This window comes from Lates calcarifer, linkage group LG6, assembly GCF_001640805.2.
Source record: "Lates calcarifer isolate ASB-BC8 linkage group LG6, TLL_Latcal_v3, whole genome shotgun sequence".
NCBI classification, from domain to species: Eukaryota; Metazoa; Chordata; class Actinopteri; family Centropomidae; genus Lates; species Lates calcarifer.
In genome coordinates this window covers 16,481,929-16,554,017 of record NC_066838.1, presented here as the reverse complement: position 1 = coordinate 16,554,017, position 72,089 = coordinate 16,481,929, and the positions used below count along the sequence as shown (strand labels likewise).

The window sequence follows — 72,089 nt, the reverse complement described above, 5'->3', positions numbered from 1 at the left end:
GGTCACTCAGATCATCTGACCAGATGGTTTTGTCTCTCCCACAGGCACAGTTAAAGTTGAAATACCTTTGCTCTTGTTGTCCCACAGCTAGGGAATATTTCACCTGCCCCCTCAATTTGACATCTTTAAATCTTAAAACTCAATATCCAGTCACTTTCCTTGTGTATTAAAACAATTCCAATTCCAACAATTCCTATTTTTACTGTGACTGTTATATTTATCTATTGCAGTTGTGTTGTTGGCCAGTGCTAGTTGTTTTACATATAAGCCATAAATAAAGTTGACTTGACCTAAGGGACTTTTACTGTCTGGCACTTACCGAGTTACTCTGTGTGGCCAACCCCTCCCATCCGTCACCCAGGGACATTAAAACAAACACCAGAAAGTATTTATGCTTTTTAACACCAGGCTCCTTGTGCCACATTAGTTAAGAGGTGAGGCGTGGAAATAGTTCAGAATAGGCCAGCGCCCCTCTTCTCCTTCCTCTCCATATTCCCCTGATCTCATCCTTTTCCTCCCCAAGTGTCCAGATTAGCGCTTCCTTCTCCAGGCTGGAGATCCTCCCACACAAGCAGCCTAAACAAAAGTTCTCACCTACCCTGCAGCAGCTGGACCTGGCTGAGACAAAACTGAAACACTAAAGACAACACTTTTTTTCATATATGACCAATTACACATCATGGGTTCATATTTCTGGCGAAAAAGCTTTTGTAATCCTCATCCTGTGGAGCTGTGTGGTCTCTGTGGATGTGAGATAAAAGGGCTACAGGCCTCACAGTGCGTGTACAATATGTGTGAGTGTGTGATTGTGTGTCACTGTCTACACACGGCTCAAACACAATTTCACTATCTCTCAAGTTGAAACTCAACATTCACCCTATAAAGATCTGTTTTTACACGGCAGAGGAGTTGACCTGCCGTTGCCCTGACCGACACTGCAGCAGCACAGAGGGACAGGATTTATCTCGGCACTCGACTTTGATTCTCACAAAGCCAGAACCCCTCCGTCTGTAAGACACGGAGGATAAAATATCACTTGCAGACCCAAATGACGTTGACAGATCTGTGAAAAGAAAAAGCCAAAGAGCGGACTTGTGGGGAGAGAGAGAGAGAGAGAGAGAGAGAGGCAGAAACAGAGACCTATGCACAGGAGAAAGTTTTTTTCTCCTCATGTACATCTGGATTCCTGCACTTTTTCCTGCAGCCATTGTGTGTGAGTCTGAAGGTCACTGGCTCCCCCGCAGATGTGCACCTGACAAACAAATCGGTGAACATGGTCGCTTTTCACTCCGCTGATCGGCACTGTGTGTAATGTGAGAAGGATCACACACTTACCACATACATACTCATGCACTTAGTCTGCTCTCTATCAGCTGTCATAAATCCCTGTATGCCTATAGAAGCTTTTTCCCAACTCTCACATACACAAAAACAAGTCATAAAGCTCCTTATTGCTGTCGATAAATCTGTCATATATGAAGAGGAAACCATTAAACACCATATTTAGATTTTACAATATAATACTTAAAGCACATACTAAAGTGCTGATATTCTCTGGATGACAGTATCATCACTTTTTCTTAAATCCAGGAATCTCTATTACAATCTCCACGTGAATGTGATCATGTACAAATATATTTGTGCCAGACTTTTCACATGTTAAAAACAGAAGAAAAAAAGTTATTTACTTTGGTGCCAAAGGTTCTGTGTACTCTGTGAGCAGCAGATGAGAGCAGAGGGAGTGATCAATCTTAAGACCCCCAGGGATCACAAACAAAAGAGCCTGCAGGTGGGGTGATGATGAAAAAAAATTAGGAACAGAAAATTATTAGCAGCATTTTAACATTACACGAGTTAGTGTATTTGTTAGGGGGTTTTAAGAAAGGGAGACTATACCAGAAATGATGACGCAGCACCATTTGTGTTAGCAGATTAAGTGTGCAGTCTCCAGTTCTTGTACACATAAACCATGTGATACATAAAAACAATGTTTCCAATGTGTGAGTCTCAAGTGCTTTTAGAACTCCTATCATACCACATCAGTTCAGGTCTCAACCACCACCACTTCCTTAACAACGTATGACCTGGCAGCATGTTGTCAGGCTGGTATAAAAGAAGCTCTGTCATTCTGACTCCTTCCCTCTTCCCTCCTGTGCTATTAACATATGTCAACACAGGGAGAGTGGTGACACGCACACACGCAAACGCTGTCAACACACGGCCAGCAATTTGCAGAAAGCAGCAGCAGTGCAGTGGTTTCTCACAGACTCTGACAAGCTGCGCTGTCTGTTAGCCCTCTGAACCTGTTAACTTGGCATGTTAGACCCTCCTCGGCCCCCGTGTCCCTCCCCGCTCCTCCAAACTCTTCTATTTGTCCTGAAACAGCTGTGGAGCAACGTTAAGTACTGCATGTGCTGCTAAATGCTCCCCTCTGAATGTAAGAAATGCTTCACATGTGAGGCCTAAAGAGCACAGATCATCGTTTCCTGTGTTGCACAGGGGCCAGGGGAACATTTAGCAGTTGCTATAGTTGCACTGGCAATGAGGAGAGAGGAGAGAGAAGGTCCAGCTCCAGCATGATGCAACAACTGTTCAAAGTAGTTATAGTGAAGTTATTGTGTGTTGAACTCTGGTACATTGGAAAACAGTCTAAGTAACATTTCTTGCTGCTAAATTATCAAATTTTACCAAAAGGAAGCAAAAGACAAATGAAAAGCTTCTAGCAAACATCCTCTGTCTTTATTCTGAATAACGCGAGTGGTATGCATACATGTTTTTTTAAAATTAAAAATGAATAAATATTACCCGAAGCAGACATTGTCATGAACAGATTTGTTTTTTCAAGATTAGATAAGACAGAAAGGTTTGTTCAGACATCATTTTATTAAAACCAGTGTTACAAGCAACTTGAGAAGGAAAGAAATCAAGCAACAAAGGTGTAACTAAATTACTGAAGCTGAATGAGCTGTATAAAATGAACAAAACAAAATAGAGGACATACAGAATAAGTTAACAGTGAAGTAAAGCTTTAAAATAAAATGACATTTTTGTCAGTGAGAATTGTCACTGCAACTCTACATACATCACACTGGTATGACCAATGTTATGGTGGCTAATGTCAGCTAAATTAAGGTGTAACTGACAGTACGGAGTAAGTTGACCAATATGATGACTCTTGATTATCTCTACCACATTTTACCATTTACCATTATCACTGTCACATGTAGCCACATTGGTTGCTGTGCAGTCTCACTTTAATTCCCTGGGATTGACAGATACAGAACAAAATAAGGACTGTTAGATTAGACTGGTACTGTAATGTTTATATATCCACTGATCTAAGTAATTTAACTCTAATGCTGCTCTACCGTTTCCCCAGAAACCACTGTGCCTACGTGGTCCAGAAGAACATCACATGCACCATGCAGGATGGAGTGGCTACCTACGTGAAGGCTGAGTACACCACCAAGTGCATCTGGGGTCAGAAGTGTCCATGTTGTCATGTAAGTTTTTTGAACAAAACAACAAAATGCAAACAGTGTAAAATGGAACAAACCTTTGACAATTCGGTTTGAGTCCTAAGCTGATTGGTTGTGAGATTTTAAATGTGTACTTATTACCTTGCACTCAGCAAACTATAGCAGGTTGCACATGCAGGTCCTCCTCTGTATCAATGCTGCCCTCTAGTGTTCACATGATGTGCTGTTCCAGATCCTCTGCTGCATGCACATCTGTGTTTGTTGACAGAGTCCTAGAGAGAGATGCCACTGGGGAGAAATGGTGTTAAGAACACAAGCTACTCGCACCATCTCTCTTTCAGCACATTAAAAATACGTAAAAGCTCCCCTTCATTCATAATTGATAATTCTGGTTTAGATGTGGTCATACTTGCTTCTTACCTGGCCACCTACCTTTGTCAAAGTAACACAAAAGAAAATATCCAGAATGATATAGTGAATGTATCATGATACAAAAGACCTTCTTAAATAATACTTTAACTTTAAGTTCTTCAAGCTACTGTATGTGATTTTATTATTGTTTCTAATGTGTCTTTCAAAATCCTCCACACAGGGGAAATTAAAGGAGTAGATTTTCTCCTCAAAATGAATGACTATGTGTGTGTTTATGTGTGTGTGAGTGTGTGTGTGTGTGTGTGTGTGTGTTTGTGTGTGAGAGAGAGACAATTCAGCTTATACAACACTGAAGTTTGATGCTGACCCTGGTTCAATCCTCTGATGCCACATCATTTACACTACACTTATCTTAATCTCCTAATCTCCCTCTAATCCATGTTTAATCCCATAGAGAACAAATTCATCCCTTTATCTCTGCTCAGCACCCCCCATCTTTCCATCCTCTGTCCTGACTCCATGCTCCTAATTAGTAAAAACTAATGCAGCACTTCTGATAAACTCTGACCCAGCAATTGTAACACACTCTTCTTCTCTGATACATATTTTTTAATGATTCCTTCAGGTACAGGACTTTCTACAAACCAAAGTACAAAGTGGGTTTTAAGACGGTGACTGAGCTGGAGTGGAGATGTTGTCCCGGCTACTCTGGAGAAAACTGCTATGATGGACCCACATCACTGCCCGACGTGATGATGCCGCCTTTCAAGGGTTCTGGTATGCCCCATCGTCCAGGGATGAAGGGCTTCCCCCATGGCCCTAGACCACCAGTGGACCAGAGGCCTGGAGGAGGACAGCTGGAGCCAGGCAGACCTATCCCCAGTGTGCCTGACCACAGACCAATACCCACAGGACAATTGCCTGCTGGAGGTGGAAGACCAAACTATGGTGAGAACAGACGTCAACTGATTTATTGTGAAGCCCTTGGGTTTAAACTTACACTACTGCTGTGTGTGCATGCTAGTGTGTGTTCTCAAAAACCACTCTTTCTCATTTCTGTTTTATTCTTGGAAAAACAGGAAACAAATTTGGGATTTCTGGAGTGACTGGTGAACGTTTGGACCGTATGGAGGAGGATCTGCGTCGCCTCACCCAGGGTCTAGACACTCTCAACGGGGTGGTGGCGGGCCTCGAGGAGCGACTGCGCACGTCCCTGCGAGAGGATACCAACAAGATCCTTGTGTCTCTGCTGCCTAACGGCGCCCGCGTGCCTGACTCCACCGTGGGATTTGGGGTGATCCCGGATGGGACTCCTGATGGACTGGATGGAGGAGAAAGCTTCACTGGATTTGGAGACTTAGCAGGGAGAGTGACAGAAGTGAGGGATGAGCTCCGAGCCAAGACTCACATCTTAGAGGAGATTCAGGTACCGTTGTTGTAGAAAGATCAATTCAATATAACTGTACATCTTGATCAAATCCTCTCCTTTTTTTATTATACTACTTTTTTCTTCCTCTCACCTGCATGTGTCTTCAGGGAATGGTCCTGGGTCATGATGGCCAGCTGAAGAAGCTGCTGGAGGGAGCCAGAGGCAGGCCCATCCCCGGCTCTACCATTCAAATCGACGAGATCCTGGACGCCAAGCTGGCTGGCGTGCGGGCTGAGATCCTGGACGGCTTTGAGCGCCGTCTGACTGGTCTGGAGGACCACTGCGACAAGAAGATCGGGGAGGTGCAGAAGCAGTGCCACAGGGAGCACATGGACGGCCAGGAACAGATGCAGCAGTCTCTGGATGGAAGGGAGACTGGGCTCAGGGAAGAGTTGGGCTCCTTGCAGGCTCAGATCCAGGGCCTAACTCTGACTGAGAGCTGCTGTGGACAGGTATGACATAGATGCGATTGTGATAGGATCAGTAAATACATCCACTTTGTCAAGTTAACAGCATCTAAATTAATTTACAAGTGTGATTTCAATACAGACTCTGCCCAAAGGTAAATTAGGCAGAGCCAGGCTAGCTGTTTCTTGTTTCCATGCTAAGCTAACCAGTCCCCTGGCTCTAGCTCCTGGCTGTTGTTGCTGCTCAAACATGAAATGATATTGATCTAACTTTCAACAAGAAAGCAAATATGTACACCTCCCAGAATTATTCAAGTAAATACATAAATTCCTTTAAGCAAATACTGTACATTTCAGACTATGCTACTTAAAGGGCAACATCTACAGACTGTGGACAATTACTGAGTTGACTAATGAACTAATAAGTTATTGATTATTGCAGGTAAACAGTCTGTCCCAGCGTGTGCTGCTGCTGGAGGATTCAGTGAAAGGTTTGACAGAATCTCAGAGACAACTCCAGAATGCCCTCACTGACCAGAGCATCCACGTGGAGACGCTGATCGAGACGCGCCTGGTGGACATAGAGGGCCGCCTGAACGCTACCGAGGGTGGGCCTGACGGACCAGGAGGGCTCCCCGGCAGTCTGGATGGCTTCAAGACCATGCTGGAAGACAAGCTGAAGACCCTGGAGGAGAGAGTGTTTGTGGCCGTGGAGGAGCTGAGCAATGCCACGGCCCCTGCGCTCCTAGAGGGCCAGGTGGTCCCAGCACTGGAGACAGAGATCGAGTCCGTGAGGAGGAGGGTGGAGGGAGACCTGGACGGCATTCAGAAACAGTTGATAGACCTGGAGCTCCTCTGCACCTCCTCCTGCTCGCCCTCCACCCCGCCAGCAGGGGGTGTCAGCATCACTGAAGTGGAGGAGGAGTGTGATGGGATGGAGAAGAAGATGACAGACCGCTTGGACACACACTCTAACCAGCTGGACCGCCTAAACAACACCCTGCAGAATCTGCTCTTCAGGATCGCCCAGGAGGACACAGAAGGCTCTGTCCAGGGAGAGATCACCCTGCTGAAAGTCAACATCAACTCTGTGAACCGCACTTTGAAGGGCCTAAAGGACTCTATTAGCTTCATTGCAAGCGAAGTGGGCCACGCTAACGCCTCCTGGGAGCAGAGAGAGCACCAGCTAGTCAACCAGGTGCAAGGAATCACCAAACTAGTGGGTCACCAAGCCTCCCTCCTCGGGGCCGGTGAAAGGCGGCTGGCCCAGCTGAAGGCAGAGCTGGTGGCTTTGAAGAGACGGCTGGCCGGGGAGCTGCAGGGCTGCAGGAGCACAGCGATAGAAGTGCAGAAAGAGGTGAAGGACGTTGACAGCAGAGTGAGCCAGGTAGAGGGCCAGTGTAGCAGCCTGGGAGAGCTGGCAGAGCACCTGGAAAGGATCAGAGCGGAGCTTGAGAGACACTCGGACTCATACCTGGCCCAGGTGAACGGCACCCTGGCCATGCATTCAGAACAGCTAGCTCAGCTGAAAGGAGAGGTCAAAGACTATGCAGCCAAGGAGGCAGCCAACCAAAAAGGAGACCAGTAGCATCTGAGCTACAGAATTTTTTTTTTTTTTTTAAAGAGACTTTAATGTGTGCTTCTCATTAGGCTCAAGTGACGTCCTCTGCTTCTCTTCTCTCTTTTGCAAATCCCATCTGCACAGATGCAAATTAACCGAACCGGTGAAAGTCATTTCCCATAAGCTCCCCAGCCCAGTGCCTCCAGATGTCCTGGGTATTTAGTTTAGTGAGGTGAGGAGAAGCAGGCACAGAATACAAAGACACACCTATGGTTGTATAACTGGGCAATATTTTCCCTTGAGATTTGATTCTATAGGGCATTTTGTTTTTTCCTCTGATCATGATTGTTTTGTTTTCATATTTTACCTTTTTTTTAACTTATATGAAGTGACTGCATTGCTATGATGTTAAACTGTTTGTATTAGAGAAATAATAATAAAACAAAGTGAATGATATGGGACTAATATGCTGCTACGGGTTTCTACTGACCAGCACACTCAACATCCTCTGTGTGGACACTTGTCTGGTCTTTTTTGAAAGAATACTGTATGTCATCTTGGTGCTATTTACATTTTTGTAAACTCCTGTTTTACACATGTTTAAAATGATATATGTATTTGTGCTTTGACAGTTTTTTTTTTTCCTGCCGCATTGCTCCAAGTTGCAGAGAAGTTCCATAATTCACCATTGGGGGACAGTGACAACACATTACAAGGCAAGGTAGATGGAAGAGAAATAAAATCTAAAACACTCAAGTGCTGTGCTCAGAATTGGTATAGTGTTTTTAGACACTATTTTTGTGAGGAAGGTCTTTTTTAAAAAAAATAATATGGGTTGTGAGCTATGAACTGAGAAAGACAGTTCAATTCATTCCAACACAACTTTATTTATCCCTTTGTAAGGAACTATATGCAGCAGCTAGCCTGTGAAGTTAATTTGCAGTTTGTTCTGGAGATATATTGTGGAGATATTTTATACGATAGTTTAATGGTTAGCAGTCCCACATTTATTTAAGTTTTTATCAGTGGTCAACATTATCTCAACACTTCCCTCCCATTTATTGTGTGTCAACAAATACACACAATGAGTAGGAAAAGATAATAACACTGTTATAAAACTATATGAGATATTGGGAATAAATACAACCAATATAAATATACAGAAATATCTCAAAACACACAAACAAATCAAACTGCACAAAAACCTGAAAATCATCTATGAGGAACTGAGAAGAGATACTGGTGTTACACCAAATGTTTGGTTACAAGATATTGCCAATGTAAACATTTTTATCATACTTCATTTTGATAGCAGCTGAGAATGTGCCTCCACAATATTTAGACAGGGTTACAAATTTTGATAGCAGCTTGATAGCAGTAAAAAAAAAAAACAAATGATAGCAGCGACAGCAGGAAAATTATTGGTTTCAACCATTAATATGACGTCAACCCCTTCTTCATGTTGTTATTCCTCTAATTCCGCATATTTCAGAAAAGAAAATGTGCCAAAACCTGTGACCTTATCAACATCCTTATCAACGTCCATTTTTTGGTGTTTGTGTTTTTATACTTGGTTACAGGTATCAGAATGATCAGAATCTAATGTGTCGCAGTATTTGCTGTAATCCCAGAAGGACTGGGGAATATCAACATCCTATAAGCAGTATGCAACTCTAGTCATCTTTGAATGGATCTTAAAAATGTTTCTGTCTTTCATGGACATGCTGTGGGATACAAACATTGATAAAAAATGACTAAGAAGAACTGCACTGAGTTATGTTTTTAAATAGGGTAAACTTGGCTAGCCCGCCCTTGACAGTAAATAGCTGGCGGTCAAAAGCTGCAACCAAAGTTCCCTATATTGATGTCTATGTGACAAGAAGTCACAGTGTTAACCTAAAAATAATGAACTGCTAAAAGCTACATTGCATTTATTCCCCTCTGTATCAGTATCACAGAATTAGAACAGCAAATGGATTTTGAATTACGACTAAGCCTATAGTCAGGCTGCACTGTCTGCAGGTTTCACAGGATATCAGCACATACTTTAAGACAGCAACATCTCTCACTGATTAACTGGCTGTCAGCCTGTAATGGGGACCAGAAATGTATCATTAATATATGCTGCGCAGCATATTGGCTGGAGGAATCTGAGGTGTGACTGCATAGAGTAAGCAGTTTTTTTTAGAGGAATTCTCTTTTGTTCAAAACCCCTGACTTATGTAAAGGAAACTGAGCTCATTTGATAAGAATGCAATTAAAATGGCATGAGTGTAGCACATCTCACTAAAGTTGCAAAACATACCGGCTCACAAGATTGTAGTCACATGAGGCAGTCAGATGATAAGCTGGGTCATTAGGTGAAAGTGTGGAGGATATTTAAGTGTTTGTAAAGTCAGAGGTTAGGTGAGTCGCAATGATAATGAATGAAGCCGAGTGAAATGGGCTGGAAACATTAGTTGACCCTGCGCCACTGGAGCGCCGTCAGCAGGTCCTCTGTACAGCATCAGCACATACTTTTTAAAGACAACATCTCTCAGTAACCAGAACAGGACGAAGCAATCACAGCATAATGAAAACCAGAGGCTAGACATACAAAAATAAAAACGCTGGAGGGGCTATACAGAGCAGATAGAGAGGGTGGAGGTCACAGGCAAAGGCAAATATAGATATTGCTGTGTGGGGAGATGACGTTGGCTGAGGGAGGAGGAGGAGGAGGAGGAGGAGGAGGGGAGGATGATCATGAGCATGAGGTGTGATGAGAAACTTTAAAAAAAATAGCACAGTAAGAAGGTGTCAAGACAAGACAATGGATGAGTACGGCTGAGACAGTCAGTGCACGGTGAGAGGATTACTCAGGCTGATAGACGGGGGATGTGACAAGGGCAGGGCAGGCAGGAGAGCAAAGGATGGACACTGACACGGAGAGCACAGCGGTGTCAAGGAGGATGAAGACTGTGAGAAGTGGAGGCAGATGTGTTTATGGCCTCCTCATCCTGACAGGAAAGCAAGGTTGGAGTCAAAACAGGAGCTGGAAAAAACAACACGTCTGCTCAGAACTGCGTATGCGCGAGCACACAACACAACACAGCCAGTACACTCTAAATGACAGGACGAATGGCAGCAGTGTGAGCTGAAAACCCCAGGGCCCAGCAGCAGCTGGATGCTCTGCCGTCCCATGAGAGGCAGTATCACACAAAGGACTGTCCTGTCGGTGACCCAGAGAAGACGCGGCAGAACGGGGGGGGGGGGGGGGGGCTTATACCTGAGACCATTACAAATAGTTACGTAATACCAAGCCATGTTACAAATTAATGTGATGTCCACACATGGGCACTGTGGCGTCTCTCCTCGGCTTCTTGCTTTTGCACATGCATGAGACTTGTGCAAATGTGCACACACACAGATGCACACAGACAACATCCCGTAAGGCACTGTTGTTCTCTATTACTCAAACATCTGATTTAACCAGAAATGAGAGCATGGGCCCTTGAATGCATGATGTCAGCACATATATCATATAGAAAGTACACACAAAGCTCAGAATTGTGGAAAGCTAAAGGGCATGTCTCTCTGGTTGTTTCTCAGCCCATGTTAAGAGGAATCACACACACACACACACACACACACACACACACACACACATTGGAGCACACACATTTACGCACACATACACAAAGACAGGCGCACAGGGGAAGTGCGAATGAAGAGTGTGACACCATTCTGCACCAGTGAAAGACACAAATTCGGTTATTCAGCTATTTCCTGATGCAGATTTCCAGTTTAAGGCACTCTGTAGGGAGAGGCGCGCTGAAACAGACACACAAAGGCAAAGGCGCCACTGATGACATCAAAGCCTTTGAGTGGCACAATACTCAAGGGGGTGCGTGTGGATGAATTAATGACGGATGTGCGTGTGTGTGTGTGTGTGTGTGTGTGTGTATGTTGCCTGGTGTGTGTTGTATACACATGCCAAGACAACTCTTGAGATCCTAAGAGCTGCCCTCTGTGTGTGTCTGACAGCTAAGTGACACTGGTGTTAGCATACCAAAGCCTTGTGTTTCCCAGACTCCATTAAGATGTGGCTACTCCAGCCAGGCTCTGTGCCACTGCCAAGCCTCTCTCACACACACACTCACACTGCAACTACTGCTACACAGCAGGACAGAGGCAGGGGCAGTTTTACTGAGGATAAATGGAGGTGTTTTTGCATATTTTCAAATGCAATGCATCATGTGAATTACAGCCACGGCCACCTTTTTTCTGGTGTTTTGCTGAGGAAAACTGTGGTAAATGGCGCACAAATTCTGTGGAATATATTTAAACTCGCATGCAGATATCCCATCCCCGCCACTTAGCATTTCCTCTCTCTGAGAGCATAATTAAATTATCAGCTGTCACTTCTGTTAACTAGCAGAGATGCGCAGTTAATGTGCTAAACGCCACAGGGTTGGAGCTGCTCTGATTCAATGAATCTTGAGCGTCCTCTGGTCAAAGTGTCTCATTCTGTTCTCTTGTTTTTTTTTTCTCTGGATGACAGGCTGGACAATCCCAACAAGCATCTTCTTTGTCTCAGGAGCCGGATGCACACACACACCACACACACCACACACACACACAGTCAGCAGTCAGAGTGACAAGAGTGAAAAGTGGGACTATTAAAAGAAGTGTACTGAAACTGAGAAATCTGTTCCCAAGATGCTGGGATTTTGTTAGCAGCTGCAGATCACAAGAGCCACAGCCGTGGTGTCTGAGCCAGAAACACAGACAATAATCTTCTGTTTAGGCGAGAGTGTTTAAGAGAGGACGTGATGCTGTCTATATCCCTGCTCAGAGTGCAAAAGCCCACGGGTGGCTCACGCAGGAATTCAGTCCTCAGGCTGAGGAAATTTAGTTAAGGCGCCTCACATTGATATTTTTAGAGGACAGTTTTTTTTTTTTTATCATAATGTTAAGTTAATGAGAGAAATATTTTACATTTTTGCATAACATCCTCTTGGACACACTCAACAACAATCTCCCAATCTACTATCATTCTTACAAGTCCTTGCAGGCTACAGAGAGTGACAGCAGCTGAACCCACAGTATAATCCTCCACAGGCAGCCTCATGCTCTGTGGCCAGCTTGTACCATGCATTTTATTAAATGACGTGTAAACCAAATATCTTGTTACAGGAAGCGTGCATGTATATGTGTGTTTACACTTGGGCTGCAGAAGTTGTAGAATACAAAATAACCACATTTTTTTTTTTTTTTTTTGAGAATTTAAAATAGAGCCACTGTCAGGAAATGCTTGGTTAGAGACAGCTGTTCCAGGAAGCACACTGAAAGAGGATGGAGCTCAACAGACACACACACAGATGGACACACGCAGACGGACAAAGATACTGTATCTTTACAAGTTTTATTGGTGTACTTTGACAATAACAATGATGGTATAAAAGAAAATCTCCATCATACAAATTTTAATAATCAAAAGATAATATGCCGATACACAAACAGATCCACATAAGGCTGACATCAAGTTTTGACAAGTGGCTTCAAATGGCTTCAGTTCAAGGAGAATTTCTCTCCTTACAATCAGAGAAGATAGATTTTAAATTTAGCTTTATCTGTATCCTTTTTCTTTTTTTTCCTAAGTAGTTAGCTTTCATACAAAAAAATGAATCTGTGTAGATTTTGGAGAAGATTGTGTCGCTGGTTAGGGTGCCTCGGTTTCGTTGCATTGTAAGCATATGGTGTTTTTTTTTTTTTTTTGGTTGTTTGTTTTTTTGGCTGACACATCGCTATCCTGCAGTGCTTTCCACTGACCTACACCTTACTCCAACTGCTGTCACTATCAAAGAGACGTCACACACGGCAACAAGGACGCCCAACTGCAATCCGTAGACTGATGCCTACGTCTGCCGCGACGAGTCTCTCCTGCTGTTCCAGCATATTAAGTACAGTGGAGGCCTCTGGAATGCAGAACACCTCAGAGACTGTGAGAGGAATCTAAAATTTATGGGATAAGGATATTTTTATTTTTTTTTAAAAAAGGCTGTGCTGGGAAGCAGTGATGTAAAAACATTGATGTCTCTGTGTAAGCTTCACTAGCACTTAAAATGGCACCAGATAAACCCCCTAGCCAAACCCCTCCAAAGCCTTGTTCTTTATGCTAGCATCTGTAGTGATTTAAGACCTTATAGAATTTCTAAAACACTACACACAACAATATTTACAATGATCATTATGTTGATATGCACTTTTTTCAATTTAAATATTTTTGCTTATAAAAAAAAGAAAACTTGAGTGAAAAAACACTGCAATAAATTAAGAAGCTTTAAGGCTGCCAGTTTTGTCAGATGGCCAAAGATTGGTCCCTTCATTTAAACTGGCACAGAATGGATCAGAGCAGGTGAGATTATGGTACAACGAAGCCTTTTTAGTGAGCAGCAGGCTCGGTCTGGACTGAGACCATGTACAGGACAAACAGGAACAAGACTAGTCAGCGTGCCCTTATCACCAACTGATAACAATGTTTCCTGTTTTAAATAAAAGCAAGAGACTGATTTGCTCCCGTTGCTGAGTCATCTGGTGGACAAAGCTGTCTAGCAGTCATAGAAAACCCATCTTTTTGGAACATGGTGTGATGAAGCTGCTCATTCTACATTGTGGAGTATAGAGCCAAATACTGACTCTAAGAATATCGCTGTCATCCAGAGAGGCCTAAGAGGTCCCTCTGGGTCTGAATCTTCACCTGAACACTCAAACTAAAACCATTTGGCTTTTTTCTATAAGTCCATCTAGCTTTTAATTTAAAGCAATAAAGAAAAATAATATAATACACAGTGTCTCAACTAGGCGTCAAGAACTAGAAAAGAAGCTGTGAGTTGTTCACAACCAGGTCACTATAAATCACGTTTCATGTATCAGTGCTGGAAAACAAAATAAAAAAAAAACAAAAAACAAAAAAAAAATAACTCAAAATCTAGATGGAGGACAGTTAGACCTCTGAGAGGTTTAGCCATTTCACTCAAACACACATGGAAAAGAAAACTTAACACAAACACTGCTACTGTCCATGACTTCCACTGGGCAACTCCTTGAGCGACTGGCTAGGAGGTAAACACGTGCTTCTGCTTGTGGCTATGAACCAGAACAACAAAAATACACACATATTAGTATTACCTGGCAGGATGTGAAAGGTATCAGGTCAACAAAGGTATGGATGTAAAAACACAGAATATCTACTATAGCCACTTTTATATGCAGACTGGAATTTAATGAAGTAAAAGCTGGAAGGATGTTTTTTCCTGTCAATACTAGCCTTTATGATGCCAGGATTGGTTCCAGTAAGCACGTAGGAAGAGACTCCCTCAAAAGGAGCTCTGGAAGGTCAGCACCATTGATTATCAATTAGAATAAAGGAGGTGCCCAGTGAAAGATAGTGACTGCTAGCTTTTTCTGATTAGGTGTCTTGCTTTTCCTGTGGTTGTCACACAAAATGGCTTCCTCTAACGTGTCTGTTCAGCAGATTAATACACACCGGGCTACCGGGGAAGGGGGGGGGGTCCCGTTCCGTTCCATCAAAACGGGAAATCTACGTCTGGATGAAACGGAGCGGCTTCCCTGTTTACACAGACCTGAACCTCACAATCCCACACAAATACACATAACAACAAGTTTCAGTGCGTCTAACACAGCCCATCATATGTCACCTACTAAATCATCACATCAACCTCAAGAAAAATAAAAACGGAACAATTCCAGAAAATAATCCATAAAAGATCAAATAAATAAAACGAGGTCCAGCCTCTTCTTATTTCATTGTGGGAACACAACAGTTTGTCAACCACCCACATTTTCCCCAAAAGATACATCTTAAGAAATGCATACAAGGCGATTTGTGTGAAATGAAGTAGCTGCATGACTACAGGACAGCCAGTGAGAAGAGAGTGTCTGTATGTGTGTTTTTCTTCTTTTCTAAAGGAACTACGTTTACAGTATTGGGATAATTTACTCAAAATCAACACTGTCAAACACACAAATTAGGGAGGGACATTATAGGAACTGCAGTGTACTGCCAGAATGCTATCAGTCTGTGTCAATGCACAGAGTTAGGCTGCATGCCATCAAACAAAAACCCTACTGAGACCAACTACCCACAGTCTCGATTTACACAAAGAAACTCCCTAGCCATAACCTGGCTACAAGCTATATCAGAGCCAGTCAGTGGTTTATCACGTGACGTCTCAGATAGGCATCGAGATCTGTTTTCCCCCTATCCGAGTCTAGATAAAGAAGTGTCACTTAAAAAAATAAAGGCAGCCATAGATAACGTTGTTGAAGAGATTTCACAGCACCCACAGTGAAGGAGGGCTGGCTAAAAGTATTACAAACACTAGACAATCTGAAAAATAACAAAGCAAAAGCTTCTGTAAACACCAGTGACAGTGACAGCAATCAAGTATTTTTCTACCTCCAGTTCTCTTCTGTAAAAATGAAGGTGAGTAAACATCGAGGATATGGGATCTAAAAATAAAACGGCAAACTGTTTATCTCTCCCTGGCCTGGACTTAAGCACCACACACAAAGTGAGGCCTAAAGTCAAGTCTGTCACAGTTTCAGAGGTGAAGTCTCCCGGAGGTCGCCCCCAGTGACCCCGCACTGACAACAGAATACACACAGGCCATTTGCATAGCTCTCCCTCACGTATATGCGTATATGCGCACACACACACACACACACACACACACACACACACACAGGTTCTGAAAGGGGTGGCATGTTTGCTTAGGCAAAGGTGTGCTGAATGTGAAGTTTGCATACGCAGTCACTCCTTCTCTGTAGTCCAATAAGGGTATGCTAGCACCCGTGCTATTGCATCTGTATAGTGAGGAAGTCAGGTCTAAGTTCTGCTGTCTGATATTACAGCTTATTGCTAACAGGATGAGCATTGCTCTCCTACATACAGCCACTCGCAGGCAGCCAGAACATCCAATGCAACTATGCAAACACAAACATCACAGTCTTTAAATGGTATGTTCACAGGACAAAATATAGTTGGTAAGAGATAATTAAGGTACTAATATTCTTCAAACGTAGGATAAACTATTTTACATACAGTATATATGACTGTGAACACTCACTCTATATCATTTTCTCTTGCTCTCTTTACTTATAGATTTGGCATACCTTCTGCAGAACCAGCTGCAAGAAACCACTTGGTTGAAGTTGTTGTGTGGAGGGGTGTGTGTGTGTGTGTGTGTGTGTGTGTATGTGTGTGTGCATGCAATTGTTTTCACAGGTTTACTGCATTTTGTGGAGAAAAAAAAAAAGAAGTGCAAGAGCAAAGTAATAATCAAAGCCTCAGGGACCATGTCAGCACATGTAAGTCAGACTGTTGTGTGCGTGCGTGTGTGCGTGCACTTGAATGTGCGCGTCGTGTATCACGGCCTATTTTTGATGAACAAGCACAATAGTGTAGGGCTGAAACTCGTCGCTGACTGAATAAGAAAATGAATGAATGGATGCTGAAGGCCAAAATGGTGCAAAAGGCATGTGGAGACTGAAGACTAGATAAGCCCAGATGAGAGGAGTGATGGACTGTAGCACAAACAAGTGCAGCATTTATCCCTAGTTTCTTATGTGATTTATCCAACGTACTTATTTGAGTCTTCATTTTTTTTGCATACAAACAAAAGAAACAAAGCAAAGAATTGATCAACTAAATGTCCTAAGCAGTGCTGCAATTGGTGAGATATGGCTGATGTCCAAGAGGACTTTGATTCCCAGGTGGTCTGCAGTCCAGCTGTGCCTACGTCAGTAGTCAGCTACGGGTGCAAGCTTTCTGCTCAAGCTGACTGTGATGTTGGTGTAGAGAGGCCTCCTGGACACTACAGGCGAGTAGTTCAGGTTGTTGAGACCATCCACTTTCTGTCTCTCCTTCGAATGGCGTAGTAGACTATACCTGAAGGAGGGAATGAATCAAGTTAGGCAAGTTTGATTGAGTGGCAGCAGGGCATTAATGAACAAAGAGATAATGTGCAGACAAACAGGTTTCTTCATCACGCGCAGTGTTACCAGATGGTATAATTAGCTGATGTTGCAACCACTGCTGTCTGTGGTTGAGACAGGGAGCAACACAAAGATTTCCATGGGAGTGATTCATGAGCAGATCCCTTCCTCTTTGTAAACACAACTACACTAGATTAGTCATGACAATTTTTAAAACAAAGCAAATTAATTTCAGAGAGACGACTAGCATCAACTCCTCAAAAACAAAGAAAGATTTTTTTCTTTGGGCAGTTTTAAGTAACTTAGAATTTGAGAAGAGGGAGCATGATCGGAATTCAGTCCTGAAGCATACGAGCATGTCACATGCAAAGTCTTTAAAAGAATTGAAATTCTCTCAAAGTCACTGCTCTGGCTTTTCATGTGACTGGCTTACATCACATGAGCCTAAGCCCCATTCCAGTTATCAGCTTCCACTTTTAACGAAAGCTTATGTGTGTGTGTTTGTGTGTGAATGAGCCGTGCATGTATAAACACTAACCTTCCCAGGAACTGGACTTCGCCACGATGATGATGCGGAATTGACTTGTAGCGTCCCTGCTCTCCGTGTGGTCTACTTACTGTGAAGTTGGCAAACCGCACCCTATACAAACATATTTAATGTTCATTAATCCATAATGTACACAGTCGTGCTACGCACTGTCCGTAACATGATATAGACATTAAAACACTAAAGAGTTTCACAGCACCTGCACACAAAAGGGATCATTACATAAAGAAACATCTATTCATGCGAATCAGTAAGAATCAGCAGTGTCTACTGAGTGTCCTGAGTGTGTACAGCTGCCTGTGAACTGAGTGGGTGGAGGCTGGGACAACACCGCTGTGTGGCAAAGGCAAAGTGAAAGGGGAAAAAAAACAAACAAAAGCTAACACAAAAGGCTCCGCTCACCTGTTCCAGAGGTCATCGTCCTCTCCTCCCCAACCCCAGAATGCATTAGGAAATCCATTAATCTTCTTGAACTGCTTCACCGTCAGGCCACTGACACCGCCAAAGAACTCATTATACGGAAGCCTTGGAGGGACAATTGCATGTATTAAATTCATATTAAGTAGAGAATACATTTACTGTGCATAACCCAACAGCTCCCCAACCCCTGGAGAGACAGAATCAAGACTCACATATAGGAGTACTTGTTGAGCTTGACCGCAAAGTGTCGGGGCATGTCTGTGCAGCCGTAGTAGTTCCTGTCGTTCTCCATGAGGTGGTCCACGTCATGGAAGATCAGACAGTCCCAGTCCAGGTCCTTCATAGCCTCCTTGTAGCCCACATTGAACAACATGGCCCGGTTAAATGGCTCTGTGCCCCCCTAAAGATTAAAAAAAAAAAAAAAGATCATTTCATATTGTTGTTGTAGGTTGTTATGCTCAGTCATTTCACTCATGTTTAGATTCACACTGGTAAATCTTTTCATCCCTGCAAACAACTGTAAATACCTGAGTGTATACCTGCTCTATGACATAAAAGGCAAACTGGAGTCTCTGTTTCTGCAGCACTGGCACCAGGTGTCTCAGGAGGATTGGTAAGTGTTCGTGTCGATTCCTGAATGGGACTAGGATTGCCACCTGGAGACGCAAAATGGAGTCAAATGCAATATATAAATATAACAAAATAACATGCATGTGCAAAGAAACAGGGATGTATTTACTGTATAGAAATGTGTGAGGACAAACCGGAGTAACAGAGCAGAACAACAGAGCAGCCTGAACTGCGCAACTAAGTAAACTGTACTATTTGTACAAAGTGTACCTGAGTATCATGATCTCTCAGCAGTAGGTAAATGGGAAATTGTGGGTGAAGACAGCACCAACATAAACCTCTAATTACCATGAAGACTTGTGACAAAATACTTCTTGAAGGCAGGTTCTTCACAATGAGATCTGGCATGCATCAATCATTGAAGCAGAGAGGTGCTAAATGTCTGTAAAAGGTATTTATTTTTCCCCATAGAGTGGTAGCTATGACGGTGCCTGTTTTTAAGTGTCTTTTGAGGCTCAATAAAAAGTAAACTGTCACAGGAAGGCACAAAAAAAAAACCAAAAAAACAAGGGGGATTGAAAACAAAGAGTGGACTATTGTGGTGGATGAGAGACAGATTGCTGGCTAATGAGAGAGAGAGATAGAGAGATGGTTGTCAGAACACACACAGCTCCCCTAGGGCAAATGAATCTGAGAGACAGACAGACAGATGGCAGGCAAGATTGCACTGTTGGACAAAAAAGAGAGAGTGATAAAATAAGGGAACATAGTAAGGGAGGCTGATTGCAGAATGAAACAGTACTGCAATGCACATACAAAGAGCTGAATTCATATTTTGTCCGATTCTAATACTTTTGTAATTTGTGATATAGGACTGTATGTGCACATCGTAACATGCAACTCATCACTGGGCTGTAAACACGACTGATTTGTCTCTCCAACATTGTGTTTCCAGTGTTACATTATGGGACGCTCAAAAACAAACACCACTATATCCAGTGGCGTATTGTGCAATGTATCGATCTCAGGAGATTCAGTGGCAGTTGCTCTAGAGTTTGAAGATATCAGCTGATATTGCTCTAGTTTGTGGAGCTCAAAGCAATACATTTGAAATCTCAGACAGCAATGACTGTTATCAAGCAGAGTGGCATTGTTACTGACAGTAATTCAGCTATTTTTCACTCCATTGAAACTATTATTAGAGTGAATGAGACTGACACTTTATTTAGAAAAAGACACACAGTTGCCAGTTTGTTAGGTACACCGAGCTAAAACTATTGTTTAACACATCAGTCCCTCACTACCGTCATGAAGGTTTTAATGTTCAGTTTTTGTTGAAACTGTTTTAAGTAGGTGGTAATTCAACTTCATGGTCATTTTGGTGGATGTAGTTTGAGGTGCTGTTGAACTGTACTGTATTACACAGAGAGGTGTGTCTGTTATTTAGCCTGCCCTCACTGATATGGTGGACAAGATATTGGATACACCTGTCAGCATCACTACAATGTTTAAACATTATAACCGTCATGAAAGGAGGATTTATTGAAGGACTGTTATATTAGACTGCATTCGTTTTTGCTAGGTGTACCTAATAAACTGAGCATATATTGCTATAATTTTTTGACAGTTGTTATTTTTTGCAATCTGTGCAAACTCCAGGCCCAGTAAGTTCAAGAGGAATGAGCAAACAGTAGATCAGTTAAGGACACTTAGAAGTCATTAAAAACTTACGTTCATCTCTGAAAACCAGCAAGAAAACTTTGACTATATGTCAAGAATTCTTAACAGAGTTTGGCACATTTGATATAGTGACAGCACTTCCAGCTCTAGAGGCCAGTGATCACGAGGAATATACACTGTTAGGCCATGTTTAAGTTCAGTAAGTGGGACTGCGCAGTCAGAGAGCTTTGATAGGCTTTGTTTTCTTTCCAGAAAAACCACTTAACTGATTGGGACTCACAGCCCAACAGAATGAGTTACCACTTGTGGCTGCAGAGGCTGCTGTTGCTCAGCAAATATTATGTTGTGTTGCTTTGAGGGACACAACATGCTGCCAAAACAGATTCAATGCTCCTTACATACAAGTCTCAGAGCTCTACTAGAGGAATGAACACCATGCCTCCAAATTCCCTCAACTTGGTGTTTTGATGATGGTGGTGGAGAGATCTGTCTAACAACTCCAAAACCTCCCATAGGTATGCAACTGAGGTGAGGTCAGGATCATTTACATGCTGAAAATGTACAGCAACTCCCTGTGCCCTGAATGGAAGCATCTGCATTTGTTATTTGTCTCCACCCATCCATCTGTATATTCGACAGTGCTTCTCAGTGAACCTTTTAAAAATGTCACATCCTCACTTACCTTCCAGCGAGGTAAACAGTCTTTGGGCTTCCAGTAGCCTCCTGGGGCCATGCTAGGTTCTCCCTCCAGCAAGGATCTCTCCACCTCCTCCAGGGATACCTCACTCATGTTCACCTCCAACCTGCCCTCTGTGTGTGGGGTGGGGGTGGGGGGCAGAAACAGAAAAGACATATTGTGTGCGGCAAAAAAAGCCAAGAAAGAAAGAGCGAGACAGCCATGACATGCATGTGAATGAGATGAAACAGTAAAGACAAAAAGAAGGGGAAAAGATCAAAGGAGTAAGATAAGGAAAATGTTCATGAAAATTGAAAGAGGTATGTAGGAAGAGGGAGGAGGGGAAAAAATAACGACACGTCACTACAAGAAACAGTTGAGCAATCTGGGACATAAATTGCAGGGGAAAGCTATTCTGTGCCATTATAACATATTTCTATGCATCATCAATCAAAGCTGAGATAAAACACCAGCTCTGAGCTATTTCACTACTCATTATTAGAGCAAATATGTACAGAGGCACAATCAAAATTGACTTAATGGAACATTTAACAGGGCCAAGAAAACCAGAAGAACAACTGTTCAAAGCGGTAAAGGTCAACAAAGGAGAATGACAGACATTTTCCAATCTGGTGTCTTACACATATTACAGACTCATGAGCCAGGATCAAAGCAAAACATTAAAACTTAACTTTAATTCAAAACATTAAGGGTGCACTTACTCATGGAGGGCAGCCTCTCAGGGCAAACCTGTGAGGGGAGGTATGTGAAGCCCTCGGGGAGGTATGTGGTGGGAGGAGCATCGCTCTCACTCATGTTGAAGTCATAGGAGTAATCTGGAATTGTGCACATAAACAAGTATTAACACCACTATCAAGAGAATCCAGGCTCTAACTGCATGACTGTGTGCTCTATTGTTCTGTACCAATGCTTTTTATCTTTTCATCTCTCAGCAGTACCTTAACTAAACACTACATACATATGAATGAGTCACCAGCAGTGAAACTCATCTACAATTACTCTCTTTCTTTGCTTTTTCTTTTCTTAAACCATGGTGGAAACTGCTTTTGTCCCCATGTAATTGCATAAAAACTGAGCACTCCTAATACTACGAAAGCCCATTTCTGCCAATATGATGAAAAAAAAAGGCCCTGTAAGTAATTATAATGAAAAACTTTCTCTAAATAAGGAAATGGTATTTCAAAATAAGGCCTTTGTGTCTCACAAAAAGAAGAAACTTTCTCATACTAAGTCATTAATTTCAAATAAGAAGATTGTTATTTTGAAAAAAAGTTCTCATTCTAATCACTTATGAGATCTTTTGTTTTTTATTTATCACACTGGCAGAGATGGGTTTCCATATAATACACCTTGGTTTATCGATCTGTATGTTTTTACCTGTACCATTGACGTTGTAAGCCCCTCTCACCACCTGCTCCAGAACCTGAGCCCCAATGTTCTTCACGTTCTCCCTGATCTGGATCCCTCTGGCTTGGACCATGAACACATACTCATTCACTGTGGACAGAGAGAAGAAAGACGGAAAGTTGAGTAATTTTATTATTTTTCCCCACTATAAAAGTCAGGGAGGGTCAGCATCTTAATACAACAAGTTAAACCCATGGTCATTTATTAATGCCAACTTGACTTTCTCCCTTCCTATCCTCACAGTTCTTTAACTCATGACCACGAACTTCCTGCTTCCATTCCTCCTCCTGACTAAGAAAGAAAAAAGATCAATCCCCGTGTTCAAGGAAGTTCAACTTAAAGCAACACTCTTCCACCTGAACTGGTCCACACTGATTATCTGCTTTGATGACTTAATGCAGGGGGGTTTCCCAACCTCACACCAAGGCTCTTTCACTCCAAGAAGCCAACTATTGGAATGTTAATCTGTGATGATGGGAGAGGTGAAAGGAGAAATGACTGGTTGGTTCCCTCCTTCTGCGCATGACACCACTACAATGTTTTGCCTTATTATTGCTGTGCCATTTTCAGTCATCATCTAATGCTTTGTTAGTTGTGTGTTGTAACTTTTTTTGATGCCTTTATTTGGTACAGGTAAGACCAAATGAATGAAAATAGCGTGAGAGTGAGGCAGATTCAGAACGGAAACCTCTGAAGTTTCAGTCTATATGTCAGTGTCTGACAAACACCACACTGACGGCAATGCCCGCCAAACACAAGAGTGCACCATGTCGTACATTTTAAACAATGACCAGCAACATCAATCCTCAGTCGTGCACCAGACCTCACTACACTCTCACATCACTTTAGAAATCTCATTTTACAACTGTTCAGTGGCTTTACATGACAGTTACTATTGGGAACTTTACCAGACAAGCTTAGCACCAGTTCCACTCAGTGTGGGTTGACCTGAATTAAACCACCACATAGGTCAACCAACAAAACAAGAGCAATACAGAGGAACAAAGAGAAGGGATGTGTTCTAACTGTAAGTCACCTGAATCCCCTAACAAACCTCACACACACATACCTGTGCACTTGAATGGAGTTATGTATGCACAGTAAGTGTGTGTGTGTGTGTCGCTGATTTACAGGAAAGGTGACTCACACAATTTTCTGATGCCAAAATACAAAAGCGGAAAAGCCATTTGTCCACAACTCCAGGAATAACTCCATGGGTAACTGACTGCTAGTCCTCTATAGTTTTATTTGGAGCAGCAGGCCAGTGTGATGCAGGCAAACTGTGGGTCACTGCCCCAGTGAATCTGCATCCAACGGTAGAATCTCTGGCCATTAATCCAATCAACATTTATCTTAAAGCAATTCCAATATGATCCACGCCCCTCTGCAAATGCGTGTCTGTGTATGTGTTCCTGTGCATGTGTGTAATATTGCTGAGCTAGAAATCCACAGGATATGATTTGTCATTAGTAATTGTATTATGCTTTCCATCACATTCATCTTGTTTTATACAAACTGCCTGGCTTGCAGGACTAGAGACTAGTGGCTAAGCGGTAACTGAAATCAATGTTCTCATTTTCCCCCTGCAACACGCAAATATTACAGCGCCGTTGGAGCAAATCTGCAAAGGATAATAATAAAAAGAGGAAAACACGAACACAGGGTATATCCTGTTCACTCTCACTGTGGCGCATGCAGAATTGGAGCGACGTGCAGGCCTACATACTGTACGCCTGCACAAATCCACACTCAAACACACACACACACACAACCACACACACACTCACATTAACGTCTGAGGTGCCATATGATGGGAAAATGCTAAGAGGCTTCTGGAGTGTGATGCAGTCCTGCAGGCACCAACATATTTCTGACACGTTTGCATCTCCCTCTCATGCCTGCCAAACTTATGGAGATATTATCTATGCATAACCCTACCAGGGCAAAGCCAGGGTGCATATGCACAGAGCATGTGCACATAGGACCACACTGAAACGCACACTGAATACTTAAACGCCTGCAGAGTAAACAGGACTCTGTTCCCTCAAAATGTTTCTGGGCCTCTTTTGAAGATGTCAGTAGTTGGATCCTTTCAAGGGTCACGTCAGCTGGAAATACTAGATAAAGTCCTCAAGCACACAGATGGAGAACGTGAACACTTGATCTACTCATATAGTTCCTCTCTCATCAAACAAGCACTCTATAGACTGGATTACTTGTCAGTGCTGGGGTGTTCAAGGCTACAAACTGTGACAAATGCAATTAGACACGAGAGGACTGGAGTTTACAGGAAGCTAACGTAGAAGGCTACAACACAAGGCCATTAGCAGTGGACATACAAATAAAGGGACACACACGTACACAAAATATACAGAGCATTCTGGTATGCCACTGACAATGGACGTTGCATTCATACTACATGATACATATGTAGACCAGAAGGACCACCCCACCCCACCCCAACCCCACCCCCCACCACTCCTCATCCTATCAGAAACCCCCACTGTAACTCCTGAAGCATGACAAGAGACCTTGAACGACCTTGTCCTCTATAGCTCTCACAGAACACGCTGTCCGCATGCCAAGCCTGGCCCACCTCTCCCTCTCTCTCTCTCTCTCTCTCTTTTGTGGTCTCTCTTTCTCTTCCCCCCACATCCCTTCATCTTTTCACTTATCTGTCCTTCCCTCTATCTCCCCCCTTCATCAGCCCGCACTGCTGTCTCTGTGTAATGTGGTTTGTACCACTTTCTGTCAAGTCTGTTTGTTCCCATCGTTTAAGTAAATAATCTCAATGATGGATTGCAGGCTTATGGGGACAATTCCAGGCACACAGCCCCCCCCCCCCCCCCGCACACACCACACTGTACTGTAACTGAGGTTAATCGAAAAAGGAATAAACCAGCAAACAGGCAAACAGGAAATAAAACAAAACAAAACAAAACAAAAAAAAAAAAACGCACACACAAGGCAATTAACTCCACAAATGATAGCTCAGCAGTGGGAGGTGATCGGCCCTGTTCTGCTAGCTCCCTGATAAGAGCTGAAAGGCAGTTTTTCCCCCCAGCAGCGATGGTTTCTGCATGCACACACAACTACACAACCACATACACATACACACAACATGCATAGAATCATTGCTTTCGGGGTTTAAAGCTGTCACTCTCAGAAAGGGTCATTTTTTACTGCCACTGCCTATCAGTGACACCCACAGACTCATACGTGCATTAAGACGACCAGGAAGCAGGGCACTATGGGTGCAGATATCAGTGAATGCTGAATGTGTATTATGCGAGTTTAAAAGATGAATTAATGACACTATCTGTAGTGAAATGCTGTAAATTAGCCATAAATGATTTAGTATCTCATTGCAGTACCTTATTGGAAAGTAAACAGGCGATTACTCAAAACATTAGCACTAAATCCCTCACAATTAACTGGAACAACCGCAGTAATTTGTGTGTATTGATCTATTGAGGATGTTTAGGATTGGCATGAGATGGTAATGCAGATTATAGATTTCTGACTGGATGGAGGCTCCCTTTTGTAACACATAAAATATGTGTGTTTTTTGCAAATGATCATAGGATTTTAGCTGAGGGGACAAGTGTGTTATTACTTCCTTTGACCCTCTGTAAGTGATGCCGAGAAACCCTGAGGCTATGGTGGAACAATTCTCTCTCTCTCTCTCTCTCTCTCTCTCTCTCTCACGCACTCTCTCACACACTCTCACACACACACATGCAGTGGGCAAAATCATGTGTTACCATAGAGAAAAATTCTTTCCCCTTCAAAAGTTTTAGAATAAAAAAACAGCTTCTGTCAGACATTTTAATCGAATCTCAAATGAGATGAAAAAGAGGGGCTATGTGAGTTTGTCTAACACTCAAGCAAGTTACTTCCTGTTTTTCCCAACATCAATCAATCAAAACCACTGTCACTGTTGTTCACACAGCTACATCCTCAAAAACCACATACATTCTCTCACTCTCTGTTTGACTCATTTCCTTGACATTCTGAGTCCTGGACATTGTGGGTTATTATAGAGCATTTCAAATTCTAAACAGTGATCCCTAAAGACTGGCTGAGTTCATTTGAGTATTTTAACAAAAATACTCAGAAGCTAAACCAATCCTAGGGGGATTATTTTGTTAAAACACTGAGCAAAATCTCAGGGAACATCATCCTACTCTTTTGAGAGTCTTAGTTCATGAGTATTTGAAAAAAAGGGAGCAGCACTCTGTGGAAATCCACCCTACTGTTTGCCCCTGCCACCGAGCTGTGACTCTGCTGTATGTCACCCTTGCCACCTTCAATCATCTTTCTCTTATCTCTCTGTAGTCACATCAAGTGCAATACAACCTGCAGGATATTTTATTATTTTTCTCCTTTTTCTCTACTGTACATTTATTATTTGTGTTCTGGTAAGTCAAAGCTGATGTCATCTTGTCCTGTGAAATTCATGGAGCGGCTGTGTCATTTTATTGATAAATATTTGAGTTGCTGATTAGACGCCATTTCCACTGTTGTTGTGGTTGTGGTAACATTAACGGATGCATCCTTCTTCGTTCATCCGTATTTCCAGCTGACAGGAAGCGATGGAGCTACATCAAACAAAGTGCTTAATTTATCTCATCTTGCGCTCTTGTGGAAAAAAGAACACTGCTCTCTAAGGTGGAATTTCTCACTTCCCTTCCCCATTTATCTGTGTTCCGTCTCACTCACTGTCTCTTATCTTGGTCTTAATTTATCTTTGCCTCTCCCTTTTTCTCACATCTTGCAAGCTCCTACCCCCCTCTGCCCCGTCCATTCCTGTTGTCATGGGTAACTTAAGGTTATGTAAGCAGCAATTTGTAATGCATTAGACAGCATTAGTTTTAGCTAGGTGTACCTAATAAACCGCCAGCTGACTGTGTTGCAGTTTTTACACCAGATGGAAAGTCTCACTTCCACTGCCTCAGTTCACTACAGGAAGGAAGCAGCAGAGGTTAGAAGCAAGGGAAGGAAGGAGGACAGCTCTATCAGTGGTGACATACTAAGACTGGACAACAGATGTATGGGGCACAACAGCCACAACCAAACCATCCGAGCAAGTAAAAATATTATTTTTGGCTCTATGAATCGGTTTTCTGATGTTAACTTACAGAAACACACCTACATGAACTCAAGCAGTTGAAGCTGATAATGAGGACATTATTAGTCCAGTGCTAGTTGTGGTCACATGACTCCAAGTCATAAGTGGATCATGAGGTTTCGTCCAAACCCACAGCTGCGCTATCACACACAGGCATGCGCGTGCGCCACGCACACAGAGCCCCTTTCACACCACACCCAAATGGCCTGAAAATAGCTGGATGTGTGGAGCTGCAATGATATAAAAACCATCATGACTGCATTAATCAGAGTCCTCGCCGTGCACATGCACAGGAATTCAAAAATGTTCCCAGGAACTCAGTTTCCTCAGACAACACAAACAGCCTGGCTAGCTGCCATACAGGAGATGGAGAAAGCAAGAGTCCATGAAAGGAAAAAAAAGGCACAAGAGATGAGATTCTCAGAGCAGATGTCTATTTGACAGGCTGAGCACTCCTCATTTACTGCAACAGAAGTGACGTCAGCAGTTATCACTCATCCTTGGCATTCTGCCTTCTTCCTGAGAACATCTGAACCACTTCCATTCCCTTCATCTCTGCTTCTCATTTCCTCTCTCGTGGTCAGTTTCATTATTTCATACCTTCAGCTGTCATCTATCTCTCTCTCCTTTGCCTTCTTGGGTTATAAATCTAATTGTGAGGGAACTGAACAAAATTATATAATATTTAAATCACCTTCAAGTGAAACATCAGGTTTTTAGTAGCACGGTAATTGTTTATGATTGAAGTATACTATCTTTGATTTATAGATTTTATCTTCCTCGTTTTAGAAAACAGATATGAAAATACTCATGACATCAAAGCAAATGTGTCTGACTTGGAATAAGCGTGACTGTAAGAGCACGTTGTCAAGAGAGAAAAAAAACGTCATTGTGTAAGCTGCGCCTTGAGAGTTGCAGGTTCTTCTCAACTTACACTACACACTGTAAGCTGCTGCTTATCGATGCACCGCTGTCTGTGCCTCAACCCACACACAAACCCAAACCCATATTTGCACGGTGAGTTGCATCAGAAACTTTTCAGACTCTCACCCTCTGCACACTTTACTGTGTTGCAGATTTCATTTCAAATGAATAACATTGGCATTTATGCTGTTTTAGGGAACCTACTCTAGACTGTATACGACCTGAGACTGGGGCAACAGTTCAACTTTCCGCGTGAGATTGATGAGAAGCAGACAGTCAAGACACTGCTGGAGTCCAATCTGATGGAAAGAAAAATGAGATAAACTGCCCAAGAAGACTAGAAGCTGTGATTGCTATCAAATGGGCTATATATATATGTGTGTGTGTGTGTGTGTGTGTATATATATATATATATATATATATATATATATATATATGTATATATCACTACTTTGTCATATTTTATCTATGCACCAGGGTGAAAATCGAATGATTACATAATCTATGGTCACATTCTTCAAGCCCTCCAGTGTCAAAGGTCAGCTCGAGGCTGCAGGAGTAGGTAGCAGTGATGAAAGCCTGCTTGCATGCATTTGAAAAACCCTTAGTAATAGTTTAGCTTTACTGTGTCACAACAAAATGATTGCAACCAAACTTCTACACTGTTGTAAAAGAAAAGTGTTGAGTAAGATTTCAAATTTTCTTTCTGTATACTGTAAAAAAAAAAAAAATGAATGCACTTCAAAATGTTTCAAAATCTTGAAACTGACAAATCTATGGTAAACCACATCCACCATGCCCTTATTACATAATTTCTTAGCTGGAGACAAAAAGAACATGCTTAAACAAAACAGCTTTATGTAGACTGACGAGGATTTTTTTTTTTTAGGTAATGTTGGTAATTCTGACATGTAAAAATAAAACTGAGCATTGCAGATGCCAGGTGTTGTGCAGCGACACACTGTTCTTCTATGTTTGAGGCCTATGACTGAATGACCAAAACCACTGCTCTACCTGAATAATTGAACCTGTCGATGTTGTAAGTCCCATGTAAAAAGAGCACATGTAAGAATATTGACCCACATTCGATTCAACTCCCTGCATTAAGTCTAAAGATGGAGGAGGAAACGTGCTTATTTAGATCAACTCTGCCGTCTTAATAGTGTAAACTCACCATATTTTGAAACACAGGAAGGGGTGTGAATACATTACACTGTTTAAACAATGACCTCCTTTTCTCGGGACAGCGGTGCAGCAACACCTAACTGGTGGCAACTTCTCAGCCACATCATGCTTACTCTTGAGTATGGTTAGAACAGCCACTGCTTCAAAACAGGAAGGAGGCCTTAATATGCACACTATATTCACAACCCTTTAAAATATACTGTTCGTGTCAAACTCAACCTCCTTAGAGAGATTTCTGTCTTTCTTAACCTTTCAGCTTCAAGGCTGTTTTGAACTGCCCTGGTAAATCAATGACGCTAATCGATTCATTAACCTCCAGACAGAGAGAAAGCTATGCTGCTATCTTAGCAGAGAAAACGCAGCGTTGCACTTGTTACCGTTAAGTGTGTTGAACTTTTCCCACTGGCACTCCTAACTGCCAAAGATGGAAGACAGAGTGGAGCTGATAACATAAATCTAGAAGATGTGTTACAATGTACCATGACGTGCAGTTTAATCGGAAACAGTAATGGAAAATGCATTGCGGGAGATTAAAAAACCTCTCACAAATAGCATATCACACTCAGACACAGCCTACACGAACACATGCCAGCAGGGACAGCATGAGGTCTAGTTTGAGTTCATTTTTGGTCTTGCACTAGTCACTCTGCCCATCCATCTGCTCTGCTATCACAAGTGTGTGTGTGTGTGTGTGTGTGTGTGCGCATGCATGCACATATTCGCCTATTTGTGTTCATGTGTGACCCTCCCTTGAGTCAGTGTGTCTGCCGAGCCACTACATGGCAGAGAAACACAGGGACCAGACGCTGCGAGGAGAATTACATAAACGACACAGTGGTGCCAGGACCCCTTGTTTTCACTCTGCTGCAAGCAAATACTGGAAAACAGATCTGAGGGAGGGAAAGTGAGAGATGGAGAGTGGGAGACAGGAAGACAGATTGTGTGTAAGTGTGTGTGTGTGAACTTGAGAGACGTTCATTCTGCGGCATGACAATGACCCCACCAAACATACAGTCAAGAGTCTATCTTTGAACTATCTTTGGTGAAAATAAGAACAAGGAGTCCTGCAACAGATGGTATGGCCCCCACTGAGCCCTGATCTCGGCATCATGGAGTCAGTCTGGAATTACATGAGGAGACAGAAGACACTGAGACAGCCCAAATTCACAGAGAAACTGTGGCAAGTTTACCAAGGTGCTTGAAACAACCTGAAAAACTGTACACAAGTGCTTAGATAAGAACTGGTGCTGCTTTAAAGGCAAAGGGTGGTCAGATCAAATACTGATAAAGAATACTGAAAAAAACAGACATCCTTTTGGTAAAGATGCTATCTGGGCACATTTAGGGTGTCATCTGCTACAGCAGACAATCATACTGTGAACTACTTCTATTTATAAATGCATCTGTTGCACTGTTGCAGCTGCTATATTAAAATTCATTTTCCAACATCCAAGTGCATATAATCACTGTGTTTATTACAACAGTGTAAATGACACAGCGAAAATAATGTGAAACTGTAAACATCTACAAAAGTGTATCTGTGTTTATCATTCCCCTTTTATTTCCAGTAGTAGCATCCAGGCTTTTGTAGGTTTCCAGCTCAACTGGGCCGTTGCCAAAAAAATAATATTTACTCATAGAGGGTCATAGCTTTCAGGCTTCTTTTTGTGTAATCTGCAGTCGATGGAGGGAAAGTGCTGCAGATAAAAATTTTAATCTTCACCATTCAAACTTCAACATCTGAGTATGCACCTATGTCTGAGTTTTGGAGCTTGTCTGGTCTGTAGTGCGGTTTCCCAGCAGCTCCCTGTCCACTGCTGCTCTCCATGCCTATTTGATTGTGTTTTTTTTAACTAGAGGAGTGTGTGGAGAAAACTGCAGATTACGTCACCCTTTAACTCTGCCAAACGCCAAACTACACTGCGGGTCATTAAATCAACTCAAGGTTGATTTCAACCTCTTCTAGTGTCCTCTCTGCTTCCTGTCTCGCCACAGCTTTTCAGTCTTTTTGAGGCTAATGACATAATTTGCTCGGCCGGCCCAGGCTCATCCTTTCACAATCTCTGATTTCAAAGTAGAGGGTGTTTACTACTAAATGTGTGTACACTTGTTCCTCAATACTTGTTACAACTATTGCACATCGAGTCCTTTCCCAGTCACAGGGCTTACAGTAAGTGAGACAGTTGATCTGGTGAGTAGTAATTCATTCCCCCAGTGCCCCCGCTGCTCCCTTCTGCCAGCCCACTTCCGTCTGCTTTTATATTTGGCAGCTGACCAGAGCATTCTTGTGTTATTGCGGTGGCTCAGTGCATTGGGTGTACAGAAGAAATACATAGACAGGTACACAAAACCACACAGATGCACGAGTACCTAATAACACCTTCCCACACACAGACAAACACTCTCACACCATACTGCCTCTGCCTATTTTCTCCAGCTCAATCTATTTTTCCTACCACTCCCCCCACCCCAGCAAAAAGATGAGGTCTCCTCACAGCTGGAGGTTACGACTGGTGACTGAACAAATGGGCCAGAGCAGGCAGCCAGTATACCACACTGCCACAGTTGCGACATGCAGTTGAGCAAGACGCATCAACGGGAAAGGTTTGGGAGTCAGAGAATTTATCAGCTCTTGAGAATTTCTAATGACAAATCCTGACCTGCCTTACAAGTTTTAATGAGTCAGTTAAGATCTAATGAGTTAATGAAGTTCAGATGCTTTAAACTTTTCTGTTGAAGAAGAACAGTAACAGTGCATTAACATCTGAAGAATACAGTGTTAGTATCTCTTAGAGTATCTAATTATGTTTAATGTCAGTTTGCTGCAGGGGGTTGTATTTACTTCTTTTCACTTCAAAAATCAACTAAATAAGTCATTTGCTCAGGGGGTGCCAAAAATTTTGCCTACAACTGTCTAAGGCTGCTGTACTTAAATGTGTCTGATGTGAACACAGAAATTAGCCACTGATTAGCTCTCATTGAATTTGTGCTATACAGTGGCTGTAAATCAGCTTCAGCCACAGCTATGCTTTGTTAATCAACTAAGCCGCCCTCCTGAGGTTTTATTAGAGGAGCCTTCTAACAAAGCGCTGACGTAAGTTCTGTGCTGATTGTTTGCGTTTGCTACTATGGCGAACCTAGTGTTGATGTGGATACCTGAGAGTAAGGCAGGTGTGTGACAGAGGCTAGCGTCAACGCATCCATAGTGTCAGCTGTGCAGTGCTCAGTGTGACAACAGAAGTGCATTAAATTACGTCGCCTCCTAGTAATTTTAAAAGGGGCCGCTTCATTGGCATGGTAAAGATGTCACCAAAGAGGGGTCAACTAAAACAGTGTATTAAGTTTATCCTGACATTGTAGCGTGTACGAGCACTGTGCTAATACAGAAGCTGTTGTGATAACTTTTCAGATTTGGAAAATCCAGTCTAAAAGGAGAAGAATCTACTGTGCAACATCTTGGCATCTGGTAGAACGACTTGCATTTAGTGGTTTGTATTGCATCATTACGCGAGCAGCTGTTGCAACACAGCCACACCAGCACCCCTATTACTTAGTTAAAGCAGTGCTAATTTTGGTCCTAGCCTTTTTTCACCTTGTGTATTTACTGGATTTTCAAAAATGTACAAATATATAACAATAAGAAGATGGTGAGATACAAATATTAAAATACAAAGAAAAAACAAAAATGTTTGTGATTATAATGACATTACAATTTGATTCCTGGGATTCAGAGGAATTGTGTCTGGTCAGACATCCAGAGAAGTTCAATATATAGACCATCAGCTCATGTGTGTGTGTTGTAAGTTCTTTAATTATGCTGTGTGTACATTAGTGCTGAGTCTGTTAAAAGATTTCTAGTTGATTTTGATTTTGAAATTGTTTTTACTGTTGTACTGCTTAAGGATGGCAATTTGAATTTCATTGTATTATTGTCCAACCATAATAAAGGCTTTCTATTCTATTTAAATTTGATTGTATTCAATCATTGTCCAACAGGTATTTGAGTTTTGTGCCACTGGGTGGAAATACATAGTATAACCTGAAGATCCCCACTTTATTTGGCTGTCTGAGACTGATACCGCTCATTGGTTTCAACTTAAGTTTAGATTTTGTCCCCCATCACTTACATTAAATTAATGTTTGGAACAGGATGGACAGGGAGAGCAATTACAGCAATGTTCATTTTGGGCAGGTGTGTATTGTTTTAGACTTTAATAAAATAATCTTCAGTGAATACTTGGACAAGTTCTGAATTCTGAGTGAGTTGTTTTTGAATAATCCTCATTTAAGGCTATACAGAAGGCTGCCTGCTCCTGTCCAGAGGTCAACTTTAGACCTTTCATTAAACACATACTGTGGGCAAACCTTTAAACTGGTGCAGTCATCACAATCATGATCCCTACCATCAGCCCTGCTCCACTCGTCATCAACATTGTTATCAGGGCTGCCTTTTGAATTAAGCCTCTTTGGCAACATCACTGCTGTGCACCAGCTCATCACAAGTTACAGTCTGACCGCCCTCAAACACATGACCAAAGTAACCAAGGTAACAGTCTCAATAACAAAGGGAGGCCCAGACCAGGTCAACAAAGACTGGGATTCTCCTGATGGATGATTAGGTTACATAAATGATTAGTGCCTCAACACAAGACCTTGAGTCTGCCTCTGAAATGACTCACAACTCTCCATCTGAACACTGGTACACCTCCACCCCCACCCCCACCCCCTCACCTCAACTGCACTGAGCTCCACCATCTGTCTGTAGTCAAATATCCAGACTATAGGTGTTGGACACAGGTCATCTTACAGACAACAGTATTAAACAGAATATTGGTGTTGCTATGTGTGTAGGGATCACGTCTGGTTGCTATGTCACTTCAATTACAGTTAGGGTGTTTATATCAGGAAAAGGAACTTAAAATGCAGGAAGCTGGAGTTCTAAGTTCAATAAAATGGAAACTGAGGAAGCAATGAAATACCTATGAAACTCTTGTTACTCTTGTTGCTTACATAGGCTCTGGAGACTAAATATACAGAATAAACTGCAGATTATCTATCTTTTACAGGTCGTGTGAGATACACAATAAGGGATGGTTTTCATCCTGTGGCCAGATAATAATTAATTAAACTGGGAAGGGAAGGAGATTAATTGTTCAACACTTTGCCTGTCCATGGACCACAGAATTATCACTAGAGTGGGTCAAAAGCCAGAGGGGCAGAGAACACATGGAGTAATGTGCTTGCCTTGTATATTAAAGCACTTAACAGGTTGAAAGAGAATTGCTGTGGTTTACTAACCAAACAAGAGCATAGGAAAACATCAGAAAGACCTTTATCAAACACAGCAATATGAGGACCTAAACTAACTGAATGTACTTACATCACTGTGTACACAGTGTCTAGAATTTCCCATGCCTGAGGCGCTAGGGGTAGGCAAAATGAGTGAATCAAAATGTGTAACCAAAAAAAAAAAACAAAAAAAAACAAAAAAAAACAAAGCTGGGTGTAACTCATCAAACAGATTTTGCTTCTTCAGCAAAATTACACATCGTCATACACAAGTTCATAGGATTAATCTTTGACTACCTGTGAGGTTGTTATTTAATTATATAGCCATAAGCAGTGATGTGAATCCATTTGTTTTGAACAGGGGGCTCATATAGTGTTTCCTTGTTTATATTCTAGGAAACATTATGATACATTGGCACCAACAGGTCTAAAGCATATTTACATGTGATCGTCAACAGATCTGTGCAGAGAATGTTATCACATTTGAGGTCAGACTAATCTTGCTTCCTGCTTTTGTCTTTTGGCAATTATGAACATCCACAAATATACAATGAACTGTCTTGAAAACACTGGCTAAAGCGTTTTCACAGTGTGCACAGACAAAAGCAAGAATTTAGAGTCACAATCAAAACAGTTACATAATCCATGTCCTTTTCGGGAAGACACTCATTGGGCCTGGGAATTCCAGTGAACCATATTTGGAGTGTACAGTAGGTTTGTGTGTGTGCCTGTGTGTGTGAGAGAGTGATAGAGAGATAGGGGTTAGCAGGTAGGGTATCACACGGTCAATGAAAGGCTTTAAGAGGATTGCTCATGCCTCTGACTGACTCACAAGGTGCAATGACCTCCCACTCTATTGATGTTTAACTAAATTCCTTTGTTAATAGAGTATTTAGAGTCACATGTCCTTGGACTGTGCACTCACTTTTACAACACAGTGATGTAGCACACACACACCACAGCAGGCAGATTTACACAAGTGTAAAAGGTCTAGACGGAAACAGAAATAACAATTTTGACATGTTTGTTTAAATAACATGGTAAGTGTTGCTCTGACCTGTCAGTGGTAAAGAGCAAGACAAATCTGGCATTCTTTGAAGTTATTTATACTACTTGTAATGAGCTGTTTACAGTGTACAAATGTCCCAGACAAAGAGAGGGTCCATGGCTCTCTCCCAAAACGAGTGTAATGGCTGTGTCCTTTGGGATTTGTTGTCACCCAGATCATCATGGGAACAAGGATGGCATGTTTCTGTGGTTGCCGTGACAATAAAAAGGAGTCAGTCCTGGATGGGAACAAGCCCTTAGGGAACCATGGCAACTGCAGTGAAAATGTCAAACGTCAGACCTTTAAGTGCTCCAGCCGGAGGAATTTCAGCGATTGAACTGCTGGGCATCCAAATTTCTATGCTTTTCCTTTCATTCCGATTTTACACAGTTTTGAATCTATTATTACTAAATCAGGGATATTCAATTTTTAAATGGCTGAGGAACTTCACACAAGTTAAAGGAGAGGCTGCATAATTTATTACCATGTAGCATGGTTGTTTATTCACAATGGAATCTATCCGAGGCAGCTTGGCACCAAGTTAATATTTCACCCTGGCTATCCCTAGCCTCTGGAAATTAGCCTTAGGATGCTGGCAGGACTGAGCTAAATGGATGGATCAATTAAGCAGCAGAAGGAGGGTGGGGTGGGGGATAGCACTACAGTGGGGCTTGAGGACCAGAGATGAATGGCTTTAAGAGTGCCAGAGAAGCACGACTGCATTAATACATCAGCACCAGCACAGAAGCAGCAGGTCCACATACACATGCGCACAAGTATCGCCTTAAGACACCAACCTGTACTTTCTGTAGACATATCTATACTCATATGCACAAAACACAATCACTCACCATTGCAGTGAACAAAGCCAGGCACGGCTATTACCACAGCAAGTAGATTTGTGCTGGAGTCTGGCCAATGCTGAGCACTATAGTTACCCACTAACAATGCCATAAATTCTGATGCTTGGAAACCTGTGAAGAACAGCGCCTTTACAAGACTTAGTTCAACTACAGCTAGCAGTGATTTGGGGTTAATGTCCTTTAAAAAGAAATGAGAAGCAAGTTAAACACTAAGCTAATGATTTACCCCCATTAAGCTGGCCAGGGTAACAAGTTAGCATCTAAAGAGTGTTATTACAAACATATGATAATCTACCCCAAGGCTAGTTACAAGTGGACTTTTCATTTGCTTCTGATGCAAAGCACCAAACTGCATAGCACCAAACATAATCTGTCTGATCTTTATAAGCACATTCCCACTTTAATGACTCTCTACCTCAAGCGCCAGTTTTTACTCAAATTAGGATTCAAATACTCCTGGGGTAAGGTAGCCACTCATTGTTACGCTGGAAAGTCAGCTTCCCAGGAAGTGGCTGCACAAACAAATAGACACAGAAGCGGACGGACAGTCATACATGTGCACACTCATGTGGGTGTGACTACACGGAAATGTAAAACTGCTCTGGGTAAACAGCTTTCTCCAAAACAAGCTGGATAGAGAGCAGCATGCCCAGTAGCAGTGAGAAAAAAAAGTGCAGTGCCATTAGGACTGAGAGTGCACAGAGTGATAGCACAGAACTGGCCTGTGATACCGCTGCCACAAAAGTGATGACAAGGTACAAGGCAAGCACAAATCAAAAACATGGTCCTTCTGCTTGTCTCCACAAATTAATCCCTCGAGACATGGTAGGAAGAGTGAGAGAGCATTTAACATTAAATTCTCAAACTAAATAACGTTTTTGAATGGAAAACCTTTACTGTAGGACTGGGTAACTCACACCATGACAATACAGTGATATTTTCTGTTGATGACAGTATTACTATATTGGCGACATAGGTTGCTTTATCTTTTTAAGTTTTCACTAAGCATCTTTCACTAGTGAAATAAAAGACACACACTCTAGACACAGCTGAAAACAGTGTTGTATGGCAGGCTGTAGAAGCAGAGTAGGGACTCTGAGTCAGGTTAGCAGTCAAAGGCTGAGGTACACATGGGTTTTTCAGGTAGCTTATGTGCTACTTAAGCGGGCAATTTTAAAAGTCTATGGAAGTCAATACTAATGTCAGATATTTCATATTTTGTAATGTTCATATTATGACAACATATTTTCCACACCTATCATTGGATCATGCGATAGTTACAGGCATATAGGCATATTCTCAAAAGCTTGAAAATAAGGGCCAGACGAAACTGCACTGGGCAGCAGATGTTTATAACTAGCTACTTTAAACAATATGGTTGCTGATAAAGCAGACCTGCTTGAAGACGTGACACCTGCATCTACAATTACCTCCTCTGGCTTTAGGAACCGGAGGTGTGCTTACATCCAAAGACGTTGGCTATCATTTACTTCTGAGACATGTACTTAGCAGCAGTCTCCACCCTCACATAGTTCTGTGAAAAGGATGACATGCAGAAACTGAGGAGGAGCTACAGTTATAAGGCTGCTTGAAAGCCAAAATGTCTAATTACTAAGTATATAATAAAGGTTATATTGGTGTTAGTGATTGGTTGGTTGTTACTTGTTGGGGTAAGGTGGCAACTCCTCAGCTGACCTTTGTACTGTTTGACTGTCAGTCTATGCACAGTAGTCTAAATCTGATGGATATCTACATTCCTTACTAGTTATGTGTCTGGATTGCTTCATACTGTCAAGATTGTATACTGACAGTTGGCAGGCCACACCTAGAAATATATCAGGTGCACACAAGACACATACAGTATTATAGACAGATACAGGCCTTACACCCTCATGCATACACAGACACTCAGTTTATAGCATGAGCCTGGCCTCTAGAGACAAAGGAAAGCACCTGGCTTCTTGTCTTCCTTGCTCTCCCTGGATGTGAAGGTGTGTGTGTGTGCGCGCATCTGTGTTCAAACCTATAAATAGAGGCTGTGTCTTCCCTTGCTCTCGCTCCAGTGGGATCCTCATGTTTTAATTAAATAAACTGCTGCAATCAGGCCCAGCTGTGCCCTGCATCCCCAGCCTGCATCAGTCAGCATCCATGCTCAGGGGCAACATAGAGGCTGGGGTGTCGATGCATATGAGTATGTGGAGTCAGAGAAACTGAGAGAGAGAGAGAGAGAGGAAAAGGCCTAAGCTGTGAAATTGGGGCATTCTGCACTGAAGCCACCTGGGTTTCATAGGAAGCCCTGCTCAGGTGTTCTGGATGGGTTCCCCAATGTGCAAACCAGCAGAAAGAAAGAAGCTCAGCTCATCTCTTTCATCCTTCCCTCTCCTCCACCCCCCCCACCCCGCCCTTTTCCATTTTATCTCTTTACTCTGAATTACTCTGCTAATTCTTTGCAGTGTCCCCTCCTATATGACCCCTTTCAGCAAATCACATTCAAAGTGTGGCCCAAACTGCCCTCTGATGAGATGTAAAGTATAGTCTAATGCTATGGGAAGATACGCATTGCACATTTTATGCTGAGAGAAAATAATAGAAATGTTATAATGATCTTTCTTATGCACACTTGTTGGGTTAATTTATGGAGAATGTAGCTACAGTACACAGAATTATAGTTGAAGTTAATTACTGGAAGTCATATTGATGTCATATTGATGTATGCACATTAGCTCAAGCTACAACCACAAGGGGGACAAGGGGGACATCCCAGCAAAGCTGCAGTTTGTCTGACAAAAATTTACAGTGGCCATCAAAAAAACTAACCAAAAAAAACACAGTATCCAAATTATTTTTTCTTTTAAACATCCACAGCAGAATGCAACATCTTGTTTATCTAATGCTTGGTTTATTTCTAAAACCTGATTAGGTCCAAAATATCAAGAAATTTGAGAGGACATTCAAGCATCACAAAGACACTAAAGATGATGTATTCTGTTGGGGATAGTTAAATGGTATGGTAATGCTGCATTGTGGTTTAAAATGTTTATGTTTACTACTGTTCATCTATCTGACAAGCTGTGGGCTCACTGATGCTACTCTGACCACAGGAGCTGAAACCTCTCCTAATGCACATGCATCAATAATGCCCACTAACAGAGAGTAAATCATACCACCTTATGTCAAAAAAATTTGAACTGTTCCTTGTAAGCACCACCTCCAAATCCCCACCTGATTTCTTTGTTCAGGCCTGCTGCTGGAGTTCGCCCAGGCACCCTGAGTGTAAAAAACTAAACTGAAGCTTTTAGTAACAGCAGCAGAAGCCGCCTTGCTCCTGGTTACCATCTATAATTAATGGACTGGTGCTGCTGGTCCTTGTTCTGTTTCTGAACAAACCCCCCAGTAAGCCACGTGGCCATTTACAGCCCCACAATAGTCAACACCCAGGAGGATGGATAACGCAGCTCTAAGTCAGTTACCAGACCCCATCAATACTTGATCTGGAAAAATGGAATGAAGGATTATTTTTACACCAGTTACTCAACAATTTATTTGTTTCACATTTAGAGGAATCATTGCTCTCCATTACTGGGACTTACACAGGCTATTCCTGTCAGTAATGTGTCCTCCATATGAGAATTGATTCAATTATTGATTAAGTTGTCCACAGCAGGTAAAAAGCGTGAATGGATCAATACCCATTTTGATGAGTAAGAAGGACCAGCTTTCTGTTTGCTGTTTTAAAAAGGCCACACTTGTATGACATACACTCCATTTCACTCATAGTCACCCCCTACTCTGACAACGACAGGCTCTCATTTCTGGTGTTGAAAGGCCCCTAGCTATTGATTGTGAATATGTTGGAAATAACAATGTTTTTGACTGACTTCTGACAACTTGACATTGGTCTATTAGTGTATTTGGCCTTAGATAGATGATCCATGCCCTCTTGGGGTATATTATTTATAAAGGAACAGATACTGGAAAACAATGGCTCAAGGAAGCCCAACCTCAACAAGCATGGCCGTTCAGCCAGCATAACAGGATATCCAGCCAACGGTGGCTTAAGCAGTAAACAGACAGAGTGGCCAGTTTTTAACTGCACTCTGTTTTTCCTCAAAACATTTCCCTGTGAGATTTCCTCCTCTGTTGCCAAAAATATAACAGTATAGGGAACCATGTTATTGCTGCCCATATACTCATTCATCAGTATTCTTAAATCCACCCAGTGGAAAGTTATTACAGATCTGGTTGGCACTGAATCAAGGACAGTCAGGTGAAAGTCTGGGGTTTTACAATATGTGCTATGTATCAAGATAACCTCTCCCCATTTTACTACTATAAAATGATTGATGTTTGGGTATCACATGGGTGATAATGACCAAGACAGCAATCTAGGCTGATAGGATGTGGGGACCATAGCCTTGGCTGGAAGGCCTCCAAGAGGACAGGTAAGATACTCCAGAAGAGATAAGGTGTCTGCACACACACACACATACACATTCAATGAAAGACACAAAGAGTGACAGAAGAAAGAGAAGAGAGGAGATGATGAGGCACATTAATGAATTAATGATAGGAGGGATTCAAGACATGCAATATTACACAACTGCATGTGACTTACGAGCAGCAAATGACTGTCAGGAATGACTTATCAGTGGTTTCTGAGCTCAGGTTATAATGTCACTTAGGCTAATTACTCTATGACTAGACCTATGACTCATAACGTGAGCTTTGACGAGCCAAAATCACAATCAGAGACGGTGAGGCTTGTGACATGAACATGGGTAAACTCTGCCTAGTCTGTGGATGCCTACGATATAACCCAAAATCAAAGCCAAAATACCATATTTTCCCTGTGGCCCTGATCGTTACTGTAAGCATTGTAATCATAGCTGTTAGGGCCTACTAACATTAGCATGATTATAGTCGCCATGATGCTACTTAGTGGCACTACTGTTATCATGGTCAGGTACATGGATTATAAGATATTGAGCTCCAGCTTACTCCCATCATCGACTGTGGAGAGATACAGGCTCAGCAGAGAAGCGTTCGTCTACACTCCCAATGGCAAGCCCAGCTGTCACACATGACCTAACAGCCCATACAAGCAGCCGTACTTCATCCTAACCTCTGACTATTTCAAATAACACCATCAATTTGATATGTCTTACCGATTCCGGGGGCGGAGTAGATGAAGTACAATGCGGAGGTGGACAGTGAAAAAAGGAATAAAAGCCCAAGGAATGACCTTCTCCGGAACCGCAAATGTGTCGGCATTATACAGGCAGCAAAAACACGCGCAGGCACGTTTGCGTTATCTACAACGACGATAGACCAGTTCCGATGTGTCCAGATGTCAGAGCCAGTAGTCCGCGGACGGTCTGGGTTAAATGAGCCGAGTGGAGTGGTCGGTCTGCGGCAGCAGTGAGGAGCCAGTCGACTAGGAAGTCAGTCTGCTTCCGCGGCAGGTCGAGCAGAGGAGAGGATCTCCAATATTCAGTCAAGACATTCAAAATCCATTCCTGAGGGAGATGGTTTCGGTTTGAGTTCAGCGTGTTGGCGACGTCGAAACGGCTGACAATGACCGCGCGGTTTCACCTGGCCTGGTATTTTTTTTAGTGACAGACCATCATTTGGCTCACACACTATGTCGCTGATGGTGTTTGGCCGCCCCAGCAGTTTGCCTGCCTGCCTACCAGCCCTATGAATGGAACTGCCTCTCCGCAAAATGAGCAATGCCAAAAGTGGGCGTTAACAGTATTCAAGAAACATGTTACGTGCTCACAACGTTAAACAGCGTAACCTGGCGACCAAAGATTTTCAAGAACCATAGACTGTAATGTGGTCACATTCACAATCATTTCGATGTCGTCATAACGTGTGATATTATGATAATAAACTAGCAATAAATAAACGAGTAAAGAAATAAAGCAAAAAAAAAAAAAAAAAGTTAACTACACATGTTTTACCAATAAGGCTGTTGTGCCATGGAATGTGTGAAAGCATTCTGGATTGTTAGGCCTAGCTCAAGTGCAGTTGCAGCTAACTTTTAGCTAATTAGCTAAGACTGATGCTAATTAGCCTGATCTATTTCCTATAATTACTAAATCAATTTTCACTCTAGTAATTGGATGTGTTTTATGACACAAATTAGAGAATCATAAAAAAAAGTAAGACAGTCATGTTAAAAACTAATTGATTGTTGTCACTGATGAGATCTGTTTTTATCTGATAGTGATAAAAGCAAACATTTTTTTCTTTTGGGTTAGGGGAGGAGAGATAATAATCCCAATAAAATCCTAATAAAATTAAGATTTTACAACTTTACAAATTTTACAACTTTTACAACTTACTACTACAGGTGCTGCACAATTTGGCTAAAAAGCCTTTTTGTCAACTTCACAGTTTCTTTGAAGTTTACTACTGTCTCACAAGGTCAAATTTATGACTAATTAAAGCAATATTTTAATTGCCAGCCCGTGTATCCTCAATTTTACCCTGAAACTGAATTTAGGTTTAGGTCTAAATACCATAGGGTAATAATAGTCAGTTTCTGGTTTAGCTCTTGAAACATTTATTTATTTATTGTCCATTATTGTGTTATGAGTGTCTCTCCCATTCTGACAATTAAACTAAACCAGCCACTATAAAACAGTTTCATTAAAAACTTATCACTCTTTGGATTTACTTTACATTCTATTGCAGGGCTGTGTAGTGTGTAGTAGATGGTATTAGCCCACTTAAACAAAATGCGCCTAGTAGGCTATTTTTAATGATATTTAGAGCTACCAAACACCTATGATTTTGGGTAAAATCTTGCAGTATAGCCCACCCATGAATAGGATAAACAGTTTTTCCACAAATATTTCTGTTTATTTTATCAGTTCATATATGTATATTTTTGTTATATTTCTCAATTTGTGTCTAACAAATATGACTCATTACAAGGTGGCAGGTGTCTTTAGAGCTTCATACATCTGCAGGTACTTTGCAGTTGCTGCAGGCTGAAATAAAACTACAATACCCATGGAACAGCAGGCGGACTGCTGACTCTTCCTTACAATGGCTCATGGGAAATTGAGTACACGAATTGACGTACATATTAACATACGATATTTTATTTCAGTCTTTGACGTTGACATTTTATTCACTGTGAAAAAATATATACACATGTTTAATTGACGTCGAGAGTCGCATCAAACGGCATCTGTTTGTTTCTTTGCCCTTCTTTAATGCCGCCCGTGCAACGTAAAGACTACAACTCCCTGCGAATATTCGACCAGGAAATGGAGTCGTGATGTCAACAGATACTTGGAGCTATCGACATGGAACTGACTGTCTTTTTCATTAGAAAACGCTGCTTTTAGGTTTAAACTGACTTATTTTAGAATGACAGGCGTTGGCCACAAAGTTTTGTTGCTGGCCGTATTGCTGTTATTCGTAAACCCATGCGTGTTAGAGCGAGTCGAGAGAGAAAACTCGTTGGACCTGCATGAGAGAGATGACGACGGAGGAGAGTTGACACAGGATACGATTAAAAACCAGCAAGCATTAACAAAACATAAAACAGAAGATGGACCCGATTCAAATGTCCTACAGAAAGATGGACAGTCTGTCAGGTCTGAGACAAGAAAATATTGATTTCATTACCCTTTGGAGTAACTTAGCCTAGTATAGCTAGTTAGCTATAGCTTCATTAGTAATGTTACAAAACATGTTTTCTATGTTCTGTAGTTTAGTCTTAATTACAGCTGACATTCATCACAAATTTTCATTTGATACAGCTAAATAAGCATCGTATGTATTTATATTTATTTGATGTACCTTAAGGTAAAAACTTTTATACAAGTTTAAATAAATCAGCCATCGACAAACCAGATATTCCAATATCCAAACCTATCAGAATCTACCAGACCAGACCAGTTGACCTCATGCAAATGTAAATAGCCTACATATAATGTCTCACAAGTTATCCAAGAAGGGAAATAAAAAAAATCTTTACCCACAGACTTACATGTATAAAATTCAAATGTAAACACACGACCCAAACAAAACAAAATCTACAGACGCATCTGTTAATGTCAGGTAAAACATGTCTTATTCAGATCATGAATGAATAGTCATGTCATAATTCATGTTAAGGATGATGTACCAGGCACAACACCAGAGAGCGAGGGTCATCACATTTGATACAACATAAGTTAGTTCTCTCCTCCTATTCCATGCTGTAGAAATATATTTGTTTTTTGTATGACCTAATAAGAGACAACTTAAAGACAGTACTAATTACTGATTTACAACACTATAGAGGGGCTCTGTAACACAGCTGCCTTTACCACCTCTAGATCTATGCCTACTTTTTGAAGGTTCCTTCATTTGAGTCCATCTAAGTCAGTCAGGGTTTATAGTCTTTAATGACTAAAATTAAGTTAAGTTGTTTTTCTGTCTAACTATGAATGAACTGACTGTATGCCTCACCATCATACTTTTACTTTTTTTGACTGTCTCCTTCCAGCAAGTACAATGATACTGATACCTACAGCAATGAGACCCTCCACTCTACCACACCTACTGCCAAGCCAACGACCCCGACACCCCCAACTGTCAAGCCCATTTTGCCTGTGCAGACAGGGGTCAAGGCCCAAGAAGAAGAGCAGTCCAGCGGGTTGACCATATTCTTCAGTTTACTAGTTATTGGTAGGTGGCTTTTCTTTTACTGCATTGCTGAATATCTGCCTCACTCAGTCCTTCTATGCCTCTGCATGGGTGGCTGGAGGCATAATGTTTTAAGATTGTCCTTATGTCCATCCATATGTCTGTCCATACGTCCACACTTTGATGGAATTTCTTCAAATCTTGTACAGATGTTCACTTAGACTCAAGGATGACCTGAGTGGAATTGGTGGTCAAAGGTTAAGGTCTCTGTCACCTCACTAAACACGTTTCTAGTCTTGTGGACACGATATCTCAGAAACACCTCCAGGGAATCGCTACAGGTTTGGCACAAATGTTCAGTTGGACTCAAAGATGAACTGATTAGATTTTGGTCAAGATCTCAGTGACCACACAAAACAGTTTTTTTGGTCATAACTCAAAAGTTCACATGCTAATTAACTCCAACTGGTCTGGCTGGCAGACGCATACAACCATGAGATGATAATTCTAGCCTGTCTTAGTTTATGTGTCAATCTGTTACTGTCAATATAAATGTGGTTACCACAAAATGCATGACTTAGACCTTGTACAGCTAATTATAGGGGGCGAATGTACAGCCCCTTGAATATTTCATTAAATCAAGTGTGCAGATGGCGATGTGGGATGAAGGAAGTAGATAAATGAAGGGATGTGGTTACACGTTAATATGTGTAGGTCATGAATTGCTTCTTCAGGCACACAAAGTGCCCATTATGCACTTAGGTTCACTGCAGTTTAAATCACATGCTTACCACTGTAAGGGTTTAGGACAAGGAAATGGCATAAATCATGCATGAGGTTGCCAATTAAACTCATTCACTATGTAGACACATAAAAATGTTATTTTGTCTTGAACCAAATATTTCATCACGGTAAACATTTGATTGGTTTTGAGAGGCATGAGATGCAGGAAATCATAGTCACTTGTTTTCTGAAGTTAATACCAACTCATCAGTGGTTTGATTGTGATGGTATAAGTCATTAATGAGAAACCACCTCAGAGTACAATCTAGAAACCACACATTAGTCCTAAATAGCACTTACTATAAACCGTATCAACATGATACTCCATTCCCCTCCATGAATGCACATGCTTTAATTAGGCCTGAAGTTAACATCTCCCTTATGACAAAACAGTCCGGCTTTGATGACCCAACCTCTGCTAGCTTTGGTGTAGCATACTCTATGATTATCTAATTTGCTGCACTGCATTTTTTACCATATACATGAAATGGACATTTACTTCATTGTGGCCTTGGGGTTTGTCATCATAATTATGCTAATATACGTACGCACTGATTTAGAGCATTGATATACAGGGTTGCCTATAGTACTGTCACAAGCTAATTTTATGTTTTAATTGGGGGCAATTGTCTTTTGTGATACAGTCTCAGAACTGTAATTTGTATGTCAAGTAACTGCTTTGTAGTCATATTTATGTCAAGCAAGTTTATTGCATATACTCGAATAAATTTGCATAAAATATTTTTATAGTTACACTAATGTGAAGTCAAGTGTGAGTTGTATCCATTTAGAATTTCTGTGAGAGGAAATCAAGTTAGAGCTGGATGTTAGATTTTTCATAGACATCCCTGGCCAGTCTACAGTAGGTTGTGTGAAGGAAAGCAGCCAGAGAAAAGATCTTAACACTATATGATGTGGGGGCTATTTTTGGGCTGATCTGAGTTGGTGTGACATGTTGGTCCAGACATGGATGTATTTGTCCTAAATATTCACTCAGCGGTTTGTTGCTCTCCCTACTCACCCCAGGTATCTGCATCATATTGGTGCACTTGCTCATCAAGTTCAAGCTGCATTTTCTTCCAGAGAGCGTGGCTGTTGTATCCCTTGGTGAGTACCTCTTACATAACATGTTGCTCTGCACAGGTAGAGTTTAGGAATGCAGAATGCGTCTGTATTTAAGAGCTCTCTTAAGAAATCCAGATTTTTTTTTCAAGTATTTATTCATTTCTTGGGAAATGGCATGGGCGGGTTGAATACAGCAAACTAATGTTGAAACTGATTTGGGAGTTTGCCACAATACTTTTAAGATGAGCAAAGGCTTACAGTTGTGATATTGATAGCCTTTTCACAGGAGGCATTTTGATGTTAAAAAAAAAAGACTTCCTCCACGGTGAGGTCTCTTAAGGTTAATTCGACTTCCTCTAAATCTCTCCATTGTCTCCCTCTTGACATGTGCAGTGACTCTCACTCAGTGTTGACCCTGAGGGCCTTTTCCTCTTGCATGTCCTGCATGGCACATATGAGGCAGAGTTCCTCTCAGTGCTCTGCTAAAGAGAGATAACACTCTGCTTACAAATCAGGAGGGACTGCTTCTCCTTCCTCATCACTTCCTCTCTCTCTCAGTCATTGTCAGTGTCTTCCTCTTCCCATTCCCATTGCCTGTATTTCTGGGTCTTACACAATGCTTTGATGCTTATACTTAATTTCTTTTTCCATCTTATCTCTCTCCTATCCCCTGCCCTTTACATGTCTTTGTGTTTTTCTCATCCTTTTAATTAATGATGGGCTGTGTAACAACAGAGCTGAAGGCCTAAGGAGACTCTCTCTAAGACAGAATAGACTATAGGCCTTTTGCACTCTTTGTTTATAACTTATCCCTGAACTATGTTGGACAATTTGCCAGACACCCATTTGTTTTAACCACTAAAGTAGCACTTTGCACCTTTTAGTTTGCACCCCATCTGTGTCCTGGTTGTACTGAAATTTTCATACAAAGTTGTAAAATATTTAAACAGTGGTATTGTCTTTTGTGTCTCCTTGCTCTTTCCAGGGATTCTAATGGGAGGTTTCATCAAGATTATTGAGTTCCAGGAACTAGCCAACTGGAAGGTATAGTGTTTGACTCTGGCACACGGCTTCACAGCTTCTCTTGCTCCTCTTCTTGCATCCACACTGGCCACAATTCTTGTTCACAATTAAGGCACAGTTAGCTATTAATGTTGCTTAGTTTGGTTTGATTCATTTAGCATGAAGCAAAAGAACCACATCCCTCATACACAAACATGAACAGCATGCACACACTGTTTACTCTGTGTATATATATATACATATATATATATATATATATATTTCATCTTGTCCAGTGTATCCACTTGAATAAAAAAAACCTAAGATTCAGATCCATAAGATCCTTAAGTAACAGATCTATAATCGTTACATTCTTTATATTAACTGTGATGTAGAGGTTAGGGAGAAATGTCAGCATCACTGAGATGTTGTCTTGTTGAAAACATGCTTTTCCTAGCTGTTACATGACTCAGTTTATCCCACAGCAAATTCCATGGGAACCCCCCACCCCACCCACCCCAACCCAATAAACATCTGTCGTCCCTGTGCTGCAGTTTTTCGTGTCTCTCTCTCTGTGTCTCTCCTTTCCCCCCATCATTCATTTCCTGGTTGCCGCTTTTGCTACAAATCTCATCTCTCTATCTACAGTCTGTTACCTATGCACAGTGACACACACTATTCTTTGCTTGGTATCTTTCCCTCAGTGTCCCTGTGAGCCCTCCCTTGTTTTTTTCTCTCCTGGTTCTCAGCCTTTAATTAACATTCCTTGTTCTCTGCCAGTGAGTGAGAGAACAAATGAACAAGAGAGGTAGAAAGAGAGAGATGTAGAGTGAGGGGGAGGGAGGAAAAGGGGACAGGTTGTGACAGTGTTTCTTGCACACAGGGGCCCATTGTTTTTTAGCCTGGGGGCCCCAGGGCGTTGCTGAGTCATCGGTACTGGTAACCAGAACCCCCAGAGCCCCTTTCCCCGGTTTGCCCCTGTCCTGTAAATCTTTAGACTGTTATCTCTGTTTGTGTTCAACTTATAGCAAGCAGACCCACTCACCTATCTGGCTATACACTTTAAGCAATGGCTTTATGACCTATTATAGCTATACAGCTTCATAAACACTGTCTGAGTAGAGTGTAATGAAGTTACACTGTGGTATGCAGCAGCTTCTTTGCAAGAGCATGGATATGCTAAGTGGTTTATAGGCCGGTGGAGACTTGAAAAGACCCCAACCATGATGCAAATCCATTATGTCTGACCTATTTGTTTTTGAGAGCGCCCCTAAGAGCAGGGTGCACCATGCAACCTGTTCAGTGAGTAACGCAGCCAGTGGCAACACTGATTCTGTCAGCATCACTTTTTTCAGCTGCTACTCTTTTGAAATTGTGTGTACAGTGCACCAAAGTAAAGGACCGTGTTTTACCATCACAGTTAATGGAAGGCATCTGTCTTCCCTGATGAGCTTGCAGGAACAGATTCCTTTTTGTCTCTTTTCAATTACTAGTTTATTTTGCAGGTTTAAAACAGATGCTAGTAGCTACCTTATTTAAAGCTTCTTCTCATCTCCCCCAGCTAGTGTGTGTCCAAAGCTGGCCCACTTGGCTAACCTAGCAAGCCTCCAGGGCTGCCTTACAAACCACCAAGGGTGTACAAACCCCCCAGGCAGCAGCATCCTGTCATCACTGGCTCAATTTATTTGCCGTCCTTGCCTTTCACCACCAATCTGCTTTCTTTGCTTTTTCCTACTTTCTCTTTCTTTGCTATTTCCAGCATCTACTTCCTACAGTCTAGCATATGAAGAGAAGTCTTTCCTCTATGTCCTTTTCTGGTACTATTCACTGCCTTTTCTTTTCTCTCATCTGCCCATCTCTCCCCTGTGCTCTGACACAGATTGAGGAAGAAATAGCATGCTGGTACGAAGCAACACGCTAGCAGCAATTCATCTCTCAGGCAAAGCACAGAGAGAGATACATAGGTGAATGTATTTGCATCTACAGCGCACTCCAAATAATAATTCAGTTTTCTTTCTATTTTAGCATTTGAGCTTGTATATCTGTATAATCTGGGCTCATCATTTTTTTCCCCTCAGTGGCTGCAGTGGTGTGTTTTAAGCCCCAAAGGGCAGCACATACTTTTAATAGATCTCTCCCACGCCGCAGAGCGGGAGTGACACAAGGAGAGCAGTTTTAATTGTGGTTTCAGGGGCCTTTTTCCCATGTGGTGATGTCACAGTGTGTCAAAGCTGAGCCTCCAGGGAGCCTGTACTCTGAACGAAGGTCTCTCCATCGTTCCCGCTCATATTTTTCTGTTATCTCCCGACCCTCTTTTAACTATGTTCCCTTCATCTTTGGCATTCATCTTTTCTCATTTAGTTCAAGCTCTGTCTCAGCACTTCCCTAGAGTATGCCCATCCTCTGCTCTCTGGATTTATCCATTTCATCTTTCCCTCTTTTGCAACATATACTTCTCTGCTGTCTATCAATATCAGTGTTCCTGAAATCTCGTTACCCCCTTATCGGCCCACAACTTTCCTCATGGTTTCAGGAGGTCAATCTAGTGCTGAATCACTTGGTCAATGAACAGAACAATAATCAATGTTAACAATTAATGATAGTGATTAATTTCTTAACTTATTTATCAAGCAAAAATGCAAACATTAGCTTCAGCTTTGCGTTTCAGCTTCTCCAGTGTAATGATTTGCTGTGGTCTTTGTGTTAGATCATTGTAAATTGATATCCTCTGGCTTTGGATTGTTTGCCTGAAACAAGATATGAAGATGTGACCTTGGGTTCTGAGAAACTGCTATGGCATTTTTAAAATTCTTTTCTGACTTTTTATTAACTAAATGCTCTAATCACTTAATTGAATAACTAATTGATAGGTTAATTGATAATGATTTTAACCCTTTACTGCAGCAGTAAAAGACAGATAATCAGTGGTACTATCTTGTAGACTATCTTGTAGACATCTGCTCAATTGAATCTGTGTGGATGTGTGTATACAAAATCTGTGTGTGCTTGTTCAGTCACTCCAGTAGACATTCTTATATGTGGAAGTATAACGTGTGCATGCATGCATGCAGGAGTACAGCTGTAGATGTCAGACTGTAGTGCATGCCTGGCATACTTTCTTTTGTCTCAGGTGTTAATATTTATTCCTGACCTTTCACCCGACCTCAAGGGTAGACTTCCACTGGAGATAAATGTCAAGAAAAAGTGTTAACCTGGAAGCATTCCTTCCTGGCCTACTTTTCCTGAAATTTGAATTCACAATGAGATAAAGAAAGCAGGGGCATAGCCTTTTACTATAGCATATATCTTCTATAGGCTATCCTGAAATAGTGTAGACTGATGTTGACCAAATATATCATCAGAGCCAAAGCCATCTTGACAGGCAAAAGTCCGTGTACCTTTCATTAAACAATGTACTGTCATATTGTTTCATCTCATTTGCCAGTCACCTCACGTTGTTTTGGGTCTTAGCCTTAAATAATTGGTTAGATGAGAAGAAATAGATTAATAGATTGGCAGTTGATGTCAAATAATAGATAATTATGGACTAAAACTGTGATTGTCAGAAGGAAGTGAATCACATTCTGCTCTGTCTTGCAGCAGTTATTCTTAATTAAGGTAATGTAAATCCTTCCTCAGCACTTTTTTTTTTTTTTTTTTACAGAAATAGATAATTTACAGGAAACCCACATCAAATGTGGAAGTCTTCACTTCCATCTGCCTGTGGTGTTGTTGCGGTTGAGACAGGCTCTCTCAGCTGTCAAAACCCTCTCCCATAATACAAAGACAGAGACTGTTGAATGGATGGAGTAAATATGGGCCTGCTCTCCTCTATCTTTCTGACAGACACAACTGCAGTGTCCACCACAATCCAGAAATAGATCTTTCCTATTAACATGAATGGACACAGTATATTGGCTTTTGCATTATTAATACAGATTATGCACAGAATACACACACACACACACACGCACATACTCACTCTCACTCCCGTATTGGCTTACACAAGAACACATGGTGCATCATGCACAGACACATTGGCAGCCAGAGCGTAATGCATGGCCACATGATGCCTACGCCTGATCTGGGATCTTGGCCCATTTAGCTGAGAAGCAACAATGATTTCATTATATCGCTGAAATAATCAGAGAGCTAAGGTCACTGGGATTTTTCTGTATGTTTTTATGTATGTGTGTATTTGTGTGTGTATGTGAGAGAGAGAGACTGAAAGATAAAGATAAAAGCATACATAGGTATTCAGGTCCTTTTTACCGCACGTGTGAGAGAGCCTGTCAGTTGGAGTGTTTAAATGCACACATGAATTGGCTGGCAGGCAGGCATTCCCTCCCTGACGAGCACCTGGTGTGTGTGTGTGTGTGTGTGTGTGTGTGCGCGTGTGCGTGCGTGCGTGTGCATGTGCACATGTGCACGTGTGTGCATGCATGTGTGCGCATTTGTCATCCTGGAGTCAACATCCAAATTAGTTTTGTCAGATTAAGGACTGTTACTAACAGCTCAGGCATGGCCTCCCTTGTCACCCTTACTCCTCTTCCATGACTAAGTATTGAGTCAGCTAATGATCACTGAAGCAACCTTCATCAGTCAGACCAATAGTAAAGAATATTTGCTGAAGATTGCGTAATAACCACAAGCACACGTTTTACCATTCAGTGACGCACACATTATTTTGCTCGTATATAACGGTGCTGATTAGCATTGAGATTTGTGTTTGGATTAAAGATCATTGTAGGCTTCAAGATGACAGGGCCTGACAGAATGTGTAACAACCCATTCCAAGTATCTGTTCATCATATTGAATAGGCTACATTCTCTTTTCAAAATGTTATAATTTGTAATTTATTTAATCTAAAAGGATTTATTATTCTGCTCCCAGCTTCATACTAGATGGATCACACATTTTCCCTCTACAGTTTGTTACTGTTGGCCAGCGTGTAGCTCTAGGTCTAAGGTTAGAGCCACTAGTCTGTCACCTGACTGCTGCTGCTTTCATACTAAAATGTATGAAAGCAGCAGCGTATAGTGTATACTAAAATATGAATTGTATGTAATTTTGTAATGTAATTTTGTCTTTCTCTAAAAGGAGGAGGAAATGTTCCGACCGAACATGTTCTTCCTTTTGCTGCTGCCACCTATCATCTTTGAATCTGGATACTCTTTACACAAGGTACAGCAGAATGTGTGCATGAAGCTGAATTTACACAGCTCAAGACAGTAGGCACATTATGGATGTAAGCAGCAGTACAAACCAGCATACATTTTTAAACATAATATTTAGATATCTTTTCCATGTGAAATCAACTTGTTAACATTTGAAAGACATAACAGTATCCATGTGTAGAACAAGAACCACAGACATAAATAAAATCACAGAAAGAAAGAAAATGCGCTGAATATTTTCAGTGCTTTATACAGCTTAATACAATTCACAGTAAATTAAAAGGGTTTAAAACGCAACAGTCTCGTTCCATTACTTGCAGTGTAATTAAAAGTATTTTTGTCTATACCTGTACTGTGCCCTACTTTTCATTTAAATGCTGGCTGCATGTTACATAACACTATGTAACTTCAAATGTCATGCTACTAAGCCTATGAATACTTAAGCTGTGTGTCTATGTATGTTCAGGGGAACTTCTTCCAGAACATTGGCTCCATTACCCTCTTTGCTGTGATTGGCACAGCTATCTCTGCCTTCATAGTCGGGGGAGGTATCTATTTCCTCGGGCAGGTAAGGAGTTTAACAGCATCTGTTAACAAGAGCTCTGGCGTTGCCAGGGCCTGTTCAGAGGAAAAAAGGGAACTTTTTGATGTGTTTTTTTGAAATATATTCTTTTACTTTACATAGCGCAATTACTACAGAGAATGTTAAATGGCATACCGACAGAGAAATATTAAAAGAGGTTTATCCATTAGTACTTCCTTTACATTTAGAATCTGAAAATTTCCGTGTAACTCTTGTTGCAACATGGTACAACTATGCTTGAATGCTTGTCTGTATCTTGATGTGTGTGTTTTTTCTTCAGGCTGACGTGATCTATAAGATGACCATGACTGATAGGTGAGTGTTTTCCACTCTGCCATTAGTATGTTTCCATTAGGGATTTAACCTTTGTACTGGTAGTACTTGTACTTTTCACAGAAAACAAAACTCTTCTGACTGCCAAAATGACTTCAAGAGTTTTAAACCATTGTATGACATAGTAGTATCATCCCCTGACACATTTTACACTGTAAAGTTTGTCAGAACAAACCTTTCTGAAGAGAAACAGTAGTATTACTAGGCTCCAAGACATAACAGACATATAAGAAGCAACCTTCTCCATATCCATGTGTTTTAAAAGAAAAACTTGCAATTGTTATCATGCACAAGTGTGTTTCTTTGTTGTTGCACAGTCAGCATGAGTGGCAATGTGTGTCGTACATTCAGGCAGGACTTTTGCCTATTCATTTCCTTCACCAACAAGAATATGTTTTCAGCCCTATGTTTCTGTCTAGAAAGAAACTAGTGAGCACATTTTAATAACATCTGAGAGGAGTTTGGGACATGGGCCAAGAGAGAACTGATTAGATTTTGATGGGGAAAGTCCCAAATTGTAGCCACTTACATGTTTTTTCTTAGGTGGATTGTTGTTCTAGCACATACTGTACTGCATCTGTTCAGTACTGCATAGATACTGTCCGCCCACACAGATTTTTTCTCATTCCTCCTTATTCCCATATAGTAATTTAATCCAAACTCTTGCACATTTGGCATGTCACGTACAAAATATTATTGTGGTGCACCAGCGGGCTATGTTGATGTATTGTCCTTGCCCATATGTGTTTGTTTCTTAATTCTTTCTATATGCATCCATGCCTGTAAAAGTGTTTTTTGCCACCATTAAACTGTTATTCTTCTCTCCCTCCTGCCCTGCTGTAGCTTTGCCTTTGGCTCGTTGATCTCAGCTGTGGACCCTGTAGCTACCATCGCTATATTTAATGCCCTCAATGTGGACCCGGTCCTCAACATGCTGGTGTTTGGTGAAAGCATTCTCAATGATGCTGTCTCCATTGTCCTCACCAAGTAAGTGTCTCCCTCAGCTCCATCACGGCTTGTTTATTCTCTAGGGCACACATTGGCATGTTTACATTTGCCCCATTCATGAGCTTTACACAGCTTTTCACCTCAGGCAACCCTAAGGAGGATGTGCAAGTCTACAGATGGTATCACGCCACCACATTCTAAATGTCGAACACATGCACTCTTAGAGTCATAGGAACATGCTCACTCTGACAGTGATGTCCATATTAGGAGACTAGAAGAAGACTAAGAGGCATCTGTGAGGCACCTTCATACTTTCTTACATGTGTTAGCTAAGCTCTGATTTGGGCAAGCTAATGCACATTGGACAATACAGTGACCACTAGTAGTGATCAATGTATTGTCCAAAGTCAGTTTTCAGTATTTTTGTCTATGTTTTTATAATATTTTATAATTTGCTGCTGTGAAGGCCACGATTATCTGCTCCAGTGCAGTAAACCACAGACACACCCACACACCAACAGTAACACTTAGTATTGTAAATGTCAGCTCGGGTGTAGTTGGACATATTCTAGCCTTTGAACCTCAACTGCATTTGCTGATTACACAGTGACAAGAAGTGAGGAGGAGGACAGTATTTCACCACTTTAGATGTGCAGCTCATGGCAAAGCCATGGTTTCAAAAGCAGAGTATGTGGATACATTCTTATAAAATCTAAATGGTAGGTCTGGAAGCTGGGACTTAGTATGACAACCTTATGAATGTGCACAACATTTGTGGCATTCACAGATTATGATTCTTGTTGTTGGAAAGTGTTCATAGCACTGATGTCATATCAGAAAATCAGCTTTCCAGTAATGAAGATTAAAAAAAGACCCTTTAACAATCTTATGTTTGGATTTCTGTCACACCCTGCTGCATACGTAGGCAACAGCCTATTTGAAGTATCACTGTCTCAAACATGTTTATCAATGCTGTACTGTATCCACAGACTGGTGTCCCCACACACCAGCACAGAAACAAAACCTTGACAGACAAGTTTGACAGAAACAGACAGCTGGCAGGAATACCTTGTTTGTACGCATCACTGTCATCTTATCTGTGTACTCACTTTATTCCGGCTTTATCTCTCCTACTCACAACCAGCTAAATGTGCAAAGTGATCTCAAGTGTCTGCATGCCCCCATAGAGTAAATGAATGCATGAATAATAGATAGGCTGAGCAGCCCTGGCAGTTTGCTTGTTGTTAGCACCTCACAGTCTGGCTTTCTTAGAAAGCTAGTTTACAGTTTAGCCCAGTGTTTCATTGCAGCCAGACAGTTAATGCCTTTGCTTGGGAGATTGTTAATAAGCATTAAAATCTGTTTATTAATTACACTGTGCTGTCTGGCTGTTTGTTTGAACTCTCAGTTATAACAAGGATTTAAATTGTACAAACAGATTGTCTCTGTTACTACATCAAAAACTATTTGATGGTAAATACTTTCCACCAAACTAAACTAAAGCCCAAATAATTAAGTGGGAGACTTTGGTAGCTCACTACCTACAGCTGTATTTGCTGAAAAATATATCACAGATCTTGTAGAGGAAATGCTTGAGCATTACTGTGTCATTATAGTTTATCTTAGCTGCATAGTTTAGTTGTTTCATGGTTCCAGATGTGCTTAAAAGTAATGTTCCCCTTGAAGATGTGATAAAAATGTGCATTTAACTTTCAAAAATAAATGATTATTGCTCAGATAGTATTCAAATGTGGTTTCTATGTGGCACAATTTCATAATAAGTTCCTTCAAATTACATTCCTGTGAAGTCATTGGGGTGATCCGATACAGCCAACCTCTGTTTAGCCAACAGGATTTTTATGGGATTACAAATTCTGCATACACCCTAATCCATTCACTCTTTCTCTCTCTCCCTCTCTCTCATACCGCTAAGTTTGTAGGATTCATTGGTGAAGTGTTTCTGCCCTCTAGGGTCAGATAGAGGTATAACAATAAAGAATGTGGCTTCATTTTTCTCTTTTTTTCCCTTTTGTCTTTCAGCACTGCTGAGGGTTTCTTTTCCCGCTCAGACAACTCCATGGTAACCGGCTGGGAGACTTTTTTGCAAGCATTGGGTTATTTTCTTAAAATGTTTTTTGGATCTGCTGCCCTGGGAACCCTCACAGGACTCATCTCAGCTCTTGTATCCGGACCCATTATGTGTTTTGTGTGTGTGTGTGTGTGTGTGTGTGTGTGTGTGTGTGTGTGTTGTGTTGTGTTGTGTTGTGTACTTGATATTACTGTCTGTATTTTTTACCTCATCTTAATTTCCCTAACTCTGTGACCAGTTTCTAAAACACTTCGATCTGAGGAAGACTCCTTCCCTGGAGTTTGGTATGATGATAATCTTCGCATACCTACCCTATGGCCTGGCAGAGGGCATCAAACTGTCTGGTGGGTGCATGCATACACAGCCACATGCTCTGAAGTATGAATTTTGTATGTTTGGTCTTATAGGACTGTTTTCTAATACTGTTTGTTCTCTCCAAAGGAATTATGTCTATCCTGTTTGCGGGAATTGTGATGTCTCACTACACCCATCACAACTTGTCTCCTGTCACCCAGATCCTCATGCAGCAGACACTGCGCACAGTGGCCTTCATGTGTGGTCGGTGAACTGATTCTTATTTGTCCAATCTCTGATTTTGATCTGATTTTCATTTTGCAGTAAGTTCTCAACACAGTTTGTCTACTTACCTCTCCAGAGACGTGTGTGTTTGCCTTCCTTGGTCTCTCCATCTTCAGCTTCCCTCATAACTTTGAAATATCCTTTGTCATCTGGTGCATCGTGAGTGCTCTTACCATTTTTCTAAATCTTATCTGAATGGTATCTCAGGTTGTTCCCATAATGGTCAGTATTACAGCTGTTGTCCTCTCTGTAGGTCCTGGTTCTTCTTGGCCGAGCGGTGAACATCTTCCCACTGTCATTCCTGTTGAACTTTTTCAGAGACCACAAGATCACTCCCAAAATGATGTTCATCATGTGGTTTAGTGGTGAGATGATACAGTGAACCTTGTGAGCAGTGTGTTATGAGAATGACAGGAAGTTGGTTCTTTGTCTCTTGTCTAAGCTCCTGCCATTTTTGTAATCAATTAATCATTTTAGTCCTTTTTCAGGCATTTGGTGTTGGACAATGAAAACATGTCACTTTGGACTCTTTACAAATATAGAAAATGTAGATTAATCGATAATGAAAATTATTATTGCAGTTCAAGTGAGAACTTTGGAAAGGAGATAGAGGTCTACAGTAGCTGGCTATGGGGCCAGCTCTAGCAGAACCCCTGAAAGCTGCCAACCAAACAGTTGAAGATAGTCTCATTAAAGATTTGTTATAACAAAAACTAACTGTCCTACAACATTGCTACGTATAAGCATTACACCCTGTCTCAGAGTTCATTGGTAAGCCCAACCCTCTACCAACTAGTCACATGTACCTCCCACTCAGGCTAGAAAGTGCTACTCTTGAAGAGCAGTTTCAATAAGAGAAGGATCTCTTGACTGTTCTGATCATTTGCATATTAAGTGTATTTTTGATCAGATGAGTCAACTCAACCTGCTTTATTTCACAGGAAAAAACACTTTATATGAACACTGATTACAGAGAATTCTGTGAAAATTTATTCATAGCTGAAATGATTAATGACAGAAAATTAATCTGCAAATATTCTGATAATTTATTAATAATTTTAGTTAACTTTCAAGCAAGTTTGGCTGTTGGTTAGATTAAAAAAAGGAAAAAAAGAAAAAAAGAAAAGGTGTTTAAATCTCACCTCATCTGGGGCTCTCGGAATTTTCACAATTTTCATTGTCAGATTAAGCAATAATGACAATAGTCATTATTTGCAGCTCTAATGTATTAAAATCAAACAAATGAACTAAGCCTAAGTGTCCAAATTACAGGTGTGTGTTTCTGTGTGTAGTCCTTTCACAGTCTCGTTCCTTGTGTCTTTTTCTTTGTCTGCCAGGTTTGAGAGGAGCTATCCCCTACGCTTTGAGCCTTCATCTGGGCCTGGAGCCCATTGAGAAGCGGCAGCTGATTGGCACCACCACCATCATCATCGTACTCTTCACCATCCTTCTCCTGGGGGGCGGTACCATGCCACTCATCCGCATCATGGACATTGAGGATAGCCAATCGCGGCGTAAGAACAAGAAAGACATCAATCTCAGCAAGACAGAGAAAATGGTAATGGTGGAGCACTTTGATTTCTCTCACACACACACACACACACACACAAACGAGCAGATAGACTGTTGGTACTTGCTGTGCCATCCTCTTAACTGCCATCAGACTCTCACTGTCCTCTTCAGAGGGAGAAACATCAAAGGGTTGATTGTGGTTTGTGTGAAGGACACTCAATCAGTGGGGAGCAAACCACTCTCATCATAGAGACGCACACTTAGACACACACGCACAAATAAACCCTAACAACTAGCATTAATATATTTTCCCAGACACATCAATTGTGAGTAATAATTCACTTGACTCTGACTCTAGATAATGGGTCTTGAAGCAAATCCTGTCATTGAGGTCACTGGCGTCTTGTGGTGGTGTGTTTGCATGACTGGTTTTCATAGTATTTGCATGTTTGATGTTTTCCAAAGTGTTACACCTTAGGGTACCAGCAACTAGATCTATCAACCCTCCATTTTCCCTTCTGGCTCTCATGCCCTCTTTGATGTAATTCCCTCTCTTTTCTTCCTCCACTCTTTTTCCCTCATCCCTTGTCCTTCTGCATGTGTGATCTTGACTCCATCACAGTCAATGCTGTCCTGTCATTTGGACTTTTTTCCCTTGCACCAGCCCTCCTCTCCTCCATGTCTTTCACCTCTGTCTCATTTGTTGGCCCGTTTCCCTTGATTTCTTTTTATCTATTTATCTGACTCCCTCCCTCTTTCTCCTCTTCTTCTCTCTCTAGGGTAATACCATTGAGTCAGAGCACCTATCAGAACTGACGGAGGAGGAGTACGAGGCTCAGATCTACCACAGACAAGATCTAAAGGGCTTTATGTGGCTTGATGCTAAGTACCTTAACCCCTTCTTCACTCGCAGGCTTACCCAAGAGGTGAGAGAGAGAGAGAAAGAGAGAGAGAGAGCGAGAGAGAAATTCCTTAAACGTACATTAATTGTTTTGGCCAGTTAAAAAGGGCTTCACTGAGAATGATGTGTTTGGGCTCATGCAATACGTATTTAACAGTGTTTATTACTATTTAGAAACACAAAATATCGGAGGAGGGAATTTCTAAAATATTTATCTCCAAGGACTGACCTCAGAGGCATCTGAGATTTAACATCTGGGAAAAGCAGGTGTAAAATCTGTGGCACTGTTTCATTGGACACACACACATAGGGAGAGAGGCTAGCTAGGTCCAAACAGAGAGACATGGAGAAACAGTGAAAGAATGAGATGATAGTTCACATAATAGTAATACTTGGCTCAATGACAGCACTAAAGAGCATCTTACAAATATCCTGCTAAATTGGAATATAGCTGCAACACAAAGCTTTCTGAACTTCCTCTTAAAGAGCTCATCTTTGCTAATTTCCAGAAGTGCCAAAATGAGTAGTTCCTACTTTTTGAGATACCTCTGAAGCAGAAGTATTGTGAAGTACTGTTGTGATTTTTATGGACTTAAGGTAAACTTTAAACCAATACTGGCTTTACTGTAATACACTTTTAAAATAAATAGATAAACCTAAGCTAATTAAAGGAGTGTGGGAATACAGAGTAATAAATATATTTATATAGATATTTCTTGTACAATAAGAGACTCTCCAGAAAAAAAACTTTAAAACTCTTATGTGAGTTAAAATTTATAAAATCTTGGTACCACCCTCAAACTATGTTAACTCTTCATGTATCTTCCTTGACGACTGAGAAGATATTTTAGACATTTTCATATTTCAGTGTCAGTTTAAGTGGAGTCCCCTTTCACTTCTGGCTTAATAAGCAGTGTGAGGTAATTAGTCCATGGATTGTAAAGTGACAGGATATTATGTGTCTAGTTAAGACAGGGAACCAGACCAGTCCTCACAGTAATTAGAATACATGAAAAGGTTAATGTATGGTCATGCTGGGGAGAATATCCTGTTACCTACAGGCAAAGCTCTTGTGTCTGACGCAACATCAGACAGACTTAACCTTGAAATGTCTAATGGGATGTTATTGGGCATATTGATGAGGAGGTGACAGTATTGGGAGGAAAGTGGAAAGAGGAAAGTCGGTAGTGTAATTAGTGTTGGCAATGGCTCCACACTCAGGGTGGAGCATGTTTTCTTTATGTAAGGTGAGTAAACTCTAATGTATGCTTTACCACTTTGGAAGGCATGAGCACATTTTTTATTTGAACATAGCATAACTGAAAACTTATGCCCCTGATGGCAGTTTACTGTTGTTTAAGTTTATCATCAATTAACTTCATTCAAAACCATTCACAGTATTAAAAATAGCAACAGAAGGAGCCTCACCATGGATGTACCTGTAGTTCACCGTATTCTACGGTGTTATTTTGCATATCCCTCTACTCCTGTTGATGTCTATATTTCTATATGGTCATGTTTATTCTTGAATGTGTGCGGATGTGCCAATTTTCACTACCTATATAACGTGTCTGACAGGACCTGTTACATGGCCGGATCCAGATGAAGACCCTGACCAACAAGTGGTACGAAGAAGTTCGTCAGGGACCCTCAGGCTCTGAAGACGACGAGGATGAAGCAGAACTTCTGTGAACTGAACAAACCCTTTCAGTTCATATGAAAACAATGAACAGACGTGTCTCCTGGGCAGAGGGAGTGTATGTGTGTCTGTCTGTCTGTCTCTGTGTGTGACTGCTTGTGTGTGTAAAGACAAACACTGTTCTCAGAGTCAGTCACATGCACTTCTTGTTTGTTCACCTGTTTAGTTTATGTGACAAAAGAGTTTCACTGAGTGCCCACTGTGGATTTTCAGCACACAAAGTGGGCTGGAATGTGTCAAACCTTAGTCCCAGTAAAACTGGATTTGAAAATTTTAACACTGGATGAAGCAAAAAGAAAAAAAATCTGTGAAAAATTCTCTTCCTCACACGAATGCTATATTGTTCGAGTTAAAGAAACTGAAAGGATATCTGAATAATTGTGTGCCCCTGTTCACTGCTGAACAGCACACAGGAAGTTTTGCTGATTCTGAGAAACTTTTTCCAGGTGTTTCTTTTCTAAAAGTGAAGGGAAATCAGAAGGGAAGCTGTGAGGGAATTTTTTAAATGTAAAGCAATACTAGAGCACCTTTTCACATTTTCCTCTTAACTTTTGTATTGTCCGTTGCTATGTGGCACTAACTTATTTAAGTTCTGCTGAAAGGGGTGAGGGGGTGAAACATTATGTTGCTACAGGCTTAATTCTTAAAATGAGATTTGTAACAAGCCACAGGTTCCTGCTTTGAATAGCTCCTTGTCTCCACATTAGTATGCATTAATGATTCTGAGTTCATTTATTAAAAGACACACATATTTCTACATATGTTATGAAGATAAAATACAAGGAGTGATGCATGAGCTACCACTTCACCCTCCAGCAACTAGGCAACGAAGAGAAATGAAGGAGAGAGTTAAAACTAGTGAAACATGCTGGGTAAAACTAATAATTTTCAAAACATGAAATACCTAGCTTATGGGAAAATAATTGTACTCTAAAAAAATGGAAATTGCTTTCATTTTCAAGTAGTGTTCCAGTCTGGTTTCCCTAAATTGACTTTTCTTTGTTTATTTCCATGTTCTGGTGAAGTTTCTGCCACTACACTCTGTATAAAGTAGAACTTTAAATGTTGCTTTTGTGATTTTCACTAAGGGTTTCTAATGAAAACAGGCACCAATGAATGTGTGGGTAACTTGGAATATGGTCTTATGAATGTTAATGTATTTTTTTTTTATTTATTTATAAATGTTTATGTGCTGTTTGTGGGGTAAAAGCTTTTATACAAGCTCTATGAGCACTGCAGAATTATACAAAAATATCTATAATAAATCATTGACATCCTATATACTGTATCGGATGCAACTTTAATGGGAAAAGAGCTACACCTCTTAGAAATTAAATAGTTCTTACTTTTTGAGATACCACTGAAGGAGCAGCATTGTGAAGTACTACTACAAATTTTATGGACTTTTAAGAGGAAATTGAAGACAGCTTTTAACCAATACTGGCTTTATTGCAATACATTTTTTAAATACAAATAATCCTAAGCTAATTTAGAAGAGCACTGGAATACTGTATAATAAATAAGAACTGAAAATCAACTGCACATATATAGTATAGTAAGTCTACTTTTCATAAATGTATAGGTACTTAATATAGAGCATATTAAAGTCTGCCCAACTAAATGAGGATTTAGTACATAACAGCACTTAAGTATGGAGAGAAAATATAAGAAATAATAATAATAAAAATCTAAACTCAGTACCACCTTCATACCATCTTAACTCTTAGTATATCTTGAATATTGACCTTATGACCTCAGAAGATATAACAGACATTTTCATGTTGCAGTGTGAGTTTACGTGGAGTTCCCTTTCACTTCTGGCTTCATATGCAGCGTGAGGTAATTAGTCCATGGATTGTAAAGTGACAGGATATTATGTGTCTAGTTAAGACAGGGAACCAGACCAGTCCTCACAGTAATTAGAATACATGAAAAGGTTAATGTATGGTCATGCTGGGGAGAATATCCTGTTACCTACAGGCAAAGCTCTTGTGTCCGACGCAACCTTGAAATGTCTAATGGGATGTTATTGGGCATATTGATGAGGAGGCGAACAGTGTAAGAATGGCAGAAGAAATCAAATGACAGTGTCAAAGTCAGTAGTGTAATCAATGTTGGCAGTGGCTCCATATGTAACTCAGGGTGGAGCATGTCTCCTGTATGTAAGGTGAGTAGACGCTACTGCGTGCTTTGCCACTTTGGAAGGCATGAGCAATTTTACTTTTTTTTTTTCTTCAGATAACTGAATAATTCAATTAGTGTGGTTTCTATTAATAAATCCTTCTTACACTGTTAGATGTAATGAGACATTTTTGTGCTAAATGCTAAATATATGCAGTGACTTGACTGGAATGTATAATGTCAGGAGCAAGTGCATTGAATACATTGGTCTGATAATTAGGTTTTGTAATAAGAATGTACAACCAGCAGGGGGGGTCTAAACAGCATTGGTCCATGAAAAATTAATAATGCCAGATATCTGTGCCACATTATTTACTATTCATCACCCAGCTCTGAACAGTAACTCCTCCACTGTATATTAAACATATTTCCACTGAAACTGGTTGAAATGCACATGAGTGCATACTGGGGGCAAACGAGAATTTCCTATAGTCTATAGTGAAATGAACCAGTTCAGACTTCACTTTCTAAGTGTCTTCACTTTCTACAAGTTTATCCTTAGTAAGTTTTAGGTGGTGCCTTGATTAAACAATACACATACAATACACAAACAATACAAAACACTGTTAACAGGTTAACCAAAATGGACAGTTAGTCATATACATTTACAGCAAAACAATGTTTTTTTTCATTAGTAATTCTCTGTGGTAAATCCCAAACATAGATCCACATTTTCCTAGCATTTCCTCTCATTTATCATGTTGTAAAGGTATTTTGATATTCTGGGCCTATGTGATTGCCTCTCTGTTTTTTCGTTCCTCCTTTTCTTCCCTGTGTTTCAGTGTCACAGAGTTCAGTTATTTTTCTTCCTCTGTTCAAACACAGACACATCAGTGCGAAGAGCCCCTCAGCAGTGAAGACATTTTATGATGCCTTCGAGATATTTACAGTTCTTTCAGTTCTTCCAGTTCACAAATCATTAACTACGATCTATCCACTGTCAGACACCTGAGCAAAAATCTTTTTAATCTGGGGGAAACGAACATCATCACTCAAGATAACATTGCTTGTATTACAATTTATTATTCCTCAGTATTCTAGAGATTAGATGAAAGATTGAGGAGCGTGCAGTGGGTGAATCCAGCTGGATCCCCAGCCAAATAGTAAATAAAATATGTTGCTAGAATAAATGAGAAAATATAATTACCACCTGGTATGCACAGGTGATAAATTAATATTTCACGCTGGAATGCTGACAGCTTCGGATTATCGTCATGTACTGGCAAGCAAACATGCAAATGTGATGGGTTTTTTTTTAGTTCACATCAAATCTGTGGCTCAGTGGATTTCACTGATTTACATGCCGTGAATCAGCGATAGGAAATTCTCCTGTGAAATCAGAAGTTGTTGACCAGCTGAAGGTGAGAATTAATTTGGCTTACTGTTATGTCATCATACACAAACTGTGGACTTACTTCACTGTAAAACCACATTATGGCAGAACGAAGGCAGAGGAAAGGGAAAAACACCGGCTCTCTGGCTACTCTTGGTGTCCTGTGGTGAGAGCCAGCAGGGAAGCTTTGAGGGTCAACAGAGAACCACCTCACGAAAAGCACACATAAAGACTCACAGTGCGATGGGATGACCTGCAAACATTCAATCAAAAAGTTAACTTTAAATGTGTTTTTCTGTGTTTTTAAGGTTATTGTTTGTCCGTTGGTATCCACAGTGTGGTCAGTCAAAGCTCAGTCATGTACCTCAAAATGTCATCTCTTTATACTCTTTGCTATGTGTCTTTTTTCAGCGCTCTCTCTTCCCAAACACTGTTTTCAGCTACTAATGAAACTACTAATGAAAATTAATGTTTTCATACGTTCTCTGTCTCAATAAGTGGGAATGGCAGGAGTTAAACTGCTGGGAAAACTGATAAAGTAATTGAATGTCAGCTAAAGTAGAGCAGACATTTGAGATTAATTTGGCTCAAGGCAGAAAATTTGCTTCACTCACACACTTTGCATGCGCTAAGGATTGTCATCCCCGGCCCTCACCCCACCACAAGGGGACTTGATTAAAGGAACAGTTTGACATTTTGTGAACTGCTTATTTACTCTCTTAGCAAGAATTAAATGAGGTTGCTACAACTTTCATGAAGTTGCTGCACACAGCCAGTTAGCTTAGCTTAGCACACAAACTGGAAACAGGGGTAGCCTGACTTTGTCCAGCAGTAACAAAATCCATCTTTAAAGCTCACTAATGCTCACTTATGTTTTGTTACTGGACAGGCCGAGGTCAGCTGTTTCCAGTCTCTGTGCTAAGCTAAGTTGACTGGTTGCTTGTGGTAGCTTCATAATTTGCATAAATGTATCTAATTCACTTAGAGAATAAGCTTGTTTTCCAAAAATGTTGAATCACTGCATGTTTTATCTGTGTGCTGTATTAAGCTGCAGTACATCAAGTATTAGATATCATCAAAGGTAATATTTTGGGGGTCTGAGAACAATGTCCATTTACTTGAAATTAGCACAAATATTAATCTAAACATTGCAACTGGCTGATGATTCCTTTCCCTTTTGTATGTTGTTTTCTTTCAGTCTTTATGTGTCTTATCTGCAGACAGAATAGACATCATTAAGCCCCTCTGCCAGAAATGTCATTTATATACAGCTAAACTGTAACAGACCAAAACTGCAACTAAACTGTGTGTACTTTGTGAGGATGTGTAGTTTGTGTGAGTAGTGTATCAGCGTACAGAAATGGCCCTAACAACACATAAGAATGGGAGTCTATAACACTACATCTGAAACCAGTTAGAGAGATGTGTTCTGACACCAGCCCTCACAGTAACTAAACTTGTAATTGTTAAGCATAAAGGTAGTAACATCTTGATCCTGAAAATCAGACTGAATTTCCACTTTATTTCACTTCATCCTGTGTGAATCACAGAACAAATCAGCGATGCGGGCCAGCGATTCGGTGATCTGAGCATCTTATTTTAACTGAATGAACATGTGACGTTTGTAAGGAACTAAGTCAGTTTTTCTCGTACATTCCACAATTAAAGGAAACAGACAAGAGCCCACAGAGTACTGTGTCTCAGTTCTGAAAATATGACTGGGCAGAAAATCATATAACGTAAATATAAGGCTTAAACTATCAGGGGTTAGTTGATGGTAGGAATGTAAGAAGATGCAAATCTGAGTGTTCTGTCTGAGCCCTGTGCTGAACTCAACATGTCTGCAGACAGATACAGACAGTTATATATCTAGTGGGCTGAGGAGTCTGGGGATGTGAAAGACTTCACTTCTTCTGATTTAAAGCCAATGAGTTGCCATGGGAACTGACTTCAGGCCAGTGATAAGTTTTTTAGTTGGGCACTGTCAGCAGCCACTTCATCCTCTTGTGGCACAGGAGGATTTCAATACAATGCCTTGTTTCTGGAGTTGTTTGATGCTGTTTTGCTGACATATGCAGAAAGTCAGTGTCAAAAATGAAAGTTTATTCTAATACAGGAGTTATCCACCTGGTATACTTTGTGTTTAAATCAGTGGCACAATCCTGGGAAATCGCTTGGCTCGAAACCTGCAACTGCATTGCTTTAAACATTAATGAAATGATAGATTTTAAAATGACCAAAAAATTTTCTTTCTTCTTCTTAAACTTTGCTTAAACCCACAGAGCTCTACTGCAAAATCTTATCTTTAAGTGTTTATTAATGTCATCATTAACAACTATAACTCCTCCTTATAAAGCACTCATAACTTTACAATCATAACTAAATAAAATATTCATATGAACAGTTCAGACCATAACTTAGCACTCTTCTGTTTTTAGAAACGCAAGCTACTTTGCTAATTTGTCCACCTTCTGCAACAACGAGCTGTTGGACATTGACTATTTATTACAACAAAATTAGCATGTTCTCTGCTGAGAAGATTGTGCATTTAGAATCAGGATCTTTTCCAAGAAGCAAGTTTCTGAAGTCATCTGGTTATCTTTATTGACCTCAGCAAAAGTGAAGGATGGACTCCTTTAAAAGGGCCTGTTCGGGAAATGACCCAGCCAAGTTAGCTGGGTAATTCAGTACCTAGTAATGCTTGTTAACAAGTTATTCCAGCAAAAAGGGAACTTCAAGTAAAATATGCACTAAATCTGCTTCATTAGTTCCAATGAATGCTGATAAAATGTTGCTACTAGTCAGAGACAGGGTCAGGGGGAAGATCCTCCAGCTTTTGCTTCTCACTTGGATCCGCTATACTGATGATGCTAACCAAACGTTCAGTTATGAATGGGACAAATGCATGTAGTGTTACACACGTGTAATGCATTATTGTAAGACAGGGTTCTTATACAAAGTGTGAGAAGACTACTGTGTGAAACTGTAATTGCCCTGGGCTTGGGGGTGACAAATTTGTGAATGTGTGTTTGCTTTGACAGCCAGACACTCTCCCAATACATCATACAGCCTGTAGTGTGTGTAACTGTGAGCATGTTTTCGTATGTCTTCATGTATGTGTATGTGAGAGTCTGACCACTTGATAAACTGAAACTGGCAAGAGAGAACATGGAGTGGATGTGAGTGGGCTGAATTGACCACTCAGCAGAAAGAGGCATAAGGTCAATAGTGGCAATGAGAGCAATCGATGTAGCAGAGTACAGACTGATGGTTAACTTTTTGTTGGTAATTAGGATTAAGAGGCTTATGGCGGCTAACCACAGTGACATTTTATTGGATATCTGTCCAGCTGGAATATCAATAGCTGTTCCCTGTGTATTGTGTACTAGATTGAAACCTGCATCTCAGCTCCTCCAAATCACTAACACTATCCATATCTTTTGTTTTCCTAGAATGATACATCATTATCATATACATCTATCAGCCAGAACATTTAAACCACCCACAGGTGAAGTGAATTAAATTGATCATTTCGTTAAAATACAATCTTCTGCTGGGAAACCTTAGGTCCCAACATTCATCTGAAAGTTGCTTTCACATGTGCCACCCACCTAAACATTGTTGTAGATTCTCAACCTGCCTAATATTGTGTGGCTCCCCCTCATGCTGTCAAAACTGGTGTGACCAGTCGGGGCATGGACACGGGACCTCTGAGGATGTCCTTTGGTGTCTGGCACTGGAACATTGGCAGCGGATCCTTTGGGTTGTGTGAGTTGTGGAGTGGGGCCTCCATGGATCTGGCATGTTCCAATGCAACCCCCATGGCAATAACACCTTAGGTGCTTGGTCTACAACAATGCTTAGGTGGGTAGTACATGCCAAAGTAAAATCCAGAGAAATGTCAAGACCTATGGTTTCCCAGCAGAAGATTGTATTTTAATGAAATGATCAACGTACTTTACCTGTCCGGTGGTTTTAATGTTGCATATAATATTTTTTCCATGGGGCACATGGCTGTTACTTTGTATCACAAACCTCATTTGTGAAAGAATGCTCTGAAATGTTCACCATATTCAATACTTTAGTGTAGTGTGCTAGCACATGTACATAATCTAATTAGTAAGCACAAAATACAGCTGAGGCTAGTAGGCATGTCATTGGTTTTGTAGATATTTGCGCGTAAACCAAATATTGACACTGTGTGAAAAGTCAGAGGATCATTAAAGTTATTACAATTCATCACCAGAGGAACTGATGAAAGTATGAATGTATGTGCCCTGGTGGTGCAAGAGAGAAAGTCAGGGCACCACCAAATTTATTCTCTGGGCACAGTGGATATCTGCACCACATTTCATGCCAATCCATCAAGTGGTTGTTTAAATATTTCAGTCAAAAGTTGTGGACCGACTGACCTACAGACTGATGTTTCCATTCCTTGGGGCCATGACACTACCATGGCTAAAAACAATCTTCAGGTTATCTGGCATATGGTGTGAGGTTTTCACTGGTAGTGATATTGATACATTGACATATCTGATACTACTTGTTTTGTATCTTAGGATCGCCCATCTGCTGGATTATCATAAAAAAATGCAGCATATAGAGCCAAGTTAAGAGAAACATTTTAAGCCACTTTAACTCTCAAAAACAAACTAAGTAGATGCTGCTTGTCTGGCAGGTTGCTGCTCATCCATTCCACAGCAGCAACCAAGCAGCAGGCAGCAGCATTAATGTACATGGTAAGCAAATTTACTTTGAATGGCAGCATGATATACTGTATGAACAGGCTCCATTGTACCTCCCAGAAGCCCCAGGGTGTGGTCTGCATTACTAATTAAGCATCAGAAATGCACAAAAGACATCCTTGTCAGTTGTGGATGGTTAAACCATGAAGCACTTTTTTCCATTTGCTTTGCACTGCCTTTTGCTTGTGCAAGGAAAAAAGCAACAAAGAGGCAATTTGACAGGCATAAAAAGAGGAAATCTGCACTAAATTGCCCTAGCAGCCATCTGAACAAGATGCTAAGTAGACTGAGCAGTCAACAAGCACCAATGGTGCCACACACCCAGTAAAAACTAAATACTGTAGGATGGTTAGCCACAGACATTCAACAAATGTTCGACGGCATCAAGGTCAGCTTTAGGCTAGAAATGAATTGAGGTAGTAGGTACATGTGCACAGTCTAAGGCAAGCAAGTAACCCTTCTTTGTGAGGTTCAGGTTTTACTGAAACCTCTTTTTTGTTTCAGCATATTTCATTGCATCATATTGAAAGAGGTTTCTGGTACCATGTCCACTCATTCACATACATAAGTGACATAATGTAACTAATGTAATGTAATGTAATAGTTTAGAAAGTTGTGTTTGAAATTAATGTAATTTGCTGGAAATTATAAAGAAGGTACCTCAGCTATCACATCAGGGATTTTATGTTCCACTGATGATTATATATGTATCGTGACATGTAACTGCTGTTATAGCACTGTGAGTTATTTTGTTCAACCTGTCTAATTTCAAACTTTTACACTAATATATTCCATGCTGTTAACCTGTATAGTGTGGCTCACTATGCTTTAGTGGTTGCTATGCCAACTCTTGTAATACTAAGGATAGGATCATATTTGTACAGGCCTGCTGGTGGGCCAAAGACAGACAGAGAGAGTGGCTATGAGTATGTCCTTAAATACTCACTTTAGTTAAATACCACTAGAAATGATCAGCAATATTCATTATTGAAGGAGATACAGAGAAATGATTTGATGATGAGAATGTAATGTCTTCATAAAAGTCATAGGCCCATTTAGAAAAGAGTTAGGACACATTCTTCCCTCACAGCAGGAGTGGACACGATGTTAGTGGAAAAGAGACACCAGATGGATGATGGAACCTCCTTATTTAAATCTGCCGAGATGACCTAAAGATTAGGACCTAAAGAAGATATTATAAAGGAGATAGAGTGTGGCATGAAACACAGATAAAAGAGTGACAGAATTGTAGTGATATTTAAAGATCCCCACCCACCAACTGACTGGCTGATAGACAGCGCTAAAAGAGTTGAATGATCAAATAAAATGGCTGGGAATATATCAATGAAGATAATGAGAAAGACTGAATCCAGCAACAAGAAAAGCAGATAAATGCTGGTTTTATGTGTTGTGTGTTGCAGGGCTGCTGTCTGTCCCCAGAGTCAAAACAGAAGTCAGCAGGCTGCAGGGCCTTCTCCTATCGGGCCCCCTTCCTCTGGAA

General features: G+C 41.0%; 3 protein-coding genes across 4 annotated transcripts in view; 2 read left to right on the top strand and 1 right to left on the bottom strand.

The window, feature by feature from the left end:
• Positions 1 to 8,004, top strand: part of LOC108889474 (EMILIN-3) — a 14,280-nt gene extending 6,276 nt beyond the window's left edge. The window contains exons 2-7 of the mRNA XM_051070986.1: positions 3,380 to 3,569; positions 3,821 to 3,834; positions 4,477 to 4,799; positions 4,931 to 5,277; positions 5,388 to 5,732; positions 6,130 to 8,004. Of these exons, the coding sequence (XP_050926943.1) occupies positions 3,380 to 3,569; positions 3,821 to 3,834; positions 4,477 to 4,799; positions 4,931 to 5,277; positions 5,388 to 5,732; positions 6,130 to 7,275 (2,365 nt within the window). The 3' untranslated portion in view covers positions 7,276 to 8,004. The remainder of the gene's footprint in view (positions 1 to 3,379; positions 3,570 to 3,820; positions 3,835 to 4,476; positions 4,800 to 4,930; positions 5,278 to 5,387; positions 5,733 to 6,129) is intronic.
• A 4,629-nt stretch (positions 8,005 to 12,633) lies between these two features.
• Positions 12,634 to 42,826, bottom strand: b4galt5 (UDP-Gal:betaGlcNAc beta 1,4- galactosyltransferase, polypeptide 5). 2 transcript variants are annotated; one of them, XM_018685927.2, is made up of 9 exons: positions 42,174 to 42,826; positions 22,539 to 22,658; positions 21,863 to 21,976; positions 21,147 to 21,274; positions 18,742 to 18,870; positions 18,427 to 18,614; positions 18,197 to 18,319; positions 17,786 to 17,887; positions 12,634 to 17,200 (listed from the first exon to the last, which is right to left on the bottom strand). In XM_018685927.2, exons 1-9 carry the CDS (start codon positions 42,277 to 42,279, stop codon positions 17,053 to 17,055), a joined length of 1,158 nt encoding a protein of 385 aa, XP_018541443.1. In that variant the 5' UTR covers positions 42,280 to 42,826; the 3' UTR covers positions 12,634 to 17,052. The 2 variants fall into 2 exon arrangements, with proteins under 2 accessions (XP_018541443.1, XP_018541444.1); XM_018685928.2 differs by having other exon boundaries at positions 18,754 to 18,870; positions 42,174 to 42,813.
• Positions 42,827 to 44,271: 1,445 nt separating this feature from the next.
• On the top strand, positions 44,272 to 63,608 carry slc9a8 (solute carrier family 9 member 8). Its single transcript, XM_018685926.2, has 16 exons — positions 44,272 to 44,621; positions 45,518 to 45,699; positions 47,467 to 47,547; positions 48,491 to 48,549; positions 53,609 to 53,692; positions 54,152 to 54,253; positions 54,549 to 54,583; positions 55,445 to 55,588; positions 57,590 to 57,731; positions 57,877 to 57,982; positions 58,080 to 58,196; positions 58,294 to 58,376; positions 58,471 to 58,582; positions 59,555 to 59,775; positions 60,509 to 60,655; positions 62,209 to 63,608. The coding sequence occupies exons 1-16, from the start codon at positions 44,392 to 44,394 to the stop codon at positions 62,320 to 62,322; spliced, it is 1,959 nt and encodes a 652-aa protein (XP_018541442.1). The 5' UTR covers positions 44,272 to 44,391; the 3' UTR covers positions 62,323 to 63,608.
• The last annotated feature ends 8,481 nt before the right edge of the window (positions 63,609 to 72,089 follow it).

Excerpts from the sequence above, each read along its gene's own strand:
- b4galt5 (XM_018685927.2), bottom strand. The coding sequence starts at position 42,279 with ATGCCGACACATTTGCGGTTCCGGAGAAGGTCATTCCTTGGGCTTTTA. Across the intron at positions 21,977-22,538 it reads TTACAACGTCAATGGTACAG|ATTACTCCTATGACTTCAAC; the intron begins GTAAAAACATAC and ends GCACAATTCCAG. Across the intron at positions 17,201-17,785 it reads GAAGTCCAGTTCCTGGGAAG|GTATAGTCTACTACGCCATT; the intron begins GTTAGTGTTTAT and ends TCCCTCCTTCAG.
- slc9a8 (XM_018685926.2), top strand. The coding sequence starts at position 44,392 with ATGACAGGCGTTGGCCACAAAGTTTTGTTGCTGGCCGTATTGCTGTTA. Across the intron at positions 45,700-47,466 it reads CTTCAGTTTACTAGTTATTG|GTATCTGCATCATATTGGTG; the intron begins GTAGGTGGCTTT and ends TACTCACCCCAG. Across the intron at positions 57,732-57,876 it reads CAGGACTCATCTCAGCTCTT|TTTCTAAAACACTTCGATCT; the intron begins GTATCCGGACCC and ends CTCTGTGACCAG.